At 43.6% G+C, this 62,901-nt stretch overlaps 1 protein-coding gene across 3 annotated transcripts; it reads left to right on the forward strand.

Annotated features, from left to right (window-relative positions):
* The first annotated feature begins 25,088 nt into the window (after nt 1-25,088).
* On the forward strand, nt 25,089-60,456 carry LOC138959778 (ly6/PLAUR domain-containing protein 6-like). Of its 3 annotated transcripts, XR_011453796.1 has the most exons (6): nt 25,089-25,252; nt 48,011-49,382; nt 50,114-50,194; nt 51,036-51,175; nt 58,572-59,353; nt 59,390-60,456. XR_011453796.1 is itself a non-coding variant. In XM_070331388.1 (5 exons), exons 2-5 carry the CDS (start codon nt 49,211-49,213, stop codon nt 58,782-58,784), a joined length of 606 nt encoding a protein of 201 aa, XP_070187489.1. In that variant the 5' UTR covers nt 25,089-25,252; nt 48,011-49,210; the 3' UTR covers nt 58,785-60,456. The 3 variants fall into 3 exon arrangements, 2 of the variants coding, with proteins under 2 accessions (XP_070187489.1, XP_070187491.1); XM_070331388.1 differs by having other exon boundaries at nt 58,572-60,456; XM_070331390.1 differs by lacking the exon at nt 25,089-25,252 and adding an exon at nt 37,591-38,022 and having other exon boundaries at nt 58,572-60,456.
* Nucleotides 60,457-62,901: the final 2,445 nt, after the last annotated feature.

Consider the following 62,901-nt stretch of genomic DNA (forward strand, 5'->3'; position numbering starts at 1 on the left):
GTTTTAATCCGAATATAACATATTTATATGTTTTTGGAATCAGCAAATGATGGAGAATAAGATAAACGTAAATTTGGATCGTTTTATAAATTTTTATTTTTTTTTACAATTTTCAGATTTTTAATGACCAAAGTCATTAATTAATTTTTAAGCCACCAAGCTGAAATGCAATACCGAACCCCGGGCTTCGTCGAAGATTACTTGACCAAAATTTCAACCAATTTGGTTGAAAAATGAGGGCGTGACAGTGCCGCCTCAACTTTCACGACAAGCCGGATATGACGTCATCAAAGACATTTATCCAAAAAATGAAAAAAACGTTCGGGGATTTCATACCCAGGAACTCTCATGTCAAATTTCATAAAGATCGGTCCAGTAGTTTAGTCTGAATCGCTCTACACACACACACACACACACACACACACACGCACAGACAGACAGACAGACAGACACACATACACCACGACCCTCGTTTCGATTCCCCCTCGATGTTAAAATATTTAGTCAAAACTTGACTAAATATAAAACAAGTCGCGTAAGGCGAAAATACAATATTTAGTCAAGTAGCTGTCGAACTCACAGAATGAAACTGAACGCAATGCCATTTTTCAGCAAGACCGTATACTCGTAGCATCGTCAGTCCACCGCTCATGGCAAAGGCAGTGAAATTGACAAGAAGAGCGGGGTAGTAGTTGCGCTAAGAAGGATAGCACGCTTTTCTGTACCTCTCTTTGTTTTAACTTTCTGAGCGTGTTTTTAATCCAAACATATCATATCTATATATTTTTGGAATCAGGAACCGACAAGGAATAAGATGAAAGTGTTTTTAAATTGATTTCGAAAAAAAAATTTTGATAATAATTTTTATATATTTAATTTTCAGAGCTTGTTTTTAATCCGAATATAACATATTTATATGTTTTTGGAATCAGCAAATGATGGAGAATAAGATAAACGTAAATTTGGATCGTTTTATAAATTTTTATTTTTTTTTACAATTTTCAGATTTTTAATGACCAAAGTCATTAATTAATTTTTAAGCCACCAAGCTGAAATGCAATACCGAAGTCCGGGCTTCGTCGAAGACTACTTGACCAAAATGTCAACCAATTTGGTTAAAAAATGAGAGCGTGACAGTGCCGCCTCAACTTTCACGAAAAGCCGGATATGACGTCATCAAAGACATTTATTGAAAAAAGGAGAAAAAAGTTCGGGGATATCAATCCCAGGAACTCTCATGTAAAATTTCATAAAGATCGGCTCAGTAGTTTGGTCTGAATCGCTCTACACGCACGCACGCACGCACGCACGCACGCACACACACACACACACACATACACCACGACCCTCGTTTCGATTCTCCCTCGATGTTAAAATATTTAGTCAAAACTTGACTAAATATAAAAAAGAGGATGAATTAATTTCTTAACAAAATCACTATAGTAGTTTTTACAAAATTAATTCATGAAACAAATTCCCACTGTGTACGAGGGCACCCAGGCTGTTGATGTGTGGTATGTTACCAAGTGAAGGGATGGTCTTACCGATGTCAAATCCTGAAACGGTTTGTTTGTTTGCCTAACGCCCAGCCGACCACGAAGGGCCATATCAGGGCGGTGCTGCTTTGACATTTAACGTGCGCCACACACAAGACAGAAGTCGCAGCACAGGCTTCATGTCTCACCCAGTCACATTATTCTGACACCGGACCAACCAGTCCTAGCACTAACCCCATAATGCCAGACGCCAGGCGGAGCAGCCACTAGATTACACGGGAAGGAGTGTGCATGCCTACCTTCCTACCTGTGTCACCCCATTCTGATCATCATCGCTCCACGGCTATCGCCAGTTATCTCTCTGACCGGACGCTAAAGTCCTACGCGAATCTATCAAAACAAGAATACAGTGTTCGCGAGACGAAAAGGATTGCAGATTGGCAGACTTCGACAGTGATCTCCGTTCTGTTCTTCACAGTTATGATAAAGACATCGTTCTAAGGTCAAAACAAGTCAAAATGTTGGTACTGCTGCCGGAAGGAGACCGTAATATATGGTTGCATCGCTGTCAGAAAAAATCGTCTGCTCCAGCGAGCGCCGAAACCAAACGGTTGATTATCACGTGACACTTTTGCCATATTTAGAGTTGTTTGCACAGTAAACACAGCCGCGAAAAATAGCTCGCTTGAAACTGTCTTACATATCAATTCCTTTGTAATTTAAAAATTACACAACACCATGCAAAATTATTATCGACGATCGCGAATCTGCTTACATCCATAACACATTACGAAAAGATCTAAATATGTAAAAAACCGATTTCCTCGCCAGACAAGGAAAACCAAGGCATCCTGTCAGGGATAGAATGAGCCGAACTCATTTTGACCTGAGTTCAGGATGGAGAGCACCCAGGCTGCTGATGTGTAGTATGTTACCAAGTGAAGGGATGGTCTTACCGATGTCAAATCCTGAAACGGTGAAGGAGTGTGCATGCCTACCTGCCTACCTGTGTCACCCATCGTGTAAACCTCCACAGATCTGCCAAGGCCGGCTTTTGCACGGGGCAAAAGCAGTCTTCTTCTTGGGAACATTCGGCAAATCAGCATTCTTGCTGCTTCCTGTGCATAGGCTGATTGTGTGAACTGTGCTGAATTAATTTCACGTGTTGGCAGTGCACAGCTATGCAATCAATTCAGCAAATTGATTCGGCACAGAAAGCCGGCAGATGGCAGATGGCAGATGGTAGATGGCAGATGGCAGATGGCAGATGGCAGATGGTAGATGGCAGATGGCAGATGGCAGATGGTAGATGGCTGATGGCAGATGGCAGATGGTAGATGGAAGATGGTAGATGGCAGATGGTAGTTGGTAGATGGCAGATGGTAGATGGCAGATGGTAGATGGCAGATGGTAGATGGTAGATGGCAGATGGTAGATGGTAGATGGCAGATGGTAGATGGCAGATGGTAGGTGGCAGATGGTAGATGGCAGATGGCAGATGGCAGATGGTAGGTGGCAGATGGCAGATGGCAGATGGTAGATGGTAGATGGCAGATGGCAGATGGTAGATGGCAGATGGCAGATGGCAGATGGTAGAATGTTAGTATGTGTCCAAGTGGAAGGATCGCTTTATCCACGTATCCATGGTGATTTACACGATGCTGTTCAGGGAAAGGAAGTCATACCTGAGGCCAAAAATCCTGGAACGCCGAAGAAGAAGAAGAAGTGAAAGGAAGGTATCCTTTCACGGGATACTCTTGATCTGACCGTTGGGGGGGGGGGGGGGAGGAGAGAGTTTCTGGCGAATTTGACGGATGCGAGTGGCATTTTGGGAAATGCAATCAAAATTAAACTACTTGAAGCAGACAGGTTGCTAATTTTTGCCATGATGTGTGCAAGAGAAGAGTTGTTCTTATCCCATGCAAAAGTCCGACCAGATCTGACATGTTGGGCCAAACAGTGTCTTAAAGGTAAGTCGGCCAACTGTGACTTCAATAAACAGAGGCAACGAACATTGTCTTTGGAAACTGAATATTCAGGCTTGGGTTTGTTGACACAGCCTTGTGTGTGTGTGTGTGTGTGTGTGTGTGTGTGTGTGTGTGTGTGTGTGTTGTGTGTGTGTGTGTGTGTTACCGTGCGTGCATGCGTGCGTGCGTGCGTGAGTGTGTGTGTGTGTGTGCGTGTGTGTGTGTGTGTGTGTGTGTGTGTGCGAGCGCGAGCGTGCGCACTTGTGTGTGTGTGTGTGTGTGTGTGTATGTGTGTGAGTGTGTTTGTGTGCGTGAGTGCGTGTGTGTGTGTGTGCGTGCGTTCGTGATTTCGCGTGTGTGTGTATGTGTGTGTATGCGTGTGTGTGTGTGTGTGTGTATGTGTGTGTGTGTGTTGTGTGTGTGTGTGTGTGTGTGTGTTACCGTGCGTGCATGCGTGCGTGCGTGCGTGAGTGTGTGTGTGTGTGCGTGTGTGTGTGTGTGTGTGTGTGTGCGAGCGCGAGCGTGCGCACTTGTTTGTGTGTGTGTATGTGTGTGAGTGTGTTTGTGTGCGTGAGTGCGTGTGTGTGTGTGTGCGTGCGTTCGTGATTTCGCGTGTGTGTGTATGTGTGTGTATGCGTGTGTGTGTGTGTGTGTGTGTGTGTGTGTGTATGTGTGTTCCTATAACAGAACGAAAGTGATAAGCAACCCCAAAATACCAGGCTGTAACTGCACTATCAAACAACTTGGCAACCGTCCTTGCACACGATTCACGAACTATGTAGGTATGTATATATCATCAAGGACAAGCCCCGGTCCCACCTGTTGTGAAAGATACTTGCAGCTGTCCCGGAGCTGATTGACGACAGGTCATATCTCTTATCTATGACAGACAATCAGCACAACGAGAGATACCCTCTTCAGGAAAATAACAATATACTGCAACAATAATTAACGCACACGTTGGCAGCGGGAACACCGACTAATTAATCGCTGGAACAAATTGTTGCTGTTGTGAATTTGGGGAGTATAAAGTCACGAACCACAAACCCAGTTGGCGCCATCTGTTGGAAAGGAACCGCGTAACAGGAAGCAAGGAACCTGCAATATGGCCCGCATTCTCGCTGCCTTGTGCCTTCTGTGTGAGTTATAACAGTTTCGCCTCCTAGCTTCTGTCTGTTTTTAACTTATTTGAAATTTTATGTCTTTGTCTTTGCACATCTGTTTTGCAGTGCTGCCCGACTTCTTTTCGCGTCTTGCTTTTTTCTGCGTGTCGGCCGCATTGCCCTTCAAGTTGCTGTTTAGTTTTCTCCGTTTTTGTTTCTAGCTGAATAGTCCGGCCTGGTCAGGCTTTTAGGCCTACATGGGATAAGACCTTTCCTCCACTCAGTCACATTCCAAAAATTGCCATTCTGATTGCATGCCATGGTGAGTTGAAAATCTGTTTTGGATGAACTGATTTTTTTGAAAAGCCACCGGTTGTTTTTACAAAAATTAATTCATAAAAACATTCCCAATGTTTACAGAGAGTACCAAGGCTGTTTGTTGTTGGTATGAAACCACGTGGAAGGTTGGTCTTACACCTTTTATTTATTTTTTTAATTTGTATTTGTTTTGACGCCCAGCCGACCACGAAGGGTCATATCAGGGCGGTGCTGCTTTGACATATAACGTGCGCCACACACAAGACAGAAGTCGCAGCACAGGGTTCATGTCTCACCCAGTCACATTATTTTGACACCGGACCAACCAGTCCTAGCATTAACCCCATAATGCCAGACTCCAGGCGGAGCAGCCACTAGATTGCCAATTTTAAAGTCTTAAGTATGACCCGGCCGGGGTTCGAACCCACGACCTCCCGATCACGGGGCGGACGCCTTTCCTCTAGGCCAACCGTGCCGGTGGCTTTACACCACGTACACGCCTGGACACACATTTATAAGTTCATCTCGTTGTGCTCCTTTACTACATCAAAACCTCCATGGATTTGTATTCATGTAAATGATGTCAATACTGTTTAAACCAAAAGCCCGGACAAACCTGACATGGTGGACTGACCAGTTTTCATGAGAAGGAGTGTGCTTTTTAAGGTCGTGTGTCCCTTTCAGTGGCGTGTATGTGTGTGACGGAGGGGTTCCTGCATCAGAGCGAGTACATCCACATGGACCAGCCGTGTCCTCCTGAAGAGAAGTGTCCTCGTCGTCCCGACGCCGTCTGCAAGTGAGTCACAGCTAGGGCTGGTCTTATAGTGTATGAGAAGAGGGAGGAGCTTCCCAAATGAGGCAAGGGGCACAGAGGCTGACGACGCTCGGGATCCCCCAAGAGACTGTTGAAATGTAGCCTTTGAAAGGGATATTTGGGGTTTCTCATTGAGACAAAAGGTACATTTGTCTGGTAACAGGATTGGGTGGGGGGTGGGGAGGGGTGGGAGCTTTCAGAACCTAGAAATCCCCCTCCCCTTCGATCCGTCTCTGAGTCGGCTTCATTGTCTCGCCTCAGCAATAGTCTATAACCCCAGCTGTTGACAATGATAGTTCTGTTGTTGTTGTTGTTGTTGATTTCACTTAGTTTGGTTGTCTAAGCTGATTTATATTGCAGTTAAATAACAGAACTAGTCAATTTAAAATCATCCTTCAAAAGTCAAGAAATGATGATCACTGAAACACCCTGCAGCACACTCGCGACCGTTTTCAATCCTTAATATCCTGTAAAATGTTGTCATCGATACACGTAGCCTTAGCAGGCGATCTTGCCGTCGTTTTGAGACATACGCAATAGATTTATCACAGTATATAATTTTCTCAACTTAAAAAAACCCACCCATCTAACTCATTTACGCTTATCGTGTGGCTATATACATGAAAGTCACTATTTCTAAGGATGGATTCTAGAAGATCGTTTAATGCCCATCTTTACACCTCACAGCCCACTATGCCAAATGATTGATTGGATTGTGAAATTGCTTTGCACTTGCAGAATGGATTGTATCGAAGTGGACGCTCAAGGCAAGGGAAACGACTGCGTCTATCACTTTTACGATGCTGCGGGGACTTTCGTCCCTTGTTGGTTTTAAGCGCGAAGTGATTGCGTTTGTAAGAGGGATGCAGTTCACATCCATGCAGTTATGAAAATGATAAACTCACTGTTTTGAATCTTAAAAACCTATGATTAAAACTAGTCAGCAAAGCCTTTTACTTGTCTCTGTGTGTGTGTGTGTGTGTGTGTGTGTGTGTGTGTGTGTGTGTGTGTGTGTGTGTGTGTGTGTGTGTGTCAGTGCGTGCGTGTGTGTAAGTGTGTGTGTGTGTGTCTGCCTGCCTGCCTGTTTGTCTGTATGTGTCTGTTTCTGTATTCGTGAGTATGTTTACGTCTATGTCTGTGTTCGTGTGTTTTCCCAAAACGTTCTCTCCCCTTTTGGGCGACGGGGGGTGGGGGGGGGGGGGTGGGGTGGTAAGTCGCTATAACACACAATGCTGTTTAAATTCAACAGGTAAAAAAACAAAAACAAAGACACGCAACGGTTCAGACAGACGAACAGACAGACAGAGGCATACAGTGTGACTGTTGTCAGAAGTGAGCAGAGGAAACAGCAACCTTTTGTTCAAAACCCTAAGCCAAGAAAATACCAACCTAGCACTTCAGTTTTGACACAATCGATTTATTTTTGTCAGAGTCAGCTAGTTGCAATAAAAGCACCTCATTTACACTAGAACTACCTAAACTATCTAACCAGCAGACGATGGAGAAAAGTGTGCATTACGTTGTTAGTGTGGGTGTGTGTGTACGCGTGTGTCAGTGTGTGTGTGTGTGTGTGTGTGTGTGTGTGTGTGTGTGTGTGTGTGTGTGTTTGTGTGTGCGTGCGTGTGTGTGTGTGTACATTTTTGTAACTGTACGATTCAATAGCTACCCGGTACCCTTGCTGCAAATCGTGTCAGTCTCTCTTTCTGTCTACATGGCTCCCTTGCCTTTCGGCTTTCTATCCCTTCTCTCCCGTTCTCTCTCTCTCTCCCTTCTCTCCCCTTCTCTCTCTCTCTCTCTCTCTCTCTCTCTGTGTGTGACCGACAGGGGGGTTAAAGTTGATGGACGCACCGCTCCCGAGGTGCCAATTACTCCTGAGGGGTTAAGTCCGTGATAAATGAGAAATCCATGATAAGTAGGGGATTTTATGGCCAGTAAATCACACTCGTCTGGATACTGAAAACAGATACGATGATCGCTATGACCCGAATAGAAGGTACTTGTACACGCCTGTCGTCTGCTGCATAATTATTCTTTATGTTCTCAGACTCGCCTGTACGGAATCGAAAGGTGTGTAGATAAGTCTTTGGTTGTGGGACGATTGGGGATGTGTGTGTGTGGGGGGGGGGGGGGGGGAGGAGGGGGGGAGAGGGGGATGAGTGTCTGCGTGTGTGAGCAACTGAAAGATTGGAGGTATATCTCATGATTTCAAGTTGGGTGTAATTTCAACATTATGGATCCGTGTGTGTGTGTGTGTGTGTGTGTGTGTGTGTGTTTATGTGTGTGTATGGGTGTGTTTATGTGTGTGTGAGTGTATGTGTGTGTTTATGTGTGTGTTCATGTGTGTGCGTGTGTGTGTGTATATAGCCTATATGTGGGGGGGGGGGGGGTGAGATCGTTTGAAAGCTACAACAGCCAGGAAAAGGGCATGATGGAAATGTGAAAATGTTATGTGTTTCAACTCCACGAGCAGGGTGTTAATTATTTCAAAAACACAGTTCGCTTGATCTGTTAGTTGACCTTTAAACTTAGCGGGGAGGTTAACGAGCACAGCTCATGTCTGTGCATCAATTAGCAATCATTGTGAGTGTTAGAAAGATGCAGGTGTCGTGCTTTACCAGGAAGAGTGGAACCGAATCGAAAAGGTTAAAGGCACACTCCTTCCCGCGTAAACAGTTCGGCTTAGTCTCATATTAGGCCAGGGTTTTTTCATGGGATAAGACCAACCTCCACTTGGTCACATACCAACAATCAGAAGCCTGCATGGTGCTATCGGTGCACAGTGGGACATTTTTTCATTATTAATTAATTTTGTAAAAGCCTTTTAAGAAATTAATTCATGAAAAATAGTCCAACTCACCACAGCAAGCATTGCGGGTGAGTGTTGGGTTTGGTGTGTGACCATGTAGAGGGATGGTCCTATCCCATGTAGAGGGATGGTCCTATCCCATGTAGAGGGATGGTCCTATCCCATGTAGAGGGATGGTCCTATCCCATGTAGAGGGATGGTCCTATCCCATGTAGAGGGAAGGTCCTATCCCATGTAGAGGGATGGCCCTGATCCCATGTAGAGGGATGGTCCTATCCCATGTAGAAGGATGGTCCTATCCCATGTAGAGGGATGGTCCTATCCCATGTAGAGGGATGGTCCTATCCCATGTAGAGGGATGGCCCTGATCCCATGTAGAGGGATGGTCCTATCCCATGTAGAGGGATGGTCCTATCCCATGTAGAGGTATGGTCCTATCCCATGTAGAGGGATGGCCCTATCCCATGTAGAGGGATGGTCCTATCCCATTTAGAGGGATGGTCCTATCCCATGTAGAGGGATGGCCCTATCCCATGTAGAGGGATGGTCCTATCCCATGTAGAGGGATGGTCCTATCCCATGTAGAGGGATGGTCCTATCCAATGTAGAGGGATGGTCCTATCCCATGCAGAGGGATGGTCCTATCCCATGTAGAGGGATGGTCCTATCCCATGTAGAGGGATGGTCCTATCCCATGTAGAGGGATGGTCCTATCCCATGTAGAGGGATGGCCCTATCCCATGTAGAGGGATGGTCCTATCCCATGTAGAGGGATGGTCCTATCCCATGTAGAGGGATGGTCCTATCCCATGTAGAGGGATGGTCCTATCCCATGTAGAGGGATGGTCCTATCCCATGTAGAGGGATGGTCCTATCCCATGTAGAGGGATGGTCCTATCCCATGTAGAGGGAAGGTCCTATCCCATGTAGAGGGATGGTCCTATCCCATGTAGAGGGATGTTGAGATTGGAGATTGTGAGCCGAACTGTACGAGAAGGAGTGTGCCTTTAAAGGTCCTTTCTTTCCTTTGTAAACCATCGTGTAATCCACATAGATCCGTTCAGCTTTTTACTCAGGTTAAGAGCATCATTCCACAAAGACACCCGCCTACAATCTGCATCATTGCTGCTGTCTGTGTAAAAGGTGCGACTTTTTTCTGATTGAATAAAATTATTAGGCCCTACTTTACCGTCACCTACATATGTAAACCTGCCAGCTGAGTTCAGCAATATTTGGGGAATACAGAAATCCTGCTTTGTCTTGTGTCTTCTCTCTAGAGGTAATGAACAACAACAACAACAACAACAACAACAACAACAACAACAACGACGACGACAACAAGCGAGCAAGCGAATGTGTGCAAGCAAATGAACGTACGAACCAACCAACCAACCAACGATCGAGCGATTAAGCAAACAAATAAACAAACAAATATCGAACTTAAACTGAACAATTTCCTACAGTCTGAGTGCATCCATATATCACTGGCAGTAAACCACTAACTATGTAATAAAACTGATTTTAAGAGATTGGACACACCTCAACAGCTCGACTCGTAAATGTACAACTTCCTAATGCGCTAATGGCTCCCAAGTGAAAGGCAGACGGGAAGACTATGAACCGCCCTAAATAAGAATGAACCCGAAGTTCGGTATTTTTCACCCCATTAACGACAGCTGCGGCGGATAGATTTCACTGTGATCGTTAAGAAACGAGACATATCTCGGGATTTAAGGTGTATTAGGTTACACGTACACAAGTCAAACGAGAGTTGTATTGTTGCTTGTTGCTGTATTGCTGTATGTGTGTGTCAAACATAAAACAAGCAGGGGCCTAGCTCCTTCATGCACAGAGCTAGTGGATTACATTGTTGTTGTTGTTGTTGTTGTTGTTGTTGAATTGAATTCCTCACTGGCACCATGCAGTGCCTACAAGCGAAATTAATTCAGCAAAATTATCTCACTCAAAACAGAACGCAGCCAGACTATCGATTTCCGGTATGTGTTCAAGTGCTTGGTTGGTTGGTTGCTTGCTTGGTTGCTTGCTTGGTTGCTTGGTTGGTTATCATTTTTTGTATCGTCTCTTCAGCTGATATTGATATTCGAGACCGATGCAAGTTTGTTTCTTTTCTTAAGTCACATGGCAAGCTCCATGCTTAAAAACTATTTACAAGCACTGTAAAAAGAAGGTCTTCAAACTTCATATTTTTCACATTTGTTTCTTCAAATCTTATTAACAAATCTTGAAATACTTTAAATAGTTAAAAATCTTGTCGGGGGAGGGGGAGGGGTGGTCAAGGGGAAGGATGCTTTCATTCTGCGTAAAATCCAGGACACATCCGTGATGATTGACATGATCCTTCCCACGGGAAGGTATGAAGGTTGAATATGTAGCTCACCCTTGTGTGACACGCAGCTTTATTTTCAAAGAAAATGTAGTTCCTACTACATCTCCAAGACAATGTAGCAACTGGGTAATGTCTCCTAAACTTTGTGGAGACACTTTAAGAGGACCAACCCCTCTGAGAGTGTGGTCGTTTTACTTGCGCGGTTTCATTACTATACCGCCAAGACCCGGCCATACAACGACAGGTGGTGTAACAGCAGGCAAGTTGTGTTCAAGGTGTCAAGTTTTATATCGGGGTATCAATCACGGGTGGCGATGCGAACTGGGTCAAGATTGGAGTCGCATGACCAATTAAGTTGTTGTGGTGGTTCACGAGTGGCAGATCAATACCCAGACATTTTCCAGAATGCTGTCTCTACATCTGCAACAGGGAAGATGTTTTGTCTTCAGTTTTTTGTCGAGCATTTTGGGGCATAAAATGAAAAACAAAACCGGACTGACTGATTTGGCCTTCGTCAAACGTTTGTCATAAAGATTAAGGAGTGTAAGCTAACCCTCTGCATTTTTAAAATTTATTTTTGTGTGCCGAAGTACCAACTGAAATGTTATGTAAGAACGAAATCAAGCTAAGGCCCGTCGCTCACCTATGTAACTTCAGCAGGGCAGACGACGCACTGCAGATTACCCCAGCTCGCTACACGTTGCGTGAAAGGAAAACAGGCCAAGTACTCGTCATAATCCCTATCGCAGCATCAATAATATGCAGTGCGTCGATCGTCTGTGCCGCTGAAACTGCGCAGGTATATTCTGCCCTTAACTGTGACTATCTCAGTCGCGACTGTGAATTTTCTCGATCTCCCCCACCTGGCTCAAGTGCGGTAAGACCGGAGCCCATAACCACTTCACAAAGGGGCCATAAAACCATTTAGCACTCCGGGTACCAGGAGTCACGTGCGCGCCCTAATTGTAACGTAGACACAATCGAGTCAGCACCTGGCCTGTGATAAGTTAGAACAAGTCCCGTGAGAAAACTGGCTGTGACAAGTGTAGCCTATACGGTGAACCCCCTCTTTTAAGCTAGGCCGTGTAGTTGAAGATCCTCTGTTTAATACTTTGGTTTAAACAAAATTGTATTCAGAATTTCTTCGCATGAAACAATTGAAAACATACAACTAGAACACGCACTCAAGCAAATGCTTATATTACGTGACCAGAACAATACTAAATTACACACGTTTTCATAATGGTGGACATAACCAAAAACAAACCAGAAGAACAAATTGAAAGAATGGGGATGGGGAACTATGATAGGAACAAGAGAATCTACAGAAGAACAAGTCGCGTAAGGCGAAAATACAATATTTAGTCAAGTAGCTGTCGAACTCACAGAATGAAACTGAACGCAATGCAACGCAGCAAGACCGTATACTCGTGGTCCACCGCTCACGGCATAGGCAGTGAAATTGACAAGAAGAGCGGGGTAGTGGTTACGCTATGCTGCATAGCACGCTTTTCTGTACCTCTCTTCGTTTTAACTTTCTGAGCGTGTTTTTAATCTAAACATATCATATCTATATATTTTTGGAATCAGGAACCGACAAGGAATAAGATGAAAGTGTTTTTAAATTGATTTCGAAAAAAAAATTTTGATAATAATTTTTATATATTTAATTTTCAGAGCTTGTTTTTAATCCGAATATAACATATTTATATGTTTTTGGAATCAGCAAATGATGGAGAATAAGATGAACGTAAATTTGGATCGTTTTATAAATTTTTAATTTTTTTTACAATTTTCAGATTTTTAATGACCAAAGTCATTAATTAATTTTTAAGCCACCAAGCTGAAATGCAATACCGAACCCCGGGCTTCGTCGAAGAGTACTTGACCAAAATTTCAACCAATTTGGTTGAAAAATGAGGGCGTGACAGTGCCGCCTCAACTTTCACGAAAAGCCGGATATGACGTCATCAAAGACATTTATCAAAAAAATGAAAAAAAACGTTCGGGGATTTCATACCCAGGAACTCTCATGTCAAATTTCATAAAGATCGGTCCAGTAGTTTAGTCTGAATCGCTCTACACACACACACAGACACACACACAGACACACGCACATACACCACGACCCTCGTTTCGATTCCCCCTCGATGTTAAAATATTTAGTCAAAACTTGACTAAATATAACAAGTCGCGTAAGGCGAAAATACAATATTTAGTCAAGTAGCTGCCCTTTTTCAGCAAGACCGTATACTCGTAGCATCGTCAGTCCACCGCTCATGGCAAAGGCAGTGAAATTGACAAGAAGAGCGGGGTAGTAGTTGCGCTAAGAAGGATAGCACGCTTTTCTATACCTCTCTTTGTTTTAACTTTCTGAGCGTGTTTTTAATCCAAACATATCATATCTATATGTTTTTGGAATCAGGAACCGACAAGGAATAAGATGAAAGTGTTTTTAAATTGATTTCGAAAAAAAAATTTTGATAATAATTTTTATATATTTAATTTTCAGAGCTTGTTTTTAATCCGAATATAACATATTTATATGTTTTTGGAATCAGCAAATGATGGAGAATAAGATAAACGTAAATTTGGATCGTTTTATAAATTTTTATTTTTTTTTACAATTTTCCGATTTTTAATGACCAAAGTCATAAATTAATTTTTAAGCCACCTATTTTTTTTTACAATTTTCCGATTTTTAATGACCAAAGTCATAAATTAATTTTTAAGCCACCAAGCTGAAATGCAATACCGAACCCCGGGCTTCGTCGAAGATTACTTGACCAAAATTTCAACCAATTTGGTTGAAAAATGAGGGCGTGACAGTGCCGCCTCAACTTTCACGAAAAGCCGGATATGACGTCATCAAAGACATTTATCAAAAAAATGAAAAAAACGTTCGGGGATTTCATACCCAGGAACTCTCATGTCAAATTTCATAAAGATCGGTCCAGTAGTTTAGTCTGAATCGCTCTACACACACACACAGACACACACACAGACACACACACAGACACACGCACATACACCATACCCTCGTTTCGATTCCCCCTCGATGTTAAAATATTTAGTCAAAACTTGACTAAATATAAAAAGAAGAGGGTGTCGGTAGGGCGGGAGGGAGGGGGGGGGGGGGGAGAAAGTACAAACAACCACAAGGAGAGACTAGGACGAAAGCGCGTAGGAAGAGAACATCAAGTCAAAGACATGCAACATGTAAGTTCAAGTAAATGTTAAAAAAAAGTTTGATTATTGTTTAATACTTTCTGTTTTTAAACCCTTTGTTTTGAGACCCCGATGTTGAAGACCATTTTTCTCTCTGAGATTTTCTCTTCTTAAAGTTTGTAAATTTACCTGCATGTAAAAGCACTTGTAAGGTCTAAAAGAAAAGATGTTTTTATGTCTTAAAAGAGATGTTTCACTGTACAGTTCTGTGAGTTGTGAGTAGTGTTCATGAGCGGGGATTGACACACCTGACGTGACCTCTCACTACTTTTTACCAAATTAGTCAAGCGCAAAGAGCATTATTGTAAAGTTATGATGTTGCGCTATATAAATGCTCATTTATTATTATTATTATTACTACATGATGTGAATACTCCCTGTCCGTTTGAAGTGGTCCGCAGGACGCTTTGTTAGCCGTGGTGTGGGTCTCTTTTATGACAGGTTGGTTTGTCCACATTTACAGGCTAGCGATTCATAAGGGTCATGTCGGTGCAACGAGACAGTGGTGAGAAATGGCTGAAATACAGGTGAGAGAAAGACAATTGTGTAGTGAACAGAATAATTTTGCAGGTACAGCATTTATTCAAGTGTTTAGTGTTGATTCTGTTGTGTCCGGTATTTATCTCTGTATATAAGTCTTACATTTGATTATGTCATATCCGGTATTTATCGCTGTAAGTCTTACACTTGACTCTGTTGTTTCTGGTATTTATCTCTGTACGTTGGTCTTGCAAATGGTTCTGCTGTATCTGGCTGTTTCTCAGTTTAAATGACTTGACTGCTTCCCTTTCGCTTGGCATGAACAAGACACTTTGGCTCGAAAGCACGACAGTCGTATCAATATGTGTTCTCTCTCCGCCAAGTGTGACAACTCTCAAGCAAACTGTCATTAATGTGTCAATGATCTGGATTAGTGATCGGCTAAGCTGGATTCATCAGACGGAGTTGGCAGTTAGCTTACCAACACTAATTAAATTTTTGTTGGTGGCGGCAATACAACTGTGCTGAAAAATTAAGGATACTCACGCGCAAGAACAGACAAACTGACCCCCCCTCTCTCGCATATAGACAGTAAAGTACAGCGCGCACACACATACACACACACAAACGCACGCACACACGTACGCACGCTCGCACGCACGCTCGCACGCACACACGCACGCACGCACACACATACACACACACACGCACACACCACATGACACATTTTACCCATCAACTTCGTGTTTTGTTCCATCGTCATCTTCTTCCTCTTCTTCTCGGTGACACCTATAATAATAAAGTGTATTTATATTGCGCCTATCCCTTACAAAAAACAAAAATATTTGGCTCTAAGCGCACCTAGCCTTGTTTTCCCCTTTACAATCCAGCATTTTACTACAGCAGGGAAAACTCGAAACAGCACAGCAGGTTGTACCGTCATGAAGTAGAGAGTGAAGATTGTCATTCATTGTACCCAGCACCAATAAATGTACACCATACGGGGCCCATACGGGGCCCATCAGGTGCCCTAATAATCCCGGCGGTGCAACGATCGAGTGAGGGTGTGGAATTCACGGTCCCCTGATTGAGATGTGAGAAACAAGAGGTGTGGCACGCTCAATAAAATCGCTGGAACCCAGCAGGTTTTATGCGTGTGGGACCCCCTTAAACTGCTCAGCCGTTAGTCATTAATCTACTTCTCTTCCTTTTTGCGGTAAGATTAAACGCAGCCCGGCTGTTAAGGTTACATCTGAGGAAAGCTTTGTACAATGAAGACCCTCCGTCATAAGACCCCTTCAGTTTTAAGAACGTGTCTCCCGAGGTGTTCTTTTCGTGAAGTCTGTAAAGTCTCCTCTATTTTAAGGCTCCTTCCTTTAAAAGACGTAATTTTCTCATAATTTTAGAGATCTTCAATCAGAGGTTTTACGGTATTGTCAAGTTCCGACTGGTTGCGATTATACGAGTGAGACCACACTTTTTTAGTTTATTAGTTTGTTCTCCTTTTTATATTTAGTCAAGTTTTGACTAAATATTTTAACATCGAGGGGGAATCGAAACGAGGGTCGTGGTGTATGTGCGTGTGTGTGTGTGTGTGTGTGTGTGTGTGCGTGTGTGTGTGTGTGTGTCTGTGTGTGTGTGTAGAGCGATTCAGACTAAACTACTGGACCGATCTTTAGGAAATTTGACATGCAAGTTCCTGGGTATGATATCCCCATACGTTTTTTTCATTTTTTTGATAAATGTCTTTGATGACGTCATATCCGGCTTTTTGTGAAAGTTGAGGCGGCACTGTCACGCCCTCATTTTTCAACCAAATTGGTTGAAATTTTGGTCAAGTAATCTTCGACGAAGCCCGGACTTCGGTATTGCATTTCAGCTTGGTGGCTTAAAAATTAATTGATGACTTTGGTCATTAAAAATCTGAAAATTGTAAAAACAAATAAAAATTTATAAAACGATCCAAATTTACATTTATCTTATTCTCCATCATTTGCTGATTCCAAAAACATATAAATATGTTATATTCGGATTAAAAACAAGCTCTGAAAATTAAATATATAAAAATTATTATCAAAATTAAATTGTCCAAATCAATTTAAAAACACTTTCATCTTATTCCTTGTCGGTTCCTGATTCCAAAAACATATAGATATGATATGTTTGGATTAAAAACACGCTCAGAAAGTTAAAACAAAGAGAGGTACAGAAAAGCGTGCTATCCTTCTTAGCGCAACTACTACCCCGCTCTTCTTGTCAATTTCACTGCCTTTGCAATGAGCGGTGGACTGACGATGCTACGAGTATACGGTCTTGCTGAAAAATGGCATTGCGTTCAGTTTCATTCTGTGAGTTCGACAGCTACTTGACTAAATATTGTATTTTCGCCTTACGCGACTTGTTGTTGTTGCGTACTTGTGTGTTTGTGTGTGGTTTTGCTTGTAATTTTGGACCAAAGCCACACGTTGTGTGAAAGGGCGAAGGAATTGCTGTCAAATATTCTTTTCTCGTGCTAAATGTGTAACTCTTTTGACCATAACTGACTTGATAACTCTTGAACTATATATAGCCACATGGTACATATATGCAGAGGCATGGGAACCATGGGTCATAATTATGGTCTTCTCTCTTGCTGCATTTGCCCTCCTTTGATCAAGAATATCCCTGACTTGATAACTCAGATCAAAGCAAAATTAGAGTTTGGTTTTCAGTGTAAAAAAAAAAGGGGGGGGGGGGGGCAGAAAAGGTGGCACACATGTTTAACGAGTGTCGATAATGCATTTCTATTAAGCTTTTGGGACAATTTTGGCCAAACCTATTTTGTAAAATCCTCAAACATAATCAACTTGTACTTTCCGTCTTCGTCCTATTTTTGATGGTTTTTCTTTTCTACCCCACGCTATCAGGTAGAAACGAGGCTATAGACGCTGCTGCTGTTGAAATGTGTTTGTGTTTATTTCATTTACACCATTCACTGCTTTCGGTTAGTATGCTCCATGGGAAAGTGCTCGGAGTGAATAAACCATGCTCACCCGCCAGCAAAACTTTCTCTCCCTCGTCACTGAGACAGCTTTTGTGTTTGGTCGTGTATGAAAACATTTCTTTCGCTATTCACAGCGCCAGGAAGAGCCTAAAGGTGTTTCATCAGAAGTAAAGCGACAGCCAAGGACGTATTTTGAAAAGGGGTTTTAATCGGTGTTTGAAGCACTGACGAAAGGCAAAGCACTCCGAATGTTTGCCCGCTGAGAATCAAGGCAAAAAAGAGAGCCAAACACTTTTGTTATGCATTAATTTCTTTGCGAGAGGACTCGACATGTGTGCGCTTGTATAAAGCCCACAGTTGGCCGAACGATGACAGATTATGATTTGTAAAGGTGACAGAAAAAGGTCGATGGGAGGGTTGAAGAACTGTTTGCCCTCCTCCCCCCCCCCCCCCACACACTCTCACTCACGCAAGCACGCACACGAGCGAACGCATAATTTTATGCACGCACGCACGCACGCACGCACACACAAACAAACACACGCACGCACACACGCACGCACGCGCACACGTACACACACACACACACGTGCACGTATAATTGTTTGTCTATAAACACGCACGAACGCATAAAATCGCACAGATATATACATACAAATAAACACCCACAAGCTCTGACGACACACTCACGCACACACACACACACACACACACACACACACACACACCTACTTCTCCTCGCTCTTTCACTTTCTTTGATGCAGCAAGGGAGCGATGGAGGAAGATCAGTGGGTGTCAATAATGTTGACCATTGTTTGCGATATGTCAGGTATGTTGGCGCAAGGTTGTGAATGCGTTACAGACACATTTCTGAAACCTCACCTCCTACTCAGTCAGCTATCATTTTATTATTATTATATGAAGTCTTATATCGCGCGCGTATCTCCAGACTCGGACTCAAGGCGCAGGGATCTATTTATGCCGTGTGAGATGGAATTTATTTTACACAATACATCACGCATTCACATCGACCAGCAGATCGCAGCCATTTCGGCGCATATCCTACTTTTCACGGCCTATTATTTCAAGTCACACGGGTATTTTGGTGGACGTTTTTTTTATCTATGCCTATACAATTTTGCCAGGAAAGACCCTTTTGTCAATCGTGGGATCTTTAACGTGCACACCCCAATGTAGTGTACACGAAGGGACCTCGGTTTTTCGTCTCATCCGAAAGACTAGCACTTGAACCCACCACCTAGGTTTTGTCAGTGTAATGGCCATCATGATATATTGTGGGTTTATAGTTGTGAGCCGTAGCGAGGCATAATTGGCCGCCTGTGTAATTTCGTAGGTCTTAACAAGAAAGATTTCTTAATGCGAATTAATTTTGCTAATCGCGTTCCCTTCACGAAGTTTCAAACAGAAATGTTCGGGACAGGAGCAGCCAGCAGGCTGTTTTCATCTCTCTCCTTGCTCTTCGATTGTCTATTTTGTTGTTTGTTTTGTTTTTCTGTATTACAGTTCTATTATTATTGAGGAGTTGGTTGTTCCAGGCCAACATGTACATATGCATTTGTTGCGATTTAAGCGTGTATTACTTTGACAAATAAAGTCCTGACATTTGATTCTCCCTGTCCGAGCAGTATCAGAGACGGTCGCAGGATCAACTTAAATTTTTACTCACATCTCTCTTGATTTCGTTTTACAAATAAGACCACTTTCATGTTCAATCATTCTCTGTTCACTCAGTTACATGGAATTCATTTCACTCATAAATCACCCCTCAAACATTGTTGTGAAATGTAATGACAATTCCCCTCACCACAAGGTGAATTAACTGTGTGTGTGTGTGTGTGTGTGTGTGTGTGTGTGTGTGTGTGTGTGTGTGTGTGTGTGTGTGTGTGTGTGTGTGTGTGTGTGTCCTGTGCACTTAGGATTAGTGTCACTAGATTCCCGCTTCCCGAAGATTAGTGCTCCGTGTCTTCTTCTTCTTCCTACCCCCTTCTATTTGTAATCTTTTCTCTTATTCAGACAGACGTATATATAGAGAGAGACTGAGACAAAGAGAGAAGATCAAAAGTCAAAGGCAAAAGCGTATAATATATATAATTGTAGCCAAGTCCTGACTTTTGACTCCCCAAGCCGAGCAGTGTCAGAGAAACGGGCGAGGTTTTCACGCCCTGGGAGGTCAAGGCTTTTTGTATCCAACGCAGCTTTCCATAAAGCCATCTGCCACGTTGATCGCACATTGATTGCTTCAACTGTCTGATAGTCCGCTGGGGGTGGGCGAAAAGGCAACACTGCGCGCGTCAGGTTTGCTGCCAATAATATTAGTTTCTTTTCATACCGGATCCGTCTGACTTATAATGTCTTATATATAAAAAGACGTTATGATTATGTATTTGTTTATTTGATTCTCACCTGCAGTCTCTTGTACCTATTCTTATATTTGATTCTTGTCAACGGTCTTCTGCCCCGTCTTTTTTTTTAAAATTTTAATTTACGTAAAATGGAATTTGAAATATGATCCATTACCAGCATGCAACAGAGTCCGTGTTTCGTACGTATGGAAATGCTGATCGTGCATGTGGTTGTTTACTCATTTATTGGCATGCTCGAAGTCGTGTACGTGCCTAACTTACATCATGTATTCGGGTTTTCCTCCATGTCCATGTCCATGAATTGTCACGCCCTCAGTTCAAGGTTTAGCCTGTTGCACATTTTGTGTCTCGTCTGAAATGGTATCGTGCATTTTGTTCTGGTTATGTCTGTGTGGTCGAGAAAGCTTACATGGTGGTTTTACACGGGAAGAATGTAGATGTTAAAAAACGATTTGACTGAATCAGCAGAACGTGTGTTCAATCTCTTAGAATCAACTCTCTTGGTTTCGTATTTACAAATGAAAACAATTTGATGTTCAAGCCTTCTCTGTTCACTCAATTACTTAGAACCAATTTCACTCAAATTCCTGTTGGTTTCCTATCGCAAATAAAACTACTGAATCAAAGCCGCTACAGATGTTTGAAGCATCGCGCGCTATCACCATAAATCAGTGGAGGCTGTTCCCTTGACAATCAGGGATGGCTCATCCCTAGACAAACTAGCCGGCTCCTGTGACCCTGGTCAAACGATGCCTTCCTGTCTGACCGTAAAGTCCGATCCACCCGCTATCTGCCTCGAGACATCCCCACCCACCTTTGATGTTGCGGCGGCATGGGTGTGGTCGTTCTGATCGTCCACCCGTTACTTGTTACTCCCCCCGGATGGGTAATGACCGCGTGTCCTTGCCCTCGAGGGTAGGCGACCTTTTGATGTTGTCCGTTTAAAGTGTAAAAGAGACGATTTGTTTTCAGCGTCTCGAGTGGTTGTGCGTTGTTTCTTGTGTGGTCAATATTTTGTTTCCTTGGGTGTTGTGTGTTTTGTGTGGTCAATACTGTCCTTACTTGAATGTCTACTGGTGATTTTGTTCATGAGAGTTGTAATTGTGGTCAATGTTTTGTCTACGTGAGTTTTTCTGGAGTGTCGTTTGTTTTCATGCTTGTCATGGATGTTGTGTTTGTGGTCAATAGTGTAGCTACTTGTATACCTCTTTGCTGTCGTTGAAATGTGGTCAATGTTTTGTCTACGTGAGTTTTTCTGGAGTGTCGTTTGTTTTTATGCTTGTCGTGGATGTTGTGTTTGTGGTCAATAGTGAAGCTACTTGTATACTTCTTTGCCGTCGTTCCTTATTGAATTATCGCCCGAGACTTGCCTGTTGTACAAGGTTTGCTGTGATCGTTGCGCGTGCATTGTGCTAGTCTTTTCCTTGATATAGCATAGATGACATTATTTTTTGAAAACATTTATACTACATTATAATAATAATAATAATAATAATAATAATAATAATAATAATAAATGAGCATTTATATAGCGCAACATCATAACTTTACAATTATGCTCTTTGCGCTTGACACATTTAAAATTAAAACACAGTTATACAAGCATTTACACAGGGGACTCTCTGATATTTGTTCTGGGTCGGTATTCTGTTAAGTCACCCTTAAAGCGCTATATATGTTCTCTTCCCATGACAAAACTTGTAAAATCTGTTATTGGCCTCGCAGGTTTTCAGCATCTGTTATCAACAATACGGCACTTACGTTCAAAGCTTTATTCTGTGGGTACATTATTACACCCCCGGTATAGGGATGTGTATAGGATTCGGTCGATGTGTTTGTTTGTTTGTGTGTTTGTGTTCGCATATAGATCTCAAGAATGAACGGACCGATCGTCACCAAACTTGGTGAACAGGTTCTATACATTCCTGAGACGGTCCTTACAAAAATTGGGACCAGTCAAACACACGGTTAGGGAGTTATTGGTGGATTAAGATTCTACAAGGACTTATAGAGGGACATATTAATGGTCAAAGGGAAATAACCTTCTCAGTTGGTGGCAGTGAGAATGGTAAGGACGGGGGTGTTTTTCCTACCTCGGAGGAATTTCTTGTTTATGTCTTCCATCTGTGTGTTGGTCGGGTTCCAGTGATCTGTGTCTCACGTTCTCTTTTATTCAGGGATGTTGGGGGGGGGGGGGGGGGGGGAAGCGGGGGACTGGTCCGTATAGGCTTTTGTCTTTGATGTGGCCTCAAGTCCCATTCTTTTTGCTGCCAGCGTTCGCTTGGTGTTTTCACAGGGTTTCCGTTCTCAACCTCTCACGGGTACCTGACCCTGACTCCTCTCCTGCTCTACCCTAATTGTCCTTCTGTTGACTCTTTCATCCCAACCCGGGTGTGTGGCACAGGTGTTAATGATGTTCCCCAGGGCTGTTGTCTTTGCTTGTTCCATGTCTGTGTTTGCATCTCTGTCCTATCCCTTGTTCAACGGACACTCTTCATTGTTTGCGGAGTGTTGTTGGTAAGGGCGAGTCGCTTGTCTGTTTGCAAGCGTGTGGCCGTTGTTGACAAGGGTACATCTGTGTTTCACAGAGGTGGATCTGTGATTTACAGGGGTGGGGCTGTTGTTTACTCGGGTATCTGTTGTTGGCTGGGTTGGGTCCTGGCCTTTGGGGTAACAATGTTATCTCTGTTATATCAAATAGATCAGAGGCGTATATTTGTTATTTATTTATTTATTTATTTATTTATTCATTTATTCATTCATTCATTCATTCATTCATTCATTCATTCATTCATTCATTCATTCATTGAATTCATTTATTTATTTGTATTCATTCATTCATTCATTCATTTATTCATTCATTCATTCATTCATTCATTCATTCATTCATTTATTTATTTATTCATTCATTCATTCATTCATTTATTTATTTATTTATTTATTCATTCAATCATGCATTCATTCCTTCATTCATTCATTTATTTATTCATTCATTCATTCATTCATTTAATCATGCATTCATTCATTCATTCATTTATTTATCTATTCATTTATATGTCTCTGTGTTGGCCATGTCTCTTTACGTTGTCCCGGATAGCCGTAGCCATCGTAGGGATGATTAAAGAAAATCCGAGTCTGTTGAAATTTATCTTTAAAGCTTTAGTATGTAACTTTTCATTATTCCAATCAGTAATGCATGCATACCTACAGAGAACAAACACGTTCTGTGATGTATGTACAGCCCATTGGGTGAAAGTCTGTTTTACTTGGGCCACACTTTGTTGCTCTGTCCAGCGCACGAGACAGCGGGACCAGCACAACACAAAACATAACTAAGCCGAGCGCATTATGATCTGTGGGGCCGTAATAAACAGGATTAACTGTATGTTATAAACACGACCGTTTTTATGAGGCGAGAGAAGAAACAAATTGCGAAATTTTTATTATCGTACACGTCGCCGCTGTAAAAATCGTCTGGTAAGGATCTTATTACTTATACAGTAAAAACAGTAACAAATATTCTCCAGTGCGACTCAAAACTTAAAAGGGCGTGTGTTTTGATCTGCGGAGTCGCCATAAAACGGGATTACGTGTGCGCACTAAAGACGACGGTTTTAAGAGAAAAGGAGCGGCAATATGTAAAATCGAAAACAGAAAAGAAGAAATTTCTGTTACTGGTTTGCGTCATCTCTATGAACATTTTGTGAAGTTTTCTACAGAGAATACAGAATACAGAATCTTTAATTGCCCATGCCCAAGGTTGGGAATTTGTTATGAACAACAAGAGGCATAATAAAACCATCCAACACAAAACATATTAAGAGAGCGCATTATGATTGTGCAGTGGGAATAAACTTGTGAGCAATAACTCCGACAATTTCATGAGTGCGAGCAGCGGTGTATAACTTGACTGACGAGAAACAGTAATAAGAGAGTTATGTTTTTTGTGTACGTCATCGCTTTAACATCCTGTGGGACGCTCACACACAAAACAACAACGGAGCAAGAAGTTTTCAGTGGCAGCCAAACATTTTTCAAAGGAACGCGGTAGAATATTAATTTCAAACAGATTGGTAAAAGATGTGTCTTTCCTCCCGTTTCTCTTTCTCTCTAAACCATGCCCTCATCCCCTTTTGCTCATTTGCATTCTGTTGTGGTTTTTGTTGGATTGTATATTTGTTTATTTATTACAGATAACTTACGTAGGCCTACTGATACATCAATTAGCGTTTTGCAGAATAAGACACTAATTAATTTGGGATTTCTTACCCCCTCTTCTCCCCACGAATAAAAAAGAAGGAAAAAAAAAAGAAGAAAAAGAAACAACAACAACAACAACAACAACAAAACAACAACAACAACAACAACAACAACAACTACAATAACACGTGAAAAACACACACAACGGGCGGGGATATAGCTCAGTTGGTAGCGCGCTGGATTTGTATTCAGTTGGCCGCTGTCAGCGTGAGTTCGATCCCAGGTTCGGCGGAAATTTATTTCACAGAGTCAACTTTGTGTGCAGACTCTCTTCGGTGTCCGAACCTCCCCCCGTGTACACTACATTGGGTGTGCACGTTAAAGATCCCACGATTGACAAAAGGGTCTTTCCTGGCAAAATTGCTTAGGCACAGTTGATAATTGTCTACCTATACCCGTGTGTTTTGGAATAATAGGCCGTGAAAGGTAAATATGCGCCGAAATGGCTGCAATCTACTGGCCGTATAAAATTTCATCTCACACGGCATCATTGCAGAGCGCCTAGAACTGTACCCACGGAATATGCGCGATATAAGACTCATTGATTGATTGAATTATAGTACTGTTTCCTATAGATGCGTTGAATTGTTGTTAAAACAATGAATGATAGTCAAAGTTACCTATTTACGTGCATGAATTTCACTGCGGATGCATGATGGTATTTTCGTTATAGTATAGTAACAAAAGAATATAATAAACAGGTTGTAACAATTGAAAGTAGCACTTTTTGGAGACGACACCGCTAGAGGGCAGATGATTTTTCGACAAACATTTTATGAAAACACCTTTGTTTACCTGAGGCGCCGGCCTCGCCTCTCGCTGTTTGGCTGTGGTGGAGAGGTGGGGGGCGGGGAGTTGGAGTGTTGAGGTGTGTCGTCGCTGGCTTCATTGACAACTTGCAACGGTGCACGAGAGCGCGTGTTGTGAAGTGGTGACTGTTACTTGACAAGAGTTTACGTCGTATGAGTGACAAGACCATACACTTGTGGATAAACTGAGCTGTACGTTGTGCTAGCCAGTATAGGCCCTACACTGCTGGATATACTCTACGTCTACACTTCAACTGGTGAGTAGGAGTTACTTTTTTTCAGTGGCAGAAAGGAGACAATCATTAGAGGGATAAAGTCCGGCAATACATGTGTTTCATTTGTCACAAACACTAGTTGCATTATCCGCAATAACGTAAGTCAAGAAATCAGGCTGCAAACACGTTGGAAGCGTGAGGCGTTTTAGCAAGATGCTTTTTCCTTCGTTAAGGCCGTCCTTAATTGAACCCGTACTCGACTTCGTAAAGTCTTTTATTTTATTAAAAAAAATATATATATATTTAACCAAAAATTGCAGAGCCAAAGCTTCGTGCAGGGAGCTTCGTTAAAGTAGACTTGACGATGTTGACTTCGCCCAAATAATGAAAGGCTTCAGAGGAACAAATGATTAAGAGATTCCACGATTAAAGAGTTGTGAGCCAGACAAGCCGCGTTCTTTCAGTTATATTCTTTAAACTTGAAAGCACTTTTCTCAAGCGCTTTTAATACCATATCATGCGTTTTAAAGTTTGACAGTCGAATAGGCTACGTCTTCGTCGTCGTTGTTGTTTTCAGTAAAGAGGTGCGGACAGTACCGCTTTAAGCTTAGAATTGTTGATGAAGAAAATAGAATACCGAAAAACTGGCTGAACAAACTAAACCCACAGACACGTCAAGGTTTCTCTTGTGTGTTGTGTAGCAGAAAGTAGACAAGCATAAAATCGTGAACATAAAATAACAATATTTTTGAAACTCTTTTTGTATTGTGGCTTTGATTGCACGATCATGAACAAAATGTGTCCGTTCGTTGGTTTGCACAGTACAGAGAATGGAGGTGTAAGGAATAAATTTCAGATTAGCAGGATTAAATAGCTATGCTGCGTGTTAAAACAAGTGTGATGATATTCCAGTCTTCACACACACTTGGAGAGCGGGAAACTTTGACTTGAGCACTGAGCACTTAAGCACAAATTATATGAGTGACTTATAATGACTGGTCCTACTTAGGGATTTGCATTCAATGGAACATCTGAGAATTCTGTAACCAAATACCTTTTAGAGAAACAAATCTTGACTAAATGTAGAATTGGAAATAGAAAAGAAGCGTTACGCCCTTAAAGGCACACGTACTCCTTCTCGTGAAACCAGTTGGGCTCACCCCCCATATCTGGCCAGACTTTCACATGGCTTAAAACAATCCCTCCACTTGGTCACATACCTGACTGCTTGCTGTGTTGAGTAAGGATTTGTTGAGGAATTGTTTTTTTTCAAAAGCTACTAGTGGCTTTTATGAAATTAATTCATCCAAAAATCCCGAAAGTGCACAGAGAGCACCCAGGCTGTTAATGTTGGGTATGCGAGCAAGTGGAGGGGTGATCTTGTCCCATGTAGCACCCAGGCTGTTAATGTTGGGTATGTGAGCAAGTGGAGGGGTGATCTTGTCCCATGTAGCACCCAGGCTGTTAATGTTGGGTATGTGAGCAAGTGGAGGGGTGATCTTGTCCCATAGAAAAGCCTGCCCAGATGTGAGATGGTTAGCCGAGGAGTGTGCCTTTAAAGGCATCTACTTGAGATGGATGTGATCTGTCAAGCCAAGGAATTTATGTGAATCAAATTACTTTTGATAGATCTGTCTTTTGTTGGTGTCGTAGAGGCATATGCCATTAAAGGCACAGTGCAGCTCACAGCCTTCGTTTTGCGTTTTTGTTGCAGCTGAGTGCATTTACAGTTCAAAAATCCTCCTATGGTCGTAAAACAAACCCAAAACTACCCAACGACGACATCTGTGAAGCTCGACAGTTTCTTGTTCACGCGAGTGCATAAATTAACCTAGGTATTACGTGGTGTTTGGTCGGAGTTCGATTCAACTGAGTGATTCCGGCCTCCATTTTGTTTTACACAAACTCATGATGATGTCTGACATAGTTTGCTAGTGACGTGTCTTTTTGTGCATGATGTGGTGATCTACCTGATCTAAATTTAGATCCAAAAATAGGTCAAGACCAGCCGGGTCCGAGTACGAAATTAATTCGTAAAAAAATCGCAGTTCTTGACTCTTTGGGTGCAAGTCAATGAAACTTGGTAGTTCTTCTAACGGATAGCTGCCTGAGGTATGACTAAAAGCCCCAGGGGCTCCGTGCACCTGGATTTGACAAGTTCAATACCTTTAAAGCTACAGGCAACGGAATTTCTCCAATCGTCACATTTTTTTGTATCAAATCAAAGAGGGACAAACGTTACATCCAACAAGGAGTTCTTGTCAGTCTGAATTGTTCAAATACACTGCAGAAGAATTAGCTCTTATCTTTCACTTACAAAAGAAATTATATTACCCCCGGCCACTTTGAAGTAAAGAAAAAGACCGCGGTATTTCTTTGCAAAGAAAGAGCTATCAAATAGCTCCTCAAATCCGCCTTTTCATGGTACACCACGACAGCGTTTGAAATATATGTACGGGCAATTACTGAGTGGCTGCGAAATCCCCAACTCTATGGGAGAGGCACGAACGAGGGAATTATAACCCGCGAACTTCTTTTTTGAGGTTAATTCGATATGTAAGTGGTAACCAATGGAATCTTTTGTGTCTCGGTGAAGCCTCTTATTATAAACGGGAATTGTTAGTGGGTCTCTTTTCGTCTTCCTCCAGCGAGAAAAGAGACCAAGACAGCTATCGCCGAGATTTTTCTGGCCGCTGGCATTTTAATCGTTTTAACTCTTGTGTACACATTGTTTCGACATGATCGAGTTTGACTTCTGTGACTTATGCGTTTGGGGCATGTATGCGATTGAAACAACTCCAGGCAAGTATTAATATTTCCTGGTGATACTCGTTTATTTCAGCATCTAGTGCGGGTCTTGATGCATCGGCATGATTATTTCTGTGATATCGTGCAGATGTCAGCACTTCCAGTTGTAGAAAAGGGCAGTGTAACTGGCGGGGACGTGTAGAATGCAGCGAGACCAGCTTATTTTGGGACTCGGCGATGGGGGGTGGTGGCTGTGGGCGGTAACACGTCGAATTTTCATGCAGTAGATCGAAGTTTGGTCACCTGTACTTAATCTCAGTGTATTCAATGCTGGGGATTGGAGGGGACCCCCGGGGGACAACACGTCGAATTTTCATTCAGTCGACCGAAGTTTTGTCATCTGGACTTTATATCTCAGTGTATTATTCTGTGCCTCCTTACACAATTCCCACTGGAAAAGTCTTGTTCGAACAGCACGTGCCGACAACCCAGAGAGCCAGCCCTCAGCGGAGCAGGTGCATGGTAACAGGTCTAAGAGGAAGGCAAATATTGCACTACCGGGGATCGTTTTCATAAAGATGCGGCGATCGCTCCGTTCATGCCCACACTCAAATATTGACCCTCTCTCCGGTTCAATAACAATCCCGACCCGTTTCTTGTCCCTCCGATGTTGACACCTGCGCGGTGGCGACATGAGACTTCCCATGTTTGTTGGGTTAATGTGGCCTAATGCAATTACTTGGGAGTTGGGGGTTAGCTTCGCATGTTTGGCCTACGAGTTTTCCCGTGTATGTTGGGTTAATGTGGCGTAATGCAATCACTTGGTATTGCGAAGGTTAGCCCCGCTTGTTTGGTGTTGGGTTTAGGACCAATCTGAGGTAATCAAGCAAATTACTGGGCGTAGGGGTGTTGCAGGTAGCTTTGTTTCCTCCTTGGGGATGAAGCTACCAGGGGAAGGGATTGTGTTGGAGGTGCGGGTAGAGGGGTAGCCCTCCCGGTGCTCCCCCTTGGACCTCCCTAGTCTAGGACCCTGGGTCTTCGCGAGGTGGCCATTGTGGCGTAATCCCTCCGGACTAGCATAACGTTTCCCTATCCCAAGACCGACCGTGCGTGGTCTATGACCACATCCTCTACGAGGTGACCCTATCAACTAGGCAGCGAAAGCCCCTAGGCGAAACACGGCGGATCTAGAGGAGAGAACCTCGATAAAAAAAATTTGAGCTGCCATGAAGACGGAGCATGTTGGCTGAGGACAGCGGGCAGACCTTCTGTGCCGACACCCATCTACAGGAGAAAACCAGGCATGCACGCATCAAACCCAACATGGCCATACACTGGGCGTAAATTTGCGCCATGTTGTGTGGAAAGCTTGTGCGCTTTGCGCGCGTTCAGTAGCAGGCTGTGTTCCTGCGTAACTGAAATATATGGCAAAATATTTATTAATTTGCAGATTTGTGTAATTGTGTGGATTTTTTTTGATTTTTAAAAAAAATATCCGGTATTTTGTTTTGTAGGTGTACAGGTTTATTAAAACAAATCTCTCCGCGAGACAATACCAGATTATAGACCCACGGGATTCATGGATTTAAACACTGTGCTACCTTCAAAGCCAGTCAAAACATTGAACTCTCCAGCTCTCAGCACATTCAATTTTGTTCAATCCCTTCTTGACCATCCCGCCGACGGATGTTTTTCATTTTTTCATTTTTCATTTTTCATTTTCATTTCTTTATTGTCCCATCGCTGGGAAATTCGGGTCGCTTCCTCCCAGTGGAAAGCTAGCAGCAACGGAGTCGCGCTACCCAGGTGTCTGCGTGTTTAGGTGTATTCAGCCACCTGCACTTATGGCAGAATGACCAAGGTCTTTTACGTGCCATTGTGATGACACGGGGGTGGGACATGGCTTCCGTCTCTGGGTCTGCACATAAAGTTGACCCGTGTCCGTTCCGGCCCGAATTCGAACCTGCGACCTTCCGATCACAAGTCCAGTGCTCTACCAACTGAGCTACCGGGCCCCCGATAGTTATAGACTAGCTGTAAATAGGACTACGTCGTAAGGTTCAGAAGCTCTGAATTCTCTCAGTCTCAGCACCGGCGGGTTTCGTGAAAATTGTAAGCAGCAAATCTTAATTGGACAGCACTGTTTGTGTGTGACGCCGCTGTGTACCTTAAGGCTGACCGTCTCTCGTTCTCTGGCTTTGATGTGTCCGATACTTGAGCAGGAGAAAGTAGCGGTTGACAGGAAAAAACGGAGCAGGGGAGGAGTAATTGGATCCCCTCCCCTCCTGGGTCCTGGCTTTGTTGTGATCGTTGTGGCGGCGTGATCAAACGCCAATCTTAGTTCTGCATCGAAATCAGTAGCTCGGCTTTGGTCATTTTCTCGTCTTCCCATTGTATGGTTGTTTGCTACAATAGGCTACAATAGCGCGCGGTTAGTTCGTGTCGTGTCTTTCCGTTGAGATTGCCCATGCATTGTCTTTTTTGTTTTTGCGCAATATCTTTTCAGTTCGTGGCCATAAAGTTTAAGTGACTTTTTATTGTTTCTGTCCGCTACTATTGCTTATGTTCATTTGTTGGGATGCACATAACAGCTTTGTATTTTCTGTGTTCGGACAGTAGCAACGTGTGGCCATTGGTGCAATGAGTTGGTTTCATACTGTACGTGTCTTTTCGTTGCGAATCGGCATATTGGGGTTGAGTGTGGCGATTGATGTAACTGCATTGTGTTTTCTGCTTTCAGACATTAGTGGCGTCTTGTTGTGTCTTTCTGTTGTGCCTGCTCATCTTGAAGTATGGTGACACCTAATGCAGAGTGTTATATTTTCTGCTTTTGGATAATAGCACTTATAAGTGGTCATACCAGTTTTGTGTCGTCTTGTCGTTTCTTTCTGTTACGACTGCTCATCTTTAGGTGTGGTGATACATGTAACTGCATTGCATTTTCTGCCTTCGGATAAAAGCAGTTTGTGGCCATACAGTGGCTGTTGTTGTTGTTGTTGTTGTTGTTGTTGTTGTTGTTGTTGTTGTTAATTGTTGTTGTTGTTTTTGTTGTTGTTGTTGTTGTTGAGCGTACCCACGCTTGACACCCGTGAAGCCACGTGGTACAAAGAAGGTGATCTTTTAATCCAATTGAGAAGATTAATTGCACCTGCTTTGTATTCTCAGATTTCGGACAATGGTTGCTCCCATTCGTTGGCCTGTCCTTGTAGTGGCTTCAGCTCGATGTTCAGTGAGACATGATTTGTTACCGGTGGCAGTGATTCCGTCATAACGTGACACCTGATCGAGTTTCTGTGGAGGTATCGGTATTCGTGGAAGCGTGAAGTACATGTGGTTGTCCATTCTGGCGGCTCAATAGACACTGACAAGTAGCTGGAGACACTAATAAGATATAGCCATCCGTCCCAGCACTTAAATTGTGCAACGCCAAGCTGGATGTCACTTCTGGTTGAATTTCTCCGGCTTTCAGCGTCTTAATTTGACAGGTCTAGCTGAATCAGTGAACGCGCAGCGCAGAGGGTGTCCTACTCTTGTTGCAATCAAAACAGCAAGGTCCGCTCATTCCAGGCGATGTCTTCTCTTGTTCCTTTCAAAATGCAAAGGACGTGTGATTGTTGATTCCAACGGCTCCGAAGACAATAATAACAAGCAACCACCCATCCTGGCACGTGAAATTATGTAACAGCCAGGTAGGTGTCACATGAGGGTTGTTGTCGTCGTCTTCCACAGTTTTAATAGGACAAGGGCAGCTGAATCTGCCGTGTCGAGTGGGACCTGCTCTTGTTCCTATCAAAACAGTAAGGTCCGTCCACTTTACAGGCCCTGTCCACTCTGTTCTTATTTAAACGCTAAGTCCGCGTGATTGTTTAATCTCACGCCTCCAGAGTGCTGGCATCAGCAACAACCAACCACCCCGCAAGAAGTTGCATAACTGACACCCATGCAGGTAGTTGTCATTGACACTGGGTGCATGGTTGTCGCCGTCTTCCACAGCCGATGATGGGACAGGCCCAGCTGATTGGTACGCTTCGAGTGTGATCTACTCTTGTTTCTATGCAAACAGTAGCGTACGTCCATTCCAGGGCGCTATGTTTGTTTTGTCAGCTTCTGACGTTGACTTGGAGGTGTTGGCAGATGGATTGGTACCATTTTCGTACTGGTGTTACTTCGGCAGGGACACAGGAATGGGTAAACAACGTTACTAGTTGAAAACGTAATGTCACTAAACTGATTAACGAAGGAACTGACACTAACTGCCAGGTATTGCACGAAGCAGACTGATTCGTCTAACATGTCACGACCGATTTCAGGTGTGACCAACAAGCAGAATTTGTTCAACAAACAAACAAACAAATAAATAAACAAACAAGTTGACAAACAAAGAAACACACACACAAACAAAGAAACATACACACAAACACACAAACAAACAAACAAACAAACAAACACACACACACACAAGCAAACAAACAAACAAACACACACACACACACACACACACACACACAAACAAACAAACACACACACACACACACACACACACACTCACAAGCAAACAAACAAACAAACAAATAAACACACACACACAAACAAACAAACAAACAAACCGTACACCCCCCCCCCCCGCCTTCATGGCGAACACTTGTTCATGGCCAAGAATATTATAATTAAGAACACTTCCCATTGAATCCCGGAGCAAAAGTCACAGTTGAAGTTGACACCACTACTAGTTTTCAGTGTCATCTCTACGTCAAGATCATGATCCTCCGCGGTTTTATTAAGCGTGAAGATCAGAATTTAGATCGCTAGTTAATGTGGCTTCGTGTTACCTTGGCGGCGTAAAATCTCCCTTGACGATCTGAGACCATAGACATCTGTGCTGGTGTAGACCTTCATACCCGTATTTACCCTCATACCCCTCTCTGTCTCCCTCGTTGTCCTGACCTTATATTAAAGGTTTGGTTTGGTTTGGTTTTTGGGTTTAAATGTCCCTTCAGCAGATGCTAGCTGCTATTCGAGACCGATATTAAAGGTACCTTTCTTCCCGCTTAATCCATTTTGTAAATCAACATGGACCCCCTAACCCCATGCTTTTTAAATGGGATAAAATCATCCTTCCACTGAGACTCATACTAAAACTCCACAGCCTGGAGCGTATTCTTTGCTGTATTCATTTCGGAAAATGACACCTGTATCAACGTTAATTATTCCGCTTTGCACACTTCTCACGGAAAGTGCCTCAGCAGCTGCATTTTGCACAGGCTGGTGTTTTTCAAAAGTGCATTTTGAATTTCAACAGCAAAACTTTGAATCGTCACGTTAACATTTTCCAAAATGGAAGGCGTTTTTAAATCGTGTTAATGCCGTCCTTAATTGAGCCCGAATTCGACTTCGCGAAGTCTTTTTATCGAAAATTCAGTGCCAAAATTTCGTGCAGTTAATAAGATCGAGGGTTTTATTTGTGTGTGCTGCCTGTCAAATGGTTGTGTGATGTGTCTAGTGTGTTGGCGAAGTGTTTCGTGCCTGTCACCTCTCGCTTTCAGCCCTCACCGCTGGCTAGCACCGTCCTTTTCAGGACAACGCGAAAAGAGAGCAGCTTGCGTCAGCCTCTCCTGCCAGTACATAACCTCTCCACAGCAAGCCCTTTGTAGTGCCTCCGTCGTGGCGACAGGCGTGAACTGGGTACCGAAAGGCCCCAGGCTGAACTACAAGGACTCGGAGGAGGTTGGCCCCTAGACGTGTGGCATGCAGGCCCACCGGCGTGTGGATACGCCCTGGTGCCCACGAACCAACCCCCAACTTTGGGTTAAATAGCCGGGCAGGACAGGCTCGTCAACCCTGGAAGGCAGCTGTCCTAGGAGAAGATCACTCCAAAATTAAAACGAGGGCAGAGGAGGCTCACTATCCCTGCAAGGAAACTCCTCTAGGAGAAGGACCACTCCAAATTTAAACCCACGTAGTCCCCCGAAGACGGAAGACATCGGCCATTAGGCGGGGAGCAGACCGGATGTCTACGCTTACTACGACAAAAACCGTCGAACGCAGAAGAAGAATTTGTGTGTGCTGAAGATCTCAATCTGATATTTCATGACGAGATCTTTGGCAAGAGACCGCCCACCTGAGTTGGTTACTTCAAGTGTCTGAGCTTAACCCTAATATCAATTGGGCGAAGCCGACTTCTCAAAGTCTACTTCACGAAGCTCGCTGCACAAAGCTTGGGCATGGAATGTTTGGTAAATCGACTCCGCAAAATCTTCGCGAAGTTTCCCTCGGGCAAGGACAGCCTTTTGAAATAGAGTCATAAAATCTTATCTCTGTGGAAATCTGCGTTTACCTAACATTCATGTGAGGAGCAGCTGCTTTGTTGAGTTAACATCTAAAATGTTGTCTTTGTCACTTACATACCGTATAAGACTTCATGAGATTGTAGTGCAAGGTTGTACATTTTGTTCTTCTATAGGACTTCTTCTTCTTCTTCTTCTACGTTCCCGGCCATAGTATGGCCATGTTGGGTTTGATGCGTGCATGCCTGGTTTTCTCCTGTAGATGGGTGTCGGCACAGAAGGACTGCCCGCTGTCCTCAGCCAACATGCTCCGTCTTCATGGCAGCTCAAATTTTTTTTATCGAGGTTCTCTCCTCTAGTTCCGCCGTGTTTCGCCTAGGGGCTTGCGCTGCCTAGTTGATAGGGTCACCTCGTAGAGGATGTGGTCATAGACCACGCACGGTCGGTCTTGGGATAGGGAAACGTTATGCTAGTCCGGAGGGATTACGCCACAATGGCCACCTCGCGAAGACCCAGGGTCCTAGACTAGGGAGGTCCAAGGGGGAGCACCGGAAGGGCTACCCCTCTACCCGCACCTCCAACACAATCCCTTCCCCTGGTAGCTTCATCCCCAAGGAGGAAACAGAGCTACCTGCAACACCCCTTCTATAGGACAACTACATTAACCTGAATTCTGTGATGGCAACCCAGCATTTATTCATCTTTAATCGATAGCGTACCTGTTATTCACTTACCTTTTTACACCAGCGTGTACAGCCGTTTTAATGGGTCATAATATGTTATGACGAGGCTGGAATTTGACGCCTTGGGCATTTTAGTTTCTAAACATTTGTTCATTTTTAATCGACAGTACAGCTCGGATACCTTTTTCATAGGTCATAAAATGTAATGGCACTGGCAGAAATTGACGTTTTGACCCACACGTGCGTTTGTGATGCCTCGATAAACTAATGGTATACATTATAGCATCAGTTATTGAGGCATCAATGTGTTTTACTGTATTCATAGGTCATAACATATAATGGCAGGGCCTCGATAAACTAATGGTTATATGTTTATTATTCCCTACGCCGGCGATGGAAATCAAATGCACACCCCTCTTCAGGTTTAGTTGCTTGTTTATCCAATAATTGTATGTGTTTAATTAACTTGAAGGTTTGATTACTTGTCTATCCAATGTGTTAAACATGAAAGTCTGTGTGTGTGTTTTTCCAATGTGTTGAACATAGCATAGTTATGCTGCGGTTAGGTCGAGCTTTTTATCGTTTACTACAATTCATTTATCGCAGGTGGTAGCAGGGGTCCCCACAGTGCGCGTCCCTGCGCCCTATACGCACTAAAAGCCGAAATCACGTACTAGAAATGCATGGAGAGGGTCCCGGGACGCACTAAACCTACAAAGAGCGGGTCCAGGGACGCACTAAATTTCCGGTGTCGTGCTCTTAAGTCAAAATGCAAGCACAAGTTATGCCACTTTTACGCGGGAACAATATCGGAAAGAAGGCGGAACTAGACGGTGCAGATGGGACCCTTTAAAACTCCGCTCAGGGGGTCTATGGACCTTCTAAACATTAAAAATGGGGGTCCCGGTACCAGCTAGGACGGGCGTCCGTTGGTAGCCCTGGGGTAGGTATAGTGGTAACAGCCGTTTCGTTCACTCCTGTTGTCAGCAGCTCACATGATGCTCGCTGGATCTGTTACCTACTTTTGGCAATTGGAGAGAAAATGATCCGGCGTCCCAATACTAATCATGGTCACAGTTGCTCCCTTTATTCAGCATCTCAGTTCGAGGTTGTCCATAACCAAGAATCATGAACGGTTCATGTCTTTAAGGATCGATGTTTATCTTCAGGAACGCCACCTCTGTTGCACTTAGGGCATAACTTGACATTATTACTTGTACTGGTGTTTCTGCCATTGGTTATATGCTGTCTCGAAAAGAAACCCGATGATTCCATTGTGAACAAATCGATCAATCGTCACGCATCAACCATGCTTAAGCAAGAGACTCGGTCATTTTTTGGGATAAATGAAAAGCTCTGGTAACTGAGTTTGTTGTTGTTGTTTTCACTGTCTTTGTCGATTTTGTTTGTTTGTTTGTTCGCGCGCGCGTGTGTGTGCATGTGTGTGAGTGTGTGTGTGTGCGTGTGTGTGTGTGTGTGTGTGTGTGTGTGTGTGTGTGTGTGTGTGTGTGTGTGTGTGTGTGTGTGTGTTAGAAACAATTCTCCTGGCCAGATTCGGCTTTCTTAGTTGTTGAAAGCTGAGGTCTGCAGACTTCACAAGTCGATGCATTTACTTTAACTTAATTGGAAACTCAGTATTTCTTCCAATAATTTTTCTTAGTTATTGATTTCCTAAATGTTAGTATGCGATGTTATTTCGTACCGAGCAAGATTTCTCCCAAATAGGAGGCGATGCTTTTATTTGTGTGAATTCTACTCAGTTTGGCCCCTACCTCATTAATTTTGTTCGCCAGTTTGTGCAGATGTTTTACGGTTCTTGTAACCTTTTGAAGAAGAGGGGAAGGTAGGTCCTTTCGTACAGTGCATGAGTAAGTTTACAAATAAACTGCTATTTTTGATTGAATGAATCAGCTCTTCAGGCGGGGGGTAAAGGCATGGCTCGGAATGGCCGATCGTCTAGACTAGTGCCCTTTGGCTTTTTCCCTACGACTGCTGTTGTGTATTTTGGTTGACTGTTTCTGTGCTGCAATTGTTGAAGACGACAAGGAATGGGCCTCCATCTTCCTGAATTGTTCTTTACATTACTGTAAGATATTATACATAGAAATATTTCCTTTGTTTGTTGCTTCCGTCAATTGGTGAGTAAGTTGATAACATTATCCGTTCTTAGGACAGAGGAGTTCCCTTGACAAAAACACTGAGCAAGTTAATTGTAACAGTATTTGTTGTTATTGATCCGCGCAGTGGTTGAACAAGTCACTTGGCAAGTTGATTACAGTACCTTTTGTTTGTTTATTTGTAGATTTGTTGCTCTTTATTGCGTTTTTTTTAACTCACTTTTAAAAGTTGACAAGCATTACAGTAAGCTTACTCTTTGTTATGGTTCAACAGTGGTTGATCGCAAAGCAAGAGTGCTTGATTACAGTACTTCCGTTCCACAAAAGCCTGTTTCAGTCACCAATTTCTGACACACAAACTGATAGTTTTATTGTTTTCGGGCGCCATGAAGGCAGGCGGGAGGGACAGCGCTGTAGCCTACTTGCTCAGTGCTCATTTCTCATTGCTCAGTGCTGTGAGTCGCATGAGTCACGTTGCAGCAGCTTTGCGTCCCTGACGCGGCGAGCAGGTCAATAATCTGGATCCCATACGGCACGCGCTAACGGCACACGACACGGCTCCGTCACAACAGCGACAGCCGGACAGCAGTGCTGCGAGTTCTACTACATTACCGCTGCACCGACCTCACCGCGTCTCAGTTTGTCAGTCAGTCGATGTTACCCCTTGAGTGACACAGAGTTGTAAAAGTGAAGTGAAGAAAGTTTTAGTGTGAATAAGGTTCTGTCGTTCACTTGTGATCGTACTGAACGGAATACTGATATATCGACAGACATTTGTTGTTGCTGTGAGGGTTCAGTCGTTTGGTTGCGGTGCTATTCTTCAGCCTGGGATACTGATATCGACAGCATTTTTGTGTTGTTGTGAAGGCGCAGCCGTTTTGTGGTCTCATTCTTGGAGCTGTGATACTGATATCGACACGACTGGTGTGTGCACGACCCATGCAGAGTCAAACGGATAAATGCATAAAAAGCAAGTACAGGTACGGGTGTTTTCATTATGTTAGTGCTGTTACTAGACTCTTCCTGTTCGTGAAAGGCTTGTATAAAGGAGATTACCTGTCGCTGACAAACTTGGCGTGTTTTAGGGAGCCTACGTAGAACGATATGACAGTAGTAAGGCTACTAAAAAACGGAACAAAACAAAACAAATTAAATAGATAAGTAAAAAACACTCACACACGCTAAATTCTGTCTCTCCTTCTTTCTCCGCTCCCGCTCTCTCTCCCTCTCTCTCTCCCCCCCCCTCTTTCTCTCTCGCACATGAACACGCACGCGCACACACAGACACACACACACACAAACACACACACACACACACTGACACACACACACACACACACGCACATACACATACACGCTCACACACACACACACACACACACACACACACACACACACACACACACACAGTTTGGATTTCTACTAGATGTTGGACGGGTGTGTCTCGACCCTATTTGGGTAAGCACTTGTTACTCAAGGATTGAGATTTTAGGCTGACGCGTAGTCCCAGCCTTCAATCCAACCGTCCTAAAACTACGACGTTAATATTGAGACAACCAAAAAACCACAATTGCAAGCAAACACAAACAAAAGGGATAAATACCAATACCCTTTCTACAATATTACCTATCCGGATTATATGTATGGTTGTGTGTGTATATCATGATATACATGATAGAAAACATTGAAAATTAAACGAGCCGACTATATATGTACGTTCACTGCACAAGTTGATGGGGAAATAGCGAGACTAGATATAGATGAACTCACAGCTGCTATTACTGTAGGAGCAGGTGAGTCAATCGGCAATCGATTCAATGTTCCCTTCCTGATAAAACCGGCGCTGATGATTCATAGCGCAAATTTCTACTGCAACGTGAATGAAGAGTTCGGGTGGTAAAAGCTGTTCGTGTGTTTTTATAGTTCGGGAATAGACGATTTTTGGAAATAACTTTTCAAGGTTTGTATGGGTTGTGAGAGAGAATAATTATCCTTGCTTTTTCTCCGACAAATAACAACACACTTGTTCCAATCCAAGTGTTTTCGACACACTAGTGATTGGCCCCTCCAATGTTTGTCCGAGTAAAAAGCAAGGGTTTTCACTCTTTCACAGCCCATACAAACCCGACAAAGTTATTTTTGGAATTTGTCTGTTGGCTTGACACAACGAGAACGCATTATAGGATTCTTACTGTCTTTTTTTTCTGGATTATTTGAATAATCAGAAACAGCAAGAGCGTGTTGTTGCATGCGAATCTCAGCGACCGATGCTGTTACGGTTTTTTTCCTCCCCCAGGATGAATTGGTGTGTGTGGGCGGGGGTGGAATAGGGGAGGTCTTTGTAAGGAGTAATTTCCTATATGTTTTCTTAATTTCTTCTCAGAGGTTTTTACCTTTTCCCCCTCATGTTTAGTCTTGTCCTTTTCTCTTATTGTGCCTCTTTGTATAAAGTTTACTCATGTACATAAGGTTTACCCACGCTTCGGGGGAAAGTAAATTGACCTTTTTTCACATGTATGTTGATCTCCTTTCTTCTGTGGAAGTCATTTTATTTAAACAGTGATTGTCACACCCACCCCTCGATCAACATTTATGTATAGATCTTTGAATTTAAACTCGAGTGTCTCTGTGACAATTTGACGGCCGTTTCCCCCGAACGTTAAAGGTACCGTCCTTCCCGCGTACATAATCACGTTCACCGCTACAGAGCTGTTGACTGAGGCTTTAATGTTTAATGCTTTAATGTACACACAGAGCGTCCTTCCACTTGGTAACATACCCAAAATCAAAGGCATGGCCGCATTCTTTGCAGGGTGGGATTAATATTTTTGTTTTGATGAGTGAATGTGGAAGTTTGACTTAGGTATCCTAATTATTATATGAAACTAGATAAATTCCCACTCTGCACACGAAGTACTAGTTGCCAAGTTTTCTTTTGGGGGGCACGTGTTCATGTTGAAATTTTTTCTTATTCCACGAAAAAAAAGAGTCTGGACAGAGATATGTGCTGGTTTTCGAGCATGATGGGTTGCGTGAGGAGCAAGGAATGTATCTTTCAGTTTAACGCTTTCATTCTCGAATGGGATAATAACAATGGGACCAAGTTAGCTTTTGTAGTTAATCTGAATGAGGATGATATTAATACTGTTGAAACTAAATGACAAAATATGCTAACTACAAGTGAGAGTACGACAACAGATGACGTTGATAGTGTTACTAATAAGATTTGTGATATTTTAAATTGTTCTGCTGATAAAATCGGTGTAATTAAAGAACACAAATTTATGAAAAAGCCACGTTCAAAGAAATTCAAACTGCAACAACCATGGTTTAGTGCAATTTGCAAAGAGAAAGGAAAAATATTTTTACGTGCGAAAAACAAAGCAACACGCTTTAAAAATGTGTTCAATGAACATGAAAAAAAGAGTGCTTTTAAAGAATACAAAAAGACAATAAAAAAGGAATGCAAGTTGTATCATTAGGAGTTCGTTAGAACTTTGAGAAAGTTAAGAAGTACTGACCCGAAAGCATTCTGGAATCTTCTAAATAAAAATAAAAATAAAAGAATAATTCGAAAACTAACTATTCAACTTGTTCGGAGTTTTTCTAACATTTCACTAAACTTCAAGAGTGAGATGAAAATGAAATGGATGATAGTAATGAACCTTTAAATGAAGCAAGTAATGAATTTCTTAATGCGCCTTTTACAAAGGAGGAAGTTATCAAATGTATAGACAAGCTGAAAAACAATAAGGCATGCGGTCAGGATAAAATAATTAATGAGTATTTAAAAGCGTCACATGATCGAATGATTGATATTTATGTATTGTTGTTTAATGTTGTTTTGCAGTCAGGAAAGGTTCCAAAACAATGGGCTGTAGGTGAAATTATTCCATTGTACAAAAATAAAGGCTCCCAAGCTGACCCCACAAATTATAGAGGAATTATTATACTCAGTTGCTTCGGAAAACTTTTCAGTGCAATTTTAAATGCTAGGTTATCAAACTTTTTCGAGAGTAATAATAAATTAGGTCAAGAACAAACAGGTTTCCGCACAGGTTTTTCAACACTAGACCATGTTTTTACTTTGCATTGTATATTAAAAAAAATTCTCAACAAAAAGAAGCGACTGTTTTGTGCATTTGTAGACTATGAAAAAGCGTTTGATAAAGTTCGCCGTGCATTTTTATGGGAGAAATTAGTTAGTTCTGATGTTAATGGGAAGTTTTTAAAAACTGTAAGAAATGTGTACGAAAATGCCAAGTCTTGCGTTAAAGTTAATAGTGAGTGTTCTGGATATTTTCCCAGTTTGTGTGGAGTTAGACAAGGGGAAAATCTACCAGCCGAGAACTGTTTGGTTGTTGGCGATTTCAACAGCCACTCAACTTGTTGGGACTACGAGGAGACGGACAGAAGAGGAGAGGAAGTGGAGGACTGGCAGATCGACGCTCAAATGATACTGCTGAACGATCCAGAAGACCCACCCACTTTCTTCTCACGCAGGTGGCTGTCGACTTCCACCCCAGACCTTGCCTTCGCAACTGATGACCTCTCCAAGAAAACCACAAGAGGGATACTGAGCCAGTTAGGAGGCAGCGACCACCGGCCAGTGAAGCTGGTCATCAACTTGCAGTACAGGCCACAGAACAGTACAACGTTTCCAAGATGGAACTACAAGAAGGCAGACTGGAACATATTTGCGAGCCTCACAGACCTCTACACCAGGGGCCTGAAGACAGACGACCTGAATATCAACAGGGTCACCAGGAACTTCAACCAGGCCATCCTGAAAGCAGCTTCAGAAACAATCCCACGGGGCGCACGCAAGAACTACAGGCCCTACTGGACGGAAGAGCTTCAGGAGCTTCAGGATGAAGTCAGCAGTATTAGAGAAGAAGTGGAGGAGAACCCCTCTGTTGACAACATCACCCTGAAAGCAGCCACTGCCAAGTACAGGAGAGCCTACCTCCAAGCAGCAAGATCAAGCTGGAGGGAGAAGACGGAGAAGCTGAACCTAGAAAGGGACGGCAACAAGCTGTGGAAGCTGACGAAAGCCACGAACGGCGAAGACACAAGAGCAGCGACAATCACCATCTCGCAGGGCCAAGAGTTGCTGACAGGAAGAAAGGCTGCCAACCTTTTCATTGACAACTACGAGAAAGTCAGCAACATCACTGTACCAGAAGAAAGAAGAGCAGAGATACAGGAGGAGAGAAGAACCTCCAATGAGCATCAGCCAGAGGAACACATGAACAAGCCGTTCAACCATCAGGAGCTGGCAGATGCCATGAAAGCCTTGCATGAAAGAAAGTCGCCAGGGCCAGACAAGATCACCAACGAAATGCTTCTACATTTAGGCACAAGGGCAAAAACACAGCTACTGAAGCTCTACAACAACAGCTGGAAGACTGGCCATGTCCCGCAAGTTTGGCGAGAAGCTGATATGGTCCCGATCCACAAGAAGGGCAAAGACCGAGCGAAGGTGGACTCATACAGACCCATCAGCCTCACTAGCTGCGTGGGCAAACTCATGGAACGGCTGATCAACACCAGGCTCACTTGGCATCTGAAGAAGAACAACACCTTTTCTCCAGAACAGGCCGGCTTCAGGCAACATCGCTCGACCGAGGACCAGGTGACATACATCGCCCAGAAGATCGAAGATGGCTACCAGGACAAGAAACACACCCTGACGATCTGGATTGACAAGGAGAAGGCCTTTGACAAAGTCTGGAAGGAAGGGCTGAAGCTGAAGCTCCAGAAGAGTGGCGTGGCCGGATGTATGTTCCAGTGGATTTGCCAGTACTTGAACAACAGGAAAGCAAAAGTCCATTAAGCGGGCAGTACAGCCGGAAGAAGACGCTGAAAGACGGAGTCCCACAGGGTGGAGTCCTCAGCCCCACCTTGTTCCTAGTCTTCATCAACGACATTGTCAAGGACCTCCCTCGAAATGTCCATGGAGCCATCTACTGGGTGGCCGAGTGGTAACGCACTTGCGCTCGGAATCGAGAGGTTGCGTGTTCGACTCTGGGTCAGGCCGCTATTTTCTCCCCCCTTTCCTAACCTAGGTGGTGGGTTCAAGTGCTAGTCTTTCGGATGAGACGAAAAACCGAGGTCCCTTCGTGTACACTATATTGGGTGTGCACGTTAAAGATCCCACGATTGACAAAAGGGTCTTTCCTGGCAAAATTGTATAGGCATAGATAAAAATGTCCATCAAAATACCCGTGTGACTTGGAATAAAGGCCGTGAAAGGTAAAGTTTTGCCTAACAGGCTTGAGGTTTGCTGGTCGATGTGAATGCGTTATATATTGTGTGTAAAAAATGTTTGTTTGTCTGTCTGTCTGTAAAAAATTCCATTTCACACGGCAGAAATTAGTATGTAAAGCGCGGAGAGCACAGTTAATTGTGGTTCGCGCTATATAAGCTCACCATAATAATAATAATAATCTACGCGGACGATCTTGCACTCTGGTGCTCAGAAGAGCACATCTCAACAGCAAACTACAGGATGCAAGAGGCGCTGAAAGTGCTTGAGGACTGGACAAAGAAGTGGCTCGTCAACATCAACACCGGGAAGACCACTTACACGATCTTTAGTCTGTCCCCGAAAGAACTGAAGGCCAACCTCAAGCTCTGCGGACAGACGCTGCAGGCTGACAACACCCCCACGTACCTTGGCGTGACCTTTGACAGGCGACTCACCTGGAAACAGCAGACAGAGAAAGTCGAAGCCAGAGCCAAGCTAAGGTTAGCACTAATGAAAAACCTAACTGGCACAACGTGGGGCGCAGATGCAGCAATCCTCAAGAAGATGTACGTGGGCAGCGTCAGACCAGTACTTGAGTACGGAGTGACAGCATGGGGCACAGCAACCAAGTCAAATTTTGACAGAGTCAGCAAGGTGCAGAACCAGGCGGCCAGAATCATCACTGGCGCCATGCGGTCAACCCCTATCCAAGAGCTGGAAAACATCATGGGCCTTGAGCCCATGGAAGACAGAAGGGACACCAAACTCCTCACCCAGGCAGCTAAATTCAAACGACTGCCAACTCACCCCATGAAAGACAGACTGTGCCAACCAACAAAAGGAAGACTGAAGAGAGGAAGCTTCATCCACCAGACGAGGGTGTTGGAAAGGAGACACCAAGATATCCTGGACCAGCAACCCAAAGATATCCCCCAATACCTTGAAAACCCAAGCTGGAGTGATGAAGGAAGACCCCAGATACGCTGCAGTATTCCTGGCGTTGGCAAGAAAGACTCCCAGAGCTGTGCTGAACTGAAGTCTCTCACCATTGAACACATCCACAACTCCTACTCCCAACGCCAATGAACTCATGTATACACTGACGGATCTGCCGACCAGGCTGTCAGAAGTGGTGGTGCCGGAATCTACATAAAGTACCCAGGAGGTCGAGAAGAAGAACACATCTCCCTCGCTACCGGCCTCTACTCCACCAACTTCAAGGCTGAAGCAGTAGCGCTCCAGACAGGTGCAGCCCACATTGAGCACAGTCCACTCTCCTCCAACAACGTTGTGTTCTTCAGCGACGCAAAGTCAGTCCTGCAGGCCTTAGACACTGCCAGAGACAAAGAACTGAATGACCTGTCATCCGCCTTGACCTCCCTGTGCAGAGCCCACACAGTCGTGCTGCAATGGGTCCCCTCTCACTGCAACATACTAGGCAACGAAGCCGCAGATACTCTGGCAAAGGAGGGCACTACGAAGGACCAGAATGACAGATCAACCACCTTCAAAGAAGCCAAGACCATCATCAAGGCCAAGCAACACAAAAAGTGGTTGCAGCAGCACCCACACTACAACAAAAACGACGCCTTTCACCTGCTCACAAGGTCTGAGCAGGTCCTCATATTCAGGCTGCGGACAGGCCACAACCGAATGAACCACCACATTTTCACCAAGTTCAGAATTGGCCAGTCAGACCAGTGCCCATATCAAACGGGCAGCATGACAACGGAGCACCTCAGTGCTGCAGACTTGCCCACTACACGATGGCCTCAGGAGCCAGATCTAGGCGGAGGCGACCACGGTGCAAGGGAAGCTCTATGGCAGTCTGGACGACCTACAGCGCACGGCAACATTAATTTTGCGCGGAGAACCGGCGTTTCCATCTGAGTGATCGACAAGAAGAAGAAGAAGAAAAGAAAGTAAAAAGAACCAGTATATCCATAAATGGTTTACAGAAATTGGAACAAAAAATATGTTTTGGAATTATCGAATGTTTAAAGATATTTTTGCATGTGAAGACTATGTCACACACCTGCCATATCAGCAATGTGTTTCAATGATGAAGTTTAGAACATTAAACAGCAATTTGCCTGTACAGAAAGAACGTTATCTTAACATCCCGAGGTCAGAAAGAACTTGCACCAAATGTGTATCTCAAGACATAGGTGATGAATTCCATTATTTATTTGTCTGTGATTTTTTCAAAGAAGAAAGAGCTGAGTTGTTACCACCTTACTATTGGAAAAAACCTAATGCACTTAAATTTAAAAAGTTGTTTGCTACTAAGAAAAAGAAATTGCTAAAGAATATTTTGGACTTGGAATTTTTTTTAATGTTTTTATTTACTATATTAGCATATATCATGATTGTATTGATTGTATTTATTGTTCAAAATGCCCCCATGGGTTATATGGACTAATAAAACTTGAACTTGTATGGATGTGGTTGAGCCACGAACAGACAGGCCAGCTTTCGCCTACCTGCGAGCCCCGCCGGTTTAGGAATATGATCCTCGAGCCGCTTTTGTGATGGCATACAAGGGCAAACAACCCCACTGCGATGATTGAAGGTGTGTTAATCGTACGTGTGTACATGCCGAGAAGACTGTCTGACCTAGCTAGCCTGGCGGTAAGACCAACCTCAATCGTCGCAGCAGTAGAAATACAATATTTTAAGGTAGTCGTGGTCGTTAATCGCGATTAGGTTGAAACATATTGTATTTATAAAATATAGGGCGACATATACAAACGTACAACAGCATAACATGGGACTAGACAACAAAACTGAAAGGTATGCTTACATTAAGTGCGGCCTTCTTTAATATGACTTGGATTTGCTATGTGTACGGGTGCTGTCAAGATCAGAATACTACTACTAAGTGTACATGTAAAACCCTTACAGAGAGTATCAAATCAAAATAATATAGAATGTATCTATTAATGCGATTTTATTTCTCTTGTAATTTAATTTTTACACAGGTGTGCATTTCACATGTGACATTATGAATACCGGTCCCGTTCTGGCTAAAGATACAAGGCACGTTATAACTCAACTGTATTATCTTGTGGCATTTGGATGTGAAACAGATCATGCAGACAGAATCACATAAAGTAATACACATTTTATGAACATAGAAAGTATTATGACATAAAAAAATAAACGCAAGATCTTTACCATACAACATAGGTCTACATCACAAACAAAACAAACAAGTAATCTATTCATTTACTTGTACATGTACGTTACACCAGATCTGATAAGAATATCCTAGGTTGTTTCTATTGCACAAAGTAGCCTATTTACTACATGTACATTTACATATATGCAAATAATTCTCCGTTATTGCAGTTCATTTGTAAGCAAAACATGCAAGGCAGGGGACACACCGTCAGATCAGCTTACCATGGAAACCAGTTATGTGCGATATCTATAATAGCCAAGAGTCAGCGAGATCAAGTGACTGCGACCTGGAGAGATAAGCAGAAACTCTATACGTGGAAGTTACTAGTCGTTGGCATTTGCTGGCATTTGTATTGAGCAGCGGGTACGCTACCTGGGTCGTCTCGTGTATCAGCCTGTGAAGAGGTTAGGCCCGTTTAACCTCTCTTTAAAGTGTACATCGCAGGCGAAAATCTCTGGGAATTAGCACAGATATACCACATGATTACAAAAGAGGCTGGCTGTTTTGGATTTTGAGGCACGCGTTTTTACTGCACTGCAAAGGGCGACCAAAAAGGCTGTAGTTCTATAGAAGGAGGGAAGGGATTGTTGATGTTCTTTCATGCGACTGTGCCTTTCTTTTCACCGGGATGTTATTTTTTTTCTGGCGACAGCCTGACGTATGTTTTTCTGTTATTTTACCCGTATAAGTTTTTATTGCAATTTATTTCTAAAGTTTCTCCTCCAGCGGATAACATTGAGCATTTTTATTCGTGTGATCTGCCGGTCTGAGGAAGCATTTTTGCGTGGTGAGACTAGAGGCGCAAGTATGGCAAATCATACTGCTTTGTAACCCATTATTGTTGTTAATCCCCGGAACTCTCCCCGCTTTGAAGAACTACGAAAAAAGTCTACGTTTACTAAATTCACTTCATACACATTTTGTACCATGGTGCAATTTTTGTTTTGTTTTTGTCACTGTAAAAAAAAGGGCGGGGATGTAGCTCAGTCGGTAGCGCGCTGGATTTGTATCCAGTTGGCCGCTGTCAGCGTGAGTTCGTCCCCACGTTCGGCGAGAGATTTATTTCTCAGAGTCAACTTTGTGTGCAGACTCTCCTCGGTGTCCGAACACCCCCGTGTGTACACGCAAGCACAAGACCAAGTACGCACGAAAAAGATCCTGTAATCCATGTCAGAGTTCGGTGGGTTATAGAAACACGAAAATACCCAGCATGCTTCCTCCGAAAGCGGCGTATGGCTGCCTAAATGGCGGGGTAAAAACGGTCATAGGCCTACACGTAAAAGCCGTGGGAGTTTCAGCCCATGAACGAACAAACAAACAAACTGTAAAAAAAAAAGCCAACTCCAGCTAAGAAGCTGGAGCTCTTGCTTTTGTTTCTTTGCGTCGAAGGTAGTTATCTCAGCTGTTCCAGTAATCAAAGCAAGTCGCGTTTAGACTGGAGAAGTGTGGGCACATTTGCACGTGACTTGATCCTTCATTCGCATACACATAATTTAATTTAATTTTTATTAATTGTTGTTTACTTTTGTTTCAGAACTGGTCTCCTGCTTCAATTGTCCGCACGACTGGCAATCGTTGACATCCGTGACCCTTGAACAACGGTCAGAAGTGAAGGACTGCTCTGAAGAAACAGTAACCATTTGAAATAAAACTAATTTCCTGTCGCGCAAACACGCACTAGGAAACCATCGGAAGCCGCTTTCCTGCCGGCGAGGGAAGGGAACAAATTGTGCAACATCCCGGACAACTGTGAGGCAAGGCTTTCGCAACTTGACGGCAAGGCTTTCTGTCCCCCCCGGAGAAAGAGGGAAGTGGAAAGCAATTTGACTTTTTCCTCCTTCGAGGCCGAGGACGATCGATTTCATCCCTCCTTCTGTCCCCCACAACTGCCGTGTGAGTTTTTACGAGACAACGGAGATCTTTCACAGCTTTGCGGACCATTCCCAGTCGTGCCTTCGCCTCCACTTGCTCTTGGGTGGCACAGCAGGGCAACGATTGTGAAACTGATTCATCCCATCAAGGGATGGCCGTGTGATGGCTGTGTGATTGGAACCTTTCCACTTTTTCTGGCCTTGGACGTTTTTTTGGTGTTTTTTTTTGAGTGGCACAGCAGCGCAGTAATTGTGAAAGTGATTCACCCCATGAAGTGATGGCCGTGTGATTGAAACCTTTCTACTTGTTCATGCCTTGGGAATGTTTTGTCTTCTAGTGTTTTGGACCCAGTGACAGCCAAAGAGGCTTTGTGATCGCCTGCCAAGTCAAATCTCGCACCGTGTATGGCACAGCCTGTTTATGTGTGTGCAAACCTTCAACCAAAGTGGCCGGTCAATATTGGGTCAAGTGTCTCTATTGTCTTTGTTGACTGAAGCTCTGTGGTGTTAATATTCGGCAAGCAAAGGGACACATCATAACAATAATGTTGCTGGCCAGACTAAATTCATAGCTGCCTTCGTTTTGGAAGATCACCAAGCGTCTGAAATCATCCGGGAAAATTTGGATACCAATCAACGAGATCTTATGGTAGTGGTGGCGTCAGTTTTCAAGCTGTGTTTCATCATTGGTGTGTCATCAGTGATTTGTGATTTATCTTCCGTGTTATGATCCGGACTGACTGTCAAGAATACACAAGCGTCCTTCATCAAACAACAATATTCATTGGGTGAAACTCAGGAGTACTGCAAAAGATAAACTCTCCAATTGTTACAGTCACAAATAGCAAAACAAACAGTGAGGCATGATGCAGAGTGGCGCAAGAACTGCTAGTGTTGTGTGCGGGACGAAGAGAGGAGCCGCGTCTCACGTGCAGAAGTACTGTGTGTTCTTGCTGTGTTCGCTCCTCACTCTCTCCGAGATGTGCAGCGGAACCAACTCATACGTTTGGGCCCCTACAAGTCTTCAAACGAGTGGTGACAAAGCTTATTGACGTTTTAATTTGTGTTTTAACTCTGTGTTTGTGTGTGTGTGTGTGTGTGTGTGTGTGTGTGTGTGTGTGTGTTTGTGTGTGCGTATGTGTGTGTGTGAGTGTGTCTGTGTGTGTGTATGTGTGTCCGTATGTGTGTGTCTGGTGTGTGTGTGTACACGGTGTTTGTGTGTGTGTGTGTGTGTGTGTGTGTGTGAGTGAGTGTGTGCGTGTGTGTGAGAGAAACAGAGAGAGAGACTGACTCAGAGAGAGAGAGAGAGAAAGAGAGAGAGAGAGAGAGAGAGAGAGAGAAATAGAGACTCGGAGAGAGAGAGTGAGAGAGAGAGAGACTGAGAGAGAGAGAGAGAGATGAGCCAAAAGGGCACTTTTTGTCTGTAACCCATTTGGCAAATTCTACAAGGTTTAAAGAAGGAATTCAACGGTCTTGCTGATTGCAACTAAGCTTTAACTTGAATAGGTGTTTAATCATTAATGCGCTTGATATTTGATGTTTTAGGTAGTTTGAGATTGTAGAATGTCAAATATGACTTCAGCATGAAAGTTTGATTGGTATTTAAAACACTCAAATGATTGTCCACCGTGTTAAAAAGCGAAAAAATAACAATTTTTGTGGGTTTGACATGAAACCTTTTACGAACATGAAAGATAATTGAAATTGCTTGTGAACCATTTGGCCCTATTTGGAGTCTAATGGCTGGATATTGTCTGTTTCAACAGACATAACATGCTGGACGTGCGATGACAAGGCAAACAACGAGGACTGCAACAACTGGGCCCCCGACCTCAAGTGTCCGATTAGTAAGTGTGTGACTTGTAGATTCGGAAAATAATAATAATAATAATATGGGAGATTTATAGAGCGCTTTACTTTCTCTAAGCGCTTTACAATGAAAAAACATACATATATACAAAGCAAAGCGAAAAAGCATCTGGAGCAGCATTCAGCACACAGCATGAACAACGAAACACTACATCAATACAAACTGCAAGCATACTAACACGTACAGGCAAAACATTCAAACACCTGATCAAGAATGCACCATATTGAAATAAAAATTAATCAAAATACTGTGTGAAGAAGTGTGTTTTAAGGTTTGCTTTGAAGGAACAAAAAGTTTGGCAGACGTCGGATAGAGCAAGGGAGAGAGTTCCACGCAACGGCTGCAGAGTGGGAGAAGGCTCTCTGACCGGGCTGTTTGCGACTAAAAGAAGATGGACGGAATATTCTAGTGTCTACAGAGGAGCGGAGGGATCGTGAGGGTGTATAGAGTGCAAATCGGTCCAGGTTTTCACGTGGTCGAGTCTTTCATACAGTGGAACCTCTCTTTTAATACCTTCAAAAATCTGAGAAGACAAGGTCTTAAAAAGGAGGGAGTCTTAAAATGGGGGTAAATTTACAAAGGCTATGAACAGAAAGTCTGAGAAAAGAGGGTCTTAAAGGGGAAGAGTCTTAAATTGGGGGGTCTTACAAGGGGGTTCCACTGTATTATACTTGTAATGTGGAATACGTAGGCTACATCACAATAACAAATGCACAGCGCTGTCTCTTTGAGGACGAAAAGTGTTGATAGTTTTAGTATGTTGCTTTATTTTAAATCAAATTGTTTATATTAATAATGTGGATGGTGTTTTTTTCCAGATCATACAGTATGCCAAACAGTTCATCGTTTTACCGTTGCCGGGAGGTCCAGTGTGCACGTGACCAAACGCTGTGTTCAGGCGACGGAGTGCACGCCACAGCATGTGGGTTGCTCTCAGGCCGACCCCACAGGGCAGCAGGTAGGTCACTTGTTTTCTTAACCTTGCATCCTTAACTTTTGTCAACAAAACAGATTGTTGAACCCAAAACTCAGCCAAATATTCCGCGTTTGCAAAAGAGGGCCTATTTAGTACAGTCACAGTCAAGTATTGGTTTTTGTTTAAAAAAACCCACCCATTAATAGGGGTAAGATTAGTTCGGTTGGTTGGGCAAACTGACCTTGAGTCAGTCACTGAAAGACTGCTTGTACTTTGGTCACACAATAAGGACGAGCGGCCAAAGGCGGAATTACATTTGTGAAAACGGTTTAACACTGAAATAAATACCTTGTGCTTCACTAGAAATTAATACAAATATTGACAGTACCGGATATAAATTACAAAAAAAGGAAAAAACTTCGGAAAGCAAACGTGAAGAATAGATTTTAACTGATCAAAATCAAACAATGACTGCGAGTCAGCCGCGAGGACGGGAATTTGTAGAGCTAGGTCCAAAAATTCCGAAAATCGCAGTTCGCCAAACGTAGTCTCGCAAATTTTTAGAAACTGTGACATGCAGTTTGTCAAGCTCACCACACCAATTTGCATTTTTGCTTTGCGTGCTTGACGTGTGTGTACGTGTCTTTGTGTGTACGTGTCTTTGGCCGTTTGGCCTCTCCCGGTCACCTCTCCCTCCCCCACCACCCTCCCCAGGAACCGCAAGTAACGACTTGAGCCCTCCCTGGTCTCGTCGAACCTTTGATCTTTCCAAGTCAGGTTTGTTTTCGCTCCCTGTAGGCATGTGGCTGCATGGGGACCGTTTTTGTGTTTGTTTTTTTAAACAATGGGTCCTGGTCAGTGGACAGATTGCCTGCCTGGCTGCCCGCTTCGTTTGTAGAGGCTGCCTGCAACCCCCTCCCCCACACGCACACACACACTCAGTCACGCACACACCCGCACTCGGTCACACACACACACACAAACACACGCACTCAGTCACACACACACACGCACTCAGTCACACACACACACACACACACACACACACACACACACACACACACACACACACACACACACACACACACACACACACACACAGAGTATTCTGAAAATAAACCCACCCTTGAGCATTCATCAAAATCTAAAGTGTTTTCGGCGTCAGAGACACAATCTCGGTCTACGCACTTTGCTCAGCATTCAGATTTCTCAGTGCAGAGACCTCCTCAGTCGCTCAGCAACCTGGCCGATAGGAGATTACGTCGCAATGGTCGTTCAGTAAAGTGCCCCATCTAATTGTTAAGACCTCCAGAACTGGAGAAATTCTGCCTTAAAAAGGAGGGAGTCTGAAAATAAAGGTACATTTACGGAGGTTATGAACATAAAATCTGAAGAGCGGTGTCTCAAAAAGGGTCCGGGGGCGGGACTCGGAGGTACTTCATGTTGGGGTCTCAACAGGGGGGTACCACCGTGGTGGCTTCTGTAAAGTCAACAGAGGCAGAGCAACCGGCGTATACACTCTAGAATCACCCGACGGGTTGACTTTTAATCAAATCACAGATGCGACAAATCCGCTGCGTGAGTGGTAAACCCAGACAATTTTCACCTCTCTCTTTTGAAGTCACTCTCATGCAGTGCATCTCTTTTTGTGGCCTTGCCCTTAGCCAGGCAGACCAGACGCGCCGAGAATGTTCCCCTCACACTAATTTGCTGTTTGTGTTGGCGAGCTTTTGCAAGTTCATCCTAAAGGTCGTCCCGTGTGGTCCATGTCGAGTCGTGCTTCAATCTGATCTGTACTCTTTTTTTGTCCATTAAATTAAAGGCACAATGCTTCCCTTGTAAACATTTCGGTTCACCATCTCAGATCTGCCCTGCCTTTTACATGGGAAAAGACCACCCCTTCCCTTGTAAACATTTCGGTTCACCATCTCAGATCTGCCCTGCCTTTTACATGGGAAAAGACCACCCCTTCCTTTGGACACATACAAACAAGTGTGCTTTTAGTGCAAAGTAGAATTTGTGGGATGAAATAATTTCTTAACTGACATTAGCGTCAATCTGCGAAATAAATTCATCGAAAAATTACCACTCGAAAAATTACCACTCAAAAAATTACCACTCGAAGAATGACCACTCAAAAAATTACCACTCGAAAAATTACCACTCAAAAAATTACCACTCGAAGAATGACCACTCAAAAAATTACCACTCGAAAAATTACCACTCAAAAAATTACCACTCGAAAAATTACCACTCGAAAAATTACCATTCTGCACAGGAAGCAGCCAGAGTGTTAGTTTTTGGTATGGTTTCAAGTGGAGGGATGTTCTTATCCCATGTAACAGTCTGGACAGATCTGAGATACATGGTGACTTGAATCATTTACACGAGAAGGACCTTGTCTTTTCACTTTTGTCTGATCTGTTCTCTCTTTTTCTTCCCCTACAACGGATCCGGAATTAACTTGTTGTTATGACAATAGCCGGCTCTTTCTCTTCCTGGATCTTTATTGATTCCTCCAAACAAACTTTGAATTTGGCACTCAGGTGATCAACTAGTGGTGGTGTGCTCATGTTTGAATTGAAGTCTTGCCGCAAGATCTCGCATTGGCGTCTTTGGCGTGTAGACAGGAACAGAATGTCCTTGTCAGTTTTGAACCAGGAAAACACATTCTCAAAGCTGACGTGAGTTTTAAGTTGCTGCTGATACTGAATCGATCGACTGGACGCATACTTGTTTTGCCACGGAACCGTTGCAGTGGGGTAGGAACTGTGAAGGGGGTGGCTCTGGCCTGAGAGAGAGAGAGAGAGAGAGAGAGAGAGAGAGAGAGAGAGAGAGAGAGAGAGAGAGAGAGAGAGAAGACAGAAAGAAAGAAAGAAAAAAAGAAGAAAGGCTATCAAAAACACATGGGCGCTTTCGTCAAGAAAACAAGAGAGAGAGAGAGAGAGAGAGAGAGAGAGAGAGAGAGAGAGAGAGAGAGAGAGAGAGAGAGAGAGAGAGAGAGAGAGAGAGAGAGAGAGAGAGAGAGAGAGAGAGAGAGAGAGAGAGAGAAGGGTTATCGAACAAGCCGTTCCGCCTGATTAGCGGTTTTAGCCTCTTCTTGACAACATCAATGTTATCTAAAGCTGTCTTCCGTCACATTTCACTCGCTAGCAGCGGTTGAATGTGAAAACATTGGACTTAAGCAAGTGTATCGGGGGGTATTACCCGGTTCTCTTTACTGCCCGACAACGCTAGACTACTGGAAGGACATACAGGCTCATCACTTAATCTTCATAGAGCGCCACAAAGTGTACAAATGGAGTGACCAGTGCCACCACCCGTTCCGATAACGGTCCATTATCGCCCCGTTGTAAATCTACCAGGCAACGAACCGGCGGCACGCTGGTAAAGTACTGCCCTCTTCAGCAAATCTCCAGAGTTGTAAGGACCGTTAGAGATGTCACCGATCCCCCCGATGGACACGGCTTGACCAGTGTAAAATGCTGTTAGGCCAACAACAAAAAATAGTCTGTTTACGGTAACATAGACCAAAAAAATAGGGTCGGTAGGTCGGGATTTTTTTTTTCTCCCAAAAAACCATATTTTTACGTTATTATGCCTTTTTTTTTCTCCCAAATGCCAAAAAAAAGTCTAGGGTCGCGCGAAAAAAATAGGGTCGGTCGGGTTACCGTAAACAGACTATTTTTTTGTGTGCCTTATAGCCCGCTTTCAACGTTGTAAAAGCAAGTTATGGCCGTTGTAAAGCCAAATTACTTCTGTTGACAGAATTTTGACATCAAGGGATAAGGGGTTGAATGGGAGAAGTTCAAGTCTATAGTCACAATGGGAACTTTTCGCGTGTGTGTGTTTGAGAGAGAGAGACATAGAGACAAAGATACAGAGAGTGGCTCAGGGAGGGAGGGGTGAGTTTGAGAGAGAGAGAGAGAGAGAGAGAGAGAGAGAGAGAGAGAGAGAGAGAGAGAGAGAGAGAGAGAGAGAGAGAGAGAGAGAGAGAGAGAAGGAAAGGGGGGGGGGGGGTGTCACGTTCCTATCTGCTGAGTGCAGTGTAACGTTAGCTAAACTCCGTATATTTGGATTTCTTCTTTATGTCCTAATAAATTGTTCATTATCTTCAAACGAAATCCTATGTGCTTTAGCTTTTCTCTTCTTTCAAGTGGTGTCAAGAGACACGGTAATATGAAGTGGCGGTAACTGGTGTGTGTGTGTGTGTGTGTGTGTGTGTGTGTGTATGTGTATGTGTGTGTGCGTGCGAGTTTCATTGCGTGCCGGCATGCGTGTGTGTGTGTGTGTGTTATTTAAACCAAAGCCAACACAAAAGGTGCATCGAGAGGCTTGCAAATCATTCCGTGACACAGACAAAGGTTGGCACCTCTTACCGTGGCTTTAATCTCCTCCTGAATTAAATTCCTGTTCGTTTTGCGCCGTGTGACACTTGTGCTTTGCAACCGTGGTGCAAATATCACCCGACACTCGTGAACCAGGTGTGCAACCCTACACATTCTACTGACGATACGACATGCTACATTCCTATTTCAGGTTATACTAGCGCTTGTGTTGCCATCTCGGGGTTTTTTTCCACAGTTGGGGTCTGTGACATTTTGTCGGACGACATTTCCTCGACACGACGCCGGCTTCGTCGTCCGGCGTCATGAAAGAAAATGGCTCATTGGAAACGATAAGAGGAAACAGATGTATATTCGGTCCGACAGGGTCTCGTTTATTTACGAGTACATCACGCTTAATGGCAGTGCTGCAGGAGTTCGAAGAGTTTCGAGGGGGGATAAGTGGGGAATAGAAATCCTCGGCCCACAATCGAAAGGCCGTGCAGTGTGCGTCTTATTAGTTGTCGTCAAAACCCCTCCCACATAATATGCTAACCCCATCCTGAACTCAGGTCAAAATGAGTTACTTCCCTTCGGGTCTCATTTATTCCTGACACTGATGCCTTTGTTTTCCTTCTCTGGAGAGGAAATCGATTTTTTTTTAACATATTTAGAGCTTTTCGTAATGTGTTTTTGATATAAGCAGATTCGCGATCGTCGATAATGATTTTTCATGGTGTTGTGTAATTTTTGAATTATAAAGGAATTGATATGTAAGACAGTTTCAAGCGAGCTATCTTTCGTGGGTGTATTTACTGTGCAAACAACTCTAAATATGGCAAAAGTGGCACGTGATAATCAACTTTGGCTACGAAGCAGACGACACTTTTCCCGTAACTAGTTGGGAGTGATGCAACAATATCACGGTGTCCTTCCCACAGCAGTCTAAAAAATTCGACTTGTTTTGACCTTAGAACGATGTCTTTATCATAACTGTGAAGAACAGAACGGAGATCACTGTCGAAGTCGGCCATTCTACAATCACGTTTGTCTTTCGTCTGTTATCAGAAACTGATTGGCGAAAAACATATGGGAGATAACTCTGTATTCTTGTTTTGATAGATTTCTCTTTAATGCGCGTAGTAATTATTCATCCTGTCAGAGAGACCACTGAGCGATAGCGTGGACCGATGATTATCAGAATGATGCTAACCCCGTAAGTCACTCGCGATATTCCAAGCTCTCGCGACCCTTGAAGCACAGCAAAGCATGTGGGACGGACTCTCACGAGACCTGCGAACACTCGATGACTCAGCTCTCGCGAAATTCGTAGGAAAACAAAGAACATGCGGTGCGGATATCTCGCGAGAGTTCTTCACATTCCTCTTTCCGGCGTTAGAGTTTGACGGGAAAGCAATGAAGACAATCAATCTGTGAACGGAGAAAACAGTGACTGCCTTGCCTGTCGCTTCAGATTGTATTACTGGCCTGGCTCTGACGCAGGATTAAACTCAACATTCAGACAGTATATCGAGATTACTTGGCACAGAACACGATTTTCTTAACTGGAGGAGAAAATCAAGAAATGAAACATTAAAAAGTTCTTAAAAGTGTATACGTGGCGTGTAATGGAAATTGCAACTGAATATGAGTCATGTAAGCATTTGAACCTAAAACAAATAGAAGATTAAAACTACAGTCACAAAAAAATATATATATTGCAGTCAAACGTTTAAATATTAATCCATTGAAACTGTATTCTAAACAGAAAAAGCAAAAACAAAACGGGCCCTGGTGTTCCAAACGCAAGAATTAAGCAATCATATCGTGGACAGTGAATGCCTCTTTAAAGACGGATCAGATTGGAATGCAACAATAATATTGACTGTGCGATTTTAAGGTATATAGGCTCTTGTAAGGGATTAGTTACAAACAATACTGTCTTGACTGTTGGATTGTATTGAATATGATATGGGGATTAGGCAGAGCAACAATTTAATTCGCACGGATTGAAGTGTTGGCTTTAAAGCTGAAGCACGCGTCTCCCGTAGACGAGGGAGGAAGAAGTCAATACTGTTTCTCGTTTCGGCCCATCCGTTTCGCTAATCTGACAAGCCATAAAACTGCTAGAAGATTTCCTGTCTCCCTTTTGTGTGGAGAGCAAATATAGAGAAGAATTATACCGACGAAGGCTGCACAAAAATTATATGATTGTTGGGTTTGCACTTGTTCACCTTAAATCATTGAGCTAGAATGAGTGATTGTTTACCCCATATAAACATGAATTATGTCTCATTTGTGTCCATGACGGTGCAAACTGCAATAAGAGTCATTGTTTTCAAAAAACAAACAAACACAAATAGTGTACAAATGAAGTTTGTGTTTTTTTAATAAAAAAGAGTGAGCCCTTGTTTGCCCAGCAGAAACTAATAAAGGCGACACTTGAAATTCAAGAAAAAAATTCACTGCACTGTCTGTTATGGAAAGATGGACGTTTACTTTTGAAACAAATGAATTGAATGTTTTTCTTATCGTAGAAAGGTTTCTTTTTTGAAATTATTAAACCACCGTAAACCTCGTGTCTTTTCTCTAATGACTCCGCACGGAAGGTATCGCTTTAAATTTGTGTAGAATGTGGATGTTGGTCATTGATACAAAGTCTGAAGATGATTAGAGGATCCACTTTCTCTAATCCTACTCAAGGGAACACCTGCGTGAACCAGGCCTCCAGTGGACGCGGTCTTCAAAATGTTGCGATATTTCTGTCCAGCCCACCTAGTCTGTAAAATGGCGGAGAAAAAGCTCATGGGGTGCCTGTGTCACTGTTAGATTACAAAGAAGCAAAAACGCACCAGGACACTCCTCACCCCCCCAAAAAAAGTCTGAATCGCAATCCGACCGTCAAACAGCCCAAGAACAATATACTTGGCAAAGAAAGAAAAAAGGAAAGAAAAAATCAAAAAACAAACAAAACAAAAATCAAACCAACAATCAAACAACCCCCTCCCCCCGAAAAAAGATTTTTTTTTTGGTGGTGTCTGCAGTGGTTCTCAATTTAATTTAAAAAAAAAAGGTTTTACATTCATATGTTTTGTGTTTGTGTGTGTCTGCAGGAGTGCACGTCATGCTGCGACTACAGCTACTGCAACCAGGAGGTCCCAGTCAACCGCAGCACCGCCCTGCAGCTGTCCAGTTTTACTGCAACCAGTGCATCTCACGCCTGCGTCTTACGACCGCCCGCTTTGCTGCTGGTGCTGTGCGTTTTGACTGCTGTCCTGCGGGTTTCCTTGTCGTGCAGACTTTCCTCATATTTGTTGGCTTCATGATGACACAAGGGTTCAGATTTTATGGACTTTACTGGCATGTTTAAAGTCTCGTCTGCGTTGATGCTCAACGACCCAATGAACGAGCTGACATGTGACCTGTCCGGGCTGCTTGCCAGACCGTGCTGGAAGTTGTTACTTCGAAGGACTGGTCATGGACTGCATGGGGCTTTCAGATAAGATGCCTGACTGCTAGCAGACCAGAGGCCTACTGCAATATGTGAAGGTAGCAGACCAGATGACTGCTGCAATATATATGTGAAGGTAGCAGACCAGAGGCCTGCTGTAATATGTGAAGGTGGCAGACCAGATGACTGCTGCAATATGTGAAGGTGGCAGACCAGATGACTGCTGTAATATGTGAAGGTGGCAGACCAGATGCCTGCTGCAATATGTGAAGGTAGCAGACCAGATGCCTGCTGCAATATGTGAAGGTAGCAGACCAGAGGCATGCTGCAATATGTGTGAAGGTAGCAGACCAGAGGCCTGCTGTAATATGTGAAGGTGGCAGACCAGATGCCTGCTGCAATATGTGAAGGTAGCAGACCAGAGGCATGCTGCAATATGTGAAGGTAGCAGACCAGAGGCCTTCTGCAATATATGTGAAGGTAGCAGACCAGAGGCCTGCTGCAATATGTGAAGGTAGCAGACCAGAGGCCTGCTACAATATGTGAAGGTATCACTGAGACTGTTGTCCTTAAGATATCGGACCAGAGGCCTGGCTGCTGTGCAGTGTGAAGGTATCAGACCAGAGGCCTTACTTTTTACAAAACGTAAAGATTAAAACTTCGAAACATTTGACTTTCCATTAGAGACGCTGAATTCTTTTTAGATTCGGTTGCAACAAAGTTCCCGTGGCGCCCGTTTAGCTTTTGCGGAACTGAACGATAGAAGTCTACGTGTTTTGGCTTACGTGTCATTCAGAGTGTTTTGAGTTTGGACTGACTCGGCTAAAAAGGCTTCATGAGTACCGTGGTAGCCTATCTTTGTTTCTAGACCTAAAACAACGTTCTCCCACCTAAAAGACATTGCCGTGTTCACGCTAGATAACGTAAAATGGTAGTGAAGACTTAATTTTTTGATATTCCCTCTTTGTTTTTGTGTGTGTTTTTGTTGGCTACTCCGGGTATCGTGCAATTCTGTCCTCAGCCATGGAGCATATTTGTTTGTGTGCACGTTATACAAAATATTTCTGTGCAGAGAGATTTACTCAACTTGTTGGCTTTTGGACATTAGTCAAGTGAAAGTTTAGTAATGATTGTGCGTCTTCTGGTACACAGGGAAAACTCTGTTCTGACAGTCTCGGTACCTGTGTGTTCTGTACTGTACTCACCAAGCAGCAAATTCGTGGACAGTTATGTGACGGAAAGGGGCACTAACGTCGAAATCAGAGCATTCGCATAAACGAAGTGTGTTCATTTACGGTGTGTGAAATGTAATCATTTGAACTTATGTTTACCAAGCTCAATTTCTGTAACTGACCATAATAATATTATAGTTGTCAGTGTGTTTGTGTGTGTGTGTGTGTGTGTGTGAGTGTGTGAGAGAGAGAGAGGGAGAGAGAGAGAGAGAGAGAGAGAGAGAGAGAGAGAGAGAGAGAGAGAGAGAGAGAGCATGGATAAACTTAATCAACATTGTGTTATGTTTTCCGTGATGCACATTAAATCCACAACAAAGAAGTCATCTGTGTGCGTGTGTGTGTGTGTGTGTGTGTGTATGTGTGTGTGTGTGTGTGTGTGTGTGTGTGTGTGTGTGTGTGTGTGTGACAGTGCTGTCATATATTGCAGACTGACTGTGCGAAACGGTTTCATGATCCTTCAAGTGAAAAGACGAAAGGAGAAGAAGAAAAGGAACGTGAAGACACGTACTGACCTGAGCAGTATAAGGGCGGATTAGCCAAATAATAATTTCACACTAAACAGAAATCGTGAAAAACTTGCAAGTTAAAATGAACAAACACCGGATATGTGATCATAAGGTTAATTGATAGACCTTATTTCCTTTACATGCACGCAATGTGGAGCAGAATTAGAAACCCTGAGCATTTTGATGCTGGTGTAAACTCAGTGTCAGCTTAGCCGTTTACCCTGCGGCCCTTGTCTACGAAGACCATTCGTTAATATGCACGCTGTGAGGAGTAAAATAAGAGACACTGGGTTATTTGATGCCGTGTGTATTGTGAGTTTGCCTATTAACCGCCCTCCACATTGAGCAGCAGTTTTCACAGCAGTCGGTCAAATTATGTTGTTTTTTCATAACGTTTTTACAGCTGCGTTCCATTCTATTCAGACTCAGCTAAGCCTCCGCATAGTGTCACTTCTATGGTTTTTATACGCCTGACCTCTTTGGGCCCATACTGAGCGCGAGCAGTTCTAAGCAAAACAGACAAATACAAGACTTTACAAATGGTCCCACGCGAAGAACGGTTGCGCTGATCACGTGCAGCGTTGAAACGTGACTCCTGGGGTAATGCAAGATTTTTCGCCAGCCTAAACAGTTTATGTGATTCTGGGTGTTGTGTTTCTCGGGTGGATTTTCTTTCTAACACTTGCCTCGTAAAGATCGTCTTTAAGAAAGGATTAAGGAAACGAGAAGACACAAAAAGGGGGATCATGTGTGTTGTCATCAGCATGTCAGAGCAGACACCAGAGACGAGATTTGCGGAAGGAGTGACACTGGCAGTCTTGACTGAGTTCCTTCACGTAGTGCCGTGTATATAACATCATGCAGAAGTATATCATACTACACTCTTCAAAAAAAGTTAAGGATCGGTTGAAAAAACGGATCTAATTATAAAAAATTGCCAACAAATTAAACATCATCATAATAATTAAAAGATTAATGTGTTTGAATTAACAAATGAACAATGAGTCTTGACCTAGAATTTCGTTTGGCAGGCAGAGTTATTTCCCTTTGTGGGACTTCTCAAAAGCTTCTGCATTTTGGAAGAAAAAGGGTGTTTTTGTATAGCCCCATGAAATTTGCGGAACGCATGCCAGGGCAAAAGGTTGTGATGCACGTGCTACAATAGGGTACTGGCAATGAACATCGCTCACCAGCTTGTGTTTAAAGGTTGACACGCTGACACAATTATGCACAGTAGCAACATGCCTCCACGAAGAAAACTGAGCGATTTGGATAGAGGAAGGGCAATAGGATGGCTACAAGACGGTGTTGCTGCCAGGCAAGTGGCCCAGAGGCTTGCAGTGGCTCCCTCTGTCATCATCAGACTAAAACAGAGATTCCACGCAACTGGAAGAGTGCAGGAGCGACAACGTTCTGGTTGGCCCAGAGTCACCACACAAAGAGAGGATCGCTTCATTCAGAGGCAGGCCATGCAACAAAGAATGGCTACGGCAAACAACATTAGGCAACGCCTACAAGCTACCACCAACACTGTTGTTAGTGGTCAGACGATCCGAAACCGCTTACACAACTTTGGCTTGCTTGCAAGGCGTCCAGTCCGAGGAACAACCCTAGCTGACAGCTAATCACCGAGCAGCACGCCGAGCCTGGTGCACTCAACATGTGAGGTGGCAACGTCAGCAGAGGGCTCAGGTGTTGTTTACAGATGAGTCCCGCTTTTGCTTGGAACCTGCTGATGGTCGCATATCCGAGTGTGGAGGCTTCGCGGAGAGTGCTTCGCAGAAGGCGCTGTTCTGGAACACAGCGTTTTGGCGGAGGCTCTGTGATGGTCTGGGGAGGGATCAGCACACGTCTAAGGACACCTCTGTACCATGTAGTGGGCAACTTGACCGGTGTCCGCTACCAGAATGAGATCCTGCAATCCCTGGTCGTTCCAGCCCTCCAAGCGATCGGCCCTCGTGCGATTCTTCAGGATGACAACGCACCTCCCCATCGCTCTGCAGCTGTAAACACCTTCATCCAGCAGGCCAGGGTCAACAGGATGCTGTGGCCAGCCAACGGCCCGGACCTGAACCCCATAGAGCACATGTGGAACGAGCTTTGTCGTCGGGTACAGCAACATCACCCTCCTCAGTCCTGCCAATCTGGGTCAACTGCTGCAATGGCTCCTGCAGGAGGGGAATGGAGTTCCCAGAGCATTCATATGCAACCTGATCCACTCCATGCGCCAACGATGTGTTGAATGCCTGGCACA

Source organism: Littorina saxatilis, linkage group LG2, assembly GCF_037325665.1.
Source record: "Littorina saxatilis isolate snail1 linkage group LG2, US_GU_Lsax_2.0, whole genome shotgun sequence".
Taxonomy (NCBI): Eukaryota; Metazoa; Mollusca; class Gastropoda; order Littorinimorpha; family Littorinidae; genus Littorina; species Littorina saxatilis.

Excerpts from the sequence above, each read along its gene's own strand:
- LOC138959778 (XM_070331388.1), top strand. The coding sequence starts at position 49,211 with ATGATGCAGAGTGGCGCAAGAACTGCTAGTGTTGTGTGCGGGACGAAG. Across the intron at positions 50,195-51,035 it reads CGACCTCAAGTGTCCGATTA|ATCATACAGTATGCCAAACA; the intron begins GTAAGTGTGTGA and ends GTTTTTTTCCAG. Across the intron at positions 51,176-58,571 it reads CCGACCCCACAGGGCAGCAG|GAGTGCACGTCATGCTGCGA; the intron begins GTAGGTCACTTG and ends GTGTGTCTGCAG.